This window comes from Protopterus annectens, chromosome 5.part0, assembly GCF_019279795.1.
Source record: "Protopterus annectens isolate FY-2018-M chromosome 5.part0, PAN1.0, whole genome shotgun sequence".
Taxonomy (NCBI): Eukaryota; Metazoa; Chordata; order Ceratodontiformes; family Protopteridae; genus Protopterus; species Protopterus annectens.
The window spans coordinates 148,265,599-148,337,687 of record NC_056735.1 but is presented as its reverse complement, the minus strand read 5'-3'; positions in this window follow the sequence as shown (position 1 = coordinate 148,337,687).

Here is a 72,089-nt window from a genome sequence, read left to right as displayed (position 1 = left end):
CAACCTGCATTAGAAGGTATACCTGTCAATGTGTGTTGTACCTATAATATCAGTATTCATGCCACAGGAGGTAAACAGGGATATATATGTGTCGCTAAGTGTGTGTCTGTGTGTGTGTCTGTGTGTGTGCCTGTGTGTGTGTCTGTTTTGACATTGGCGTTATGAGTGTTCATGCTTTCACAGCTTCCACTTGTAAGATCCAGCAGAACAGAAGCCTGACGTCAGCAGGGCACCTGTGATTGAGAATGATTGTTGCCTGTGGCCACAGGTCTCAATAACTGAGATGGCTCAGCAGGCTGTTCATGCATGGTCTCATAGTTCTATACCTTCTCCATCACTTGCATCCACTTAGCCTGCTATCCCTGTTCATGGGCTTCATCCAACTTGAGGACAATGATGCTTATCGTTCTGAATACATGGAATGCTGTGTCAGGATGCATATGTATTATCATGTAGATCTAAACCTTCCCTGCCAGGGACTGCAGCAAGCCCAATATCATAAGCTAATACAGTGGACTCATGAACAGTCACACCATGATAGTTCAGTTTCACCACTGGAAGATGTGATCTGTGGCTCCCCACGACCACACAAAATATGTTGCAACTATGATCACCTCACATAACCCTACACCATATTATAAAGTCATAGTCTCCTGTTTTGGGTCCCTCAGTTGTACAAGTGCTTATTATATGTCCTGCCCACCCCCTAACCTGTGCAAGCATGGTAATGTCTGATGAACAGTGGGGTCAGTCCATACATTGTCTTCCATATCCTGGGCAGGATACTGCATGCATTTGTTTATTAAGTGTTTGCCTCATGGCCTATAGTTGTGGCTCAGATGCCAACTTTTTGTCAGTGCTGCAATATATTGCACCCCTTCTCTGCATCAGCTGTTGTGTTGCTTCTTCATCTTCTTCCCCTGACTCTCCCCCCTGCAATTTTGCTTTTATCACTGGTATAAAAGACCTTACCAAGATGTTCACCTGCTGCTCCAGCTGTTTGAGCAACACCAGACTATGAAGCATGACACAAACAACAAACATCTTACTGCAGATATCTGGACTGTATTATAGTGCCCTTCTTGAAGTGTCTAGGCATTGTAAGTATCTACGGCCTGTGGGGGTTGCATGTGAGGATCATCAATTAGAGCTCTAGGACATATGTGGCATTACCTGCAAAAAAGTAACAAACAGCACATTATTTGTGACCGGCTGTCTGATTGTATGGTATTTTTGTATACAGAGTTGTCTATCTAGCACAGGTTTGCCCCTACAAGTCAGATGACCTATGGGAAGTCCCCTTGTAGTGACCTTTGATTTAGGTTAGATGTGTGCTAAATGTGTGAAACATGAACTATCTTAAGTACAGATACATTATAAATAATGGCCTTTGATTAAAGACTGCCTGGTGACTCAAAGTGAAAGTCTTTTCTGTTGATGTATCAAAGTCCATCTATACTAAGAGAGGACTTCACAACAATGTGTGTGTGTGTGTGTGTGTGTGTGTGTGTGTGTGTGTGTGTGTGTGTGTGTGTGTGTGTGTGTGTGTGTGTGTGTGTGTGTGTGTGTGTGTGTGTGTGTGTGTGTGTGTGTGTGTGTGTGTGTGTGTGTGTGTGTGTGTGTGTGTGTGTGTGTGTGTGTGTGTGTGTGTGTGTGTGTGTGTGTGTGTGTGTGCACAAAACCTCTAGCTCCCAGCACTTCAAGGAAATGGGCCATGTTGTAAAACGCCTGCATGGTACTTGTTCTCTTTCTTTTCTTCTGTCCTGTGGAACCATTTATCTTATCCCATATGCCATAATATAATGTCAAGTAACTAGTTTAGGAATTGCAAGGCTGGTACCTGCAATATCCCTAACATGTCCCCAGAAGGTTGAATGAAGGTCCCTGTAGCTAAGATGGTTAAAGCTACACATAGCTTAGTACTACAGAAATGGGCATACCCTGCATCTTCCTCAGCTCCAATTGTGAGTGACACAGTTTGACTAGGTATATTACACTTCCCTTGTCCCCACAGAAATGGCCCACAGTCTTACCATCTTGAGATGGTAGCATGTCACACACTGTCTTGCTTGACACAGATGGCTGACATGTAACAATGAAAGCACTGACTCCACTGACAGCCACCAACACATGCTGCTGCTGTTATTTCTAGCATTACTCCCATCATGTACATCACAAATCTTAGTATTCAAAATGCATATGAGCCACACTTCAACATGCCCATTTTACACACTTCTGAATCAGTCCACCATTTTGTGTTAACGTTTGTATATTCCATGTGGTTCATTTGCATGGGGCTTTTCATATACATGTCATTATGCATGCATTAGCATGTGCAGCATACTGCACTATCTTGACCACTCCTCAACCATGCTACCTTTATTTTAGAGTCACCGACAATCTGTATGTGGTTGCTACCCATGATGCTACATGACTGTGAATCCAAGTCTTTTTGTGGGAAGTTATTCTCATATCCTACAACTCTCAATGCTGTACAAAGGTTTGGCACTGCTAATGACTTCAGTTGTACCTTTCCTGCTACTTTCACTTTGTCCTGTAATTACATATTGCTATAAACCAAAATTACTGACAGCCTGAAATACTACTAAAATGCTTTGAAGTATATTGGTAACAAACAATTCACCTCCAGAAGTTACTTAAAATCTAACTTTTCCTTTTAGCATCCGTCGCTGGCCAGTTATGTTACGGAGATGTTACAAAGGTTGACACGACAGGAGCCTCTGCAGCAACTGCAAGACAGGACAAGCTTACCTACACAGGTAAGTCATAAACCATTTTCTTCACTCTGAATTAATAGTGAACGTTCTCAGAGTTGTTCACAGGGGGTCTTATGTGTTCTTACACTCAAGGTCTGACAGCAGGTAAGAAGCATGTGGCTCAACTGTTCTCATAATTTCCTTACCTGCTGGATAAGGTACAGATTCTCCTTAACCCACAGCCTATATCTGTGTTCATTACCACTCAGAAAAAAACTGCTTTATGTCAGTCCCATACATTCCTGAATTCTGTGCTTTGGCTATACTTTTTGTAAAGGCTGCAAGTCACTGACATCTGTTCTGTAAAATACTACTACTTTGTGTCTCCTCTAAGCTATCTGTCTTTATATTCATGTCCTCATACATTTTTTTAAAGATGAAGTACACTTCTATAATATGGATTCCAATGGTCTGTGAGGTGATTGGATGCGATCATATTTTTCCAAATTTCAGCTTCAGAACTAAAGCTCCTCTTTCTTATATAGCTTTTGTTGCATACCATGGATCATTTTATTGTCCTTTTCTGCACCTCTTTCAGCCTGTATATTATTAACAAGAAGCTTTGTAGGTATTTAATTTTATCTGCCATTCCAACTCGTTCTTTTCAGGGATGGTATTGTTATTGCCTTGTAATGGTTCCCAGTCTATTGTGTCCAAGATGTGGAAAGACAAACTGTCGTAATTATGAAAGTCCATGCTGTGTTTTGACAGGACATTTCTTGAAATTCAGTATTATGTCTTAAAGATGGTGGACTGTTCTAATTTTATGCTTATTGACAGTTTTGCCCACATAAAAGCTGTTGCACTTGTTGTATTGAGCCCTGTAGCTAAGGTTCTCAGTGTTACAGTTTCCGTATGTGTTACTCCAATACTTTTGTGTGAAACTGGGCATATAAAGTGGTCACTGTCACATATTAGATTGCAGTAGATACAGTCCTGTGACCCACATTTGTGCATATGCAAATAACATGCTATGTTAACTTGCTATGTTGCATTGTGCTGTACTAATTCTGTACTACACTATGTTGTCCTATACTATACTATACTATACTATACTATACTATAGTTACTATACTATGCTAACTATACTACACTGTACCATGCTATACTATACTATACCATGCTACTTAATTCAGGAAGCACTGTTGAAGGATACATGTGTTTGACATGCATCTTCACTAAATGTTATCAGACACTTCAGTATGAAAAGTCAAAAAAATTAAAGCTTAAGTTTGGAACTTCTTACCCAATCATTTATAAGAGTAGAGTTGTGTAGGGGGTTATTTCCTGTGAGTAGGGTAACTGTCATGTAATCCCACAGCCAAGGCAAGAGGATTGTCATGCTAAGTGGGATTTCAGGAATTATTTAAATATTCAGGGGGCTGTGCAGCTTGGAATAACGGAGGGTAAGGAAATTCAAGAAATATAGAACAGAAGAGCTAAAAACCATGTCTGTCCAATGTGCTTTATTTACAGGTCTGTTCACTGTGTTTTGTTTGCAGGTCCCAAAAAAGGTTAATGTCACCTCAGCAGGGGAACCTGGTTAGTGGATGTCATGTGACAGAGCTGCTTTGCTTACTTCTTGTTTCTACTCAGATAGACATGCTTAAACAGCAACTGTCCTCCATTCCATCTTTACCTCTGACAGTGCCTTCCATGGTCCTACAACCTATCCCCCATTTCATGTAGTGGCATTTATTTAAGCCAATCATGCCACCTTCTCCCCTCTTCTTCCTGTTGACCTTTACACCCCATACTTAGCATGTGACAATTCTGTTTGCGTATAACTTCCCTCATTTCTTATCTTCTATTTTGCATGTGCCAAAACTTTGACCAGCTACATTTTTCTTTTGAACATGAAATCCTTTCTTTCTCATGATCATTATTTGCTCTCTACATTCTTAATGTCCTTCTCATTATGACTTCCAACCCTGGAAAAAAGAATTCAGGTTGTAACTGTACTAGTTCCAGACAGCATGGCTGTCATCTCATGACCCTGTTCCCTAGTTTTGCATAACCTATACAATTTTAAATCATCCACACAAAGTAGATGAGATGTCTTTGAACAAGGTTGGTTTCTGGAAAATGACCTGTAATCATAGTATAGACTATACTATGACCTGTAATCACAGTATAGACTATACTATGACCTGTAATTACAGTATAGACTATACTATGACCTGTAATCACAGTATAGACTATACTATGACCTGTAATCATAGTATAGACTATACTATGACCTGTAATCACAGTATAGACTATACTATGACCTGTAATCATAGTATAGACTATACTATGACCTGTAATCATAGTATAGGCTATACCATGACCTGTAATCATAGTATAGACTATACCATGACCTGTAATCATAGTATAGACTATCCATGACCTGTAATCATAGTATAGACTATACCATGACCTGTAATCATAGTATAGACTATACCATGACCTGTAATCATAGTATAGACTATACCATGACCTGTAATCATAGTATAGACTATACCATGACCTGTAATCATAGTATAGACTATACTATGACCTGTAATCATAGTATAGACTATACTATGACCTGTAATCATAGTATAGACTATACTATGACCTGTAATCATAGTATAGTCTATTACGTAAGGTAAAAAGAAAACAACAATGGTGACAAAGAATCATGCTGACCCCCCCCCACCATCTTGAATTTTTATCCCTGGGATAGTAATTAGCCATTTATGACAGCTCAGCTGCAAAGTGATTTGCCATTATTTCATGGTCACTGTAATTTAGGTGATCAATGTAGGGTGTATCTTGTATATCTGTAAGGATTGTATAATCCATGAATGTGGGATACTATCACATTTTTTTTTAAAATCTATCCATGCCGTACTTAGAGAGCTGTTAAAAGGATAAGAACCTATTATGTCTTTGCTCCATATGACTTTCCTGTATTACCTTTTTGTTATATTGTCTTGCCTGAATTTTTTTTTCTAGATGGATATAAACTGTCTGCATTGTTTTTGCTTTGTTTCTGAATCTTCTGTAAAGCCTTTCTGAGTCATCAATGAATTGTTTATTTTTAACTTTTCCTTTGTATCTATCTTGGCTTCTCATTTTTTTCTGCTTGTGCTGATATTTTCATTTTATTTTTTTGGAAATAGCATGACAAATCCTGGTGTTTTATCTTTCTAATAATTGCTGATTTGTCCACTTTTCTGTATTTTTCTAACAGCAATACTTGTCTTAGTTGATCTACAGTTCTCTCTGTTCTCTGATTCCATGGTGGCATTCTATTTGTCATAGTCCTCTTCTTTGTTCCGCTGCATTTTTCGCTGTAACACTTTATCTGTTATTAATTTAGCTGCACACTGGTATGTCCTATTTATTTCTGTTATATTACCTGAATTACAGTCCCAATTATTGTGTTCATCTGTTTTATCAATCTTCTAACATGTTTGGTCTTTGTAATCTCTTTCTATCTTACTGTGTCTATCCATCTCTACTTAATCAAGCAGGTCTCCTCTCAGATCATTTTCTTTTGGACTGAGAGCATCATCTTTGATTTCTCTTTCCTGCTCTTTCTCTTGCTGTACAATTCCAACTGAACTTTCATGTGAGTCTCCTACAGATATTTACAGAAATTGCATTGTGGCACATCTTCAGATGCATCGTGCACCATGTGCACCTCCTCCATCTTGGTACTCACCAGCCCTCCATGTTGTGATACTGCTTGGGTCAAAGTTTGTACTGTTTTCTGCTCATTCCCTTGCTGTACAATTCTAACTGGACATTTGTGCAAGTCTCCTATAGAAGATTCCAGAACATTGCCCTATAGCATACCTATTTCTATTTAGTAACAGGGTGATTCTGCTTTAAGCGGTTCTGTGTGAACGGATACTATGTAATATAAAGTAAGTGTTGGATTGGATGATGAGTTTTTAAATTGCTGTCAGCGTTCTATTTTATCTTAATGGTCTGAAGAAGCGAGCTTGGTACTCGTGAAAGTGCTTACCTTATTAAATACATTTATTTATACCCTGGCCGTGTTTCGGACTGTATGCTTTATTGGATTTATTATATATATTATAGTAGTGTTTAGCCATTCATCTGTATTGCCGGTGTTCTTTTTGTGTTTATTATAAACGTTGTAAAAATAAAATCTTTAAAACAGCAGGCCTATTCCATTCTGTCATACATGTATGTGTAACATTAATGTTTCACATATTTCACAGGTTCATATTCGAAAGCAAGACAGCAGTGTAGTAAATAACAAGAACTTAAAATTATTTATACTTGCCTACAAGGAATTTGAACACCAGTAAATACTACCAAAGCATACAACTATGTTTCTTGGTGAAGTCTCAACTCTACTAATGGAGTTTTTAAAATGTAGGAGAGCAGACCAGGCCAAATGTCTTTGTGATGTTAGTTTGTCATTGTTCTGTTGTCTCTGTTGGGTGCTCTGCAGAATACTTTTTGCCATTTTAGATTAATAGGTTTTCTATTAACCATCTCTATCTCTAAGGTTACTTATGTGCAGAAAATTGCCATATGCTGAAAATGAGAATTTAATCCAAATCTTACCTACATATAATTAACTTTGTATTTAATTATTGTTCTCTATTTATATGGTTTGCTGTATTATAAATATTTAAATCCATGCCATCACATTCCACTAAGGCCTTCCCCCATCCCCAACCATCCATTTCTCATTCCTTATTTTTTCAAATAAGGCACATATGTAAACATGATAAGTGTTTACTCCTCATGGGTAGCAAGCCAATTTAACTACGTTTGTCTGTCTGGACAGTCTAGATGCAAAGCCAAAGGCTAAAAAGTAATTAGTCTACTAATCTTAGCAGACTCCTGCTAGAACTGCTGGAGTTACAGGATCAACAGCTGATATTCTGGACCCTGTGTGAAACCCACCCATGATAGTTAAAGAGCAGCAGATATGCACTACATAAAGAATGTTCTGCCTAAAAATAAAATAGACTTTATTCAAGTTTGGAGTCTGTACATAACATTGCCAAGATAAAAGGCTGTCCGACTATATAGACACCTTATCAACATACTGTGGCACAATGTTTTTCAGGAATTTAAAAATATGTGCATCTTATAACAGGAGAAAAATGCCATTCCTTAAAAAATCATGTAGAAATTGAAAAGCAGTATGTATCAGAGAGGAAATTGTCATTGTTGCTTATAAAATTAAATGTTTAGATTTTTTTTATCTTACACAGTTACTCTGTTTCACAAAACTGCTGACAATATTATCAATTATGCTGCATGTTATTTTCTTCAACAGGAGTGAAGGCTTCACACAAACTTGCTTCAAATGATCTAAATAGAATGGCCAAATACAAAACTAAGATTAAAAATGTTGCTTCAAAGCTGTGTGTGGATGCAGCCGTGATTGCAGCAATTATCTCTTGAGAATCCCATGCCGGAGCTGTTCTAAAGAATGGATGGGACGATGGTGGAAATGATTTTGGACTAATGCAGGTATTTTATATTTGCTGCAGGACTGAAATATTCTTTTGATCTATTCATGTGTATTCAGGTGGTGTTAAAAATGTAATTTGATTTCCATAATACAGTGCAACTATTTCAAACAGCATATATAAGAATTTCAAGCTTTCATACAAGTGAATTCCAGCAGGGTGTCAAAAGGTTATCATACCCATTTAACCCAGTTTATTTCCAGCACATTCTATGAAGGACTGACATGTATGTTATTCTGGCATGTTGGATTTATGATATGGCAATATTTCAGCAAACACAGTCACGGTGCTGTTAGCATGTTATCCTTTAAAAATAAAGTGAAAAAGGACAGTATGATAAACACTTGCAGCATTTAACCCTGATGGTGACATTTGCAGAATGGTGCAAATTTACCTTGTTTTGTGGAAAACAATTTATTAAATTTATTAACTAGGTACACCTAGCTGAGTCAAGCCCATTTACAATGGAGAGCCAAGGAGAAAAGCTCCAAACATCCATTTCTATCTAGGTGCAGGTCAGTTTGAGCAGCAGCTTATCTCAGTGAATACTGAAGAGAAGCATGGACTTCCCATGGGGGTCTTTTTAACATTGAAGGAAATTAGAGACTTTAGTGAAAACTATCATCAGCACAGAAGGAACATGCAAACTTCATACAGAAGGCACCCCAGCCCAGAATCAGACCTTTGTTACAGGAGCATACTGAAATACTTCAGAAAACAATTGCTGAAAATGATATGAGTAATAATCATAATAATAGTAACAATAATCAGATATAAAACTTGCATTTCATTGATAAGGAAAAACACTGTCCTCTTTTGTTTGCATGCTTCTACACACATGCCCCTGAAGCTACCATCACCAGCTTGGAAGTATGAAGCCTGCATCTCCCTGGTCCATGGCTTTTACTTATGTTCAAGCTTCCACTTGCATGGGAGCAAATTGGCTGTTCAGGAGCCACCATCTTCCTCCCTACAGGATGAACAAGCCAGCAGAAACATGTCACTCTGTCTTCCTCCCACTCAGGTTTTCCAAACATGGGTCATCTGGATTAAATTCAGGTCTTCATATGTCTCTAATATCACACAGCTGAGGAATTAGAAAAGCATATTTTGTAGCCTGTCCATTTCTCAAGGGCATGTCTAGTCCGTCCAAGGAGATCACTGTACCAATGTATATATTTTTTTTCTTCTTCAAAGTTACTTAGAGTTGACTACCATCTGGTCTATAATTCTATGTCTGATCCAATTCTACTTGAAAGGCTATGTCTGGAAAACACTGCTGTAGGAGCTAACACTAGACCAGGGTATCTAATATTTAACACATATATCAAATAACACAACAACTTCCAAGATAAAGGAATAAGTATCTATTTCCTCTCAAGAGAATCCAGTCATTACTTATCTTCATAAATAATCTGAAGATATATGTGGGGGGAAAAAGCAATAGGGTTTTATGACAGTCGATATTCTTGAAGGCCAGTAAGTTCATAAACTGCAGTCTGGTTCATAAGTAGTTACCAGATATGCAGTCCAAGGGAGTCTAGTCCAAATTCCTAAATTACCCAAAGCACTGTCTGTCTGGTTGAGTGACTTAATCAAGGTTATATAGGCAAGTTTAAGCAGAGAGAATCATACCCTGTACCACAGGAAGTAGCTTCCTAATAGCTCATAGTCTTAATCCTCTGTGCCAACTGCCAAACTGCCTACAGAGGCCTGAACACTATGGTAATGTATCATTCAAATGAAGGTAGTTTGGTCAAGCTGAAATAGGCCAAAAAGTTTAACCGAAAGTAAATAGGCCAAAGAGTTTAACCAAAAGCACTTTTGGCAGAAGTGGAGTAATCTGTTTTCTCCATAGTTGTGACCTCTGAGTAGGTATATGTAAGTTCAGGCATTTGGTGGTGTCCCCTACATAGCGGTGTGCATGGTGGCTTACACCCCCCCAATTTTTTTTTAGATTTTTGCTGAAAGTGTTTTCAAATAAGCTTTTTCTGTGGATTTTATAATCATTGCAACTATTGTCAGTCTATCAACATGAATGTGAACACCACTCCATATTATCTGTAGTCTGGTTTATACTTTGTAGTATCTGCAAAACTTCTGCAAGCATTTCTATACGTTCCGTTATGTATACTGTCATTGTTGCTTATAAAATTAAATGTTTAGATTTTTTATCTTACACAGTTACTCTATTTCACAAAACTGCTGACAATATTGCCTTTTATGCTGCATGTTATTTTCTTCAACAGGAGTGAAGGCTTCACACAAACTTGCTTCAAATGATCTAAATAGAATGGCCAAGTACAAAACCAAGATTAAAAATGTTGCTTCAAAACTACGTATGGATGCAGCAGTGACTGCAGCAGTTATCTCTCGAGAATCCCGTGCCGGAGCTGTTCTAAAGAATGGATGGGGTGATGGTGGAAATGGCTTTGGACTAATGCAGGTATTTTATATTAGCTCCAAGACTGAAATATTCTTTTTATCTATTCATGTGTATTCAGGTGGTGTTAAAAATGTAATTTGATTTCCATAATACAGTGCAACTATTTCAAACAGCATATATAAGAATTTCAAGCTTTCATACAAGTGAATTCCAGCAGGGTGTCAAAAGGTTATCATACCCATTTAATCCAGTTCATTTCCAGCACATTCTATGAAGGACTGACATGTATGTTATTCTGGCATGTTGGATTTATGATATGGCAATATTTCAGCAAACACAGTCACGGTGCTGTTAGCATGTTATCCTTTAAAAATAAAGTGAAAAAGGACAGTATGATAAACACTTGCAGCATTTAACCCTGATGGTGACATTTGTAGAATGGTGCAAATTTACCTTGTTCTGTGGAAAAGAATTTATTCATTTTATTAACTAGGTACATCTAGCTGAGTCGAACCCATTTACAATGGAGAGCCAAGGAGAAAAGCTCCAACCATCCATTTTTATCTAGGTGCAGGTCAGTTTCAGCAGCAGCTTGTCTCAGTGAATACTGAAGAGAAGCATGGACTTCCCATGGGGGGGGGTCTTTTTTTAACATTGAAGGAAATTAGAGACTTTAGTGAAAACTATCATCAGCACAGAAGGAACATGCAAACTTCATACAGAAGGCACCCCAGCCCAGAATCAGACCTTTGTTACAGGAGCATACTGAAATACTTCAGAAAACAATAGCTGAAAATGATATGAGTAATAATCATAATAATAGTAACAATAATCAGATATAAAACTTGCATTTCATTGATAAGGAAAAACACTGTGGCTTCTACACATGTGCCCATGAGGATACCATCACCAGCTTGGTCCATGGCTCTTATGTACAAGCTTTCACTTGCATGGTAACAAATTGGCTGGCCACCATCTTCCTCCCTGCAGGATGAACAAGCCAGCAGAAACATGTCACTCTGTCTTCCTCCCACTCAGGTTTTCAAAACATGGGTCATCTGGATTAAATTCAGGTCTTCATATGTCTCTAATATCACACAGCTGAGGAATTAGAAAAGCATATTTTGTAGCCTGTCCATTTCTCAAGGGCATGTCTAGTCCGTCCAAGGAGATCACTGTACCAATGTATATATTTTTTTTCTTCTTCAAAGTTACTTAGAGTTGACTACCATCTGGTCTATAATTCTATGTCTGATCCAATTCTACTTGAAAGGCTATGTCTGGAAAACACTGCTGTAGGAGCTAACACTAGACCAGGGAATCTAATATTTAACACATATATCAAATAACACAACTTCCAAGATAAAGGAATAAGTATCTATTTCCTCTCAAGAGAATCCAGTCATTACTTATCTTCATAAATAATCTGAAGATATATGTGGGGGGAAAAAGCAATAGGGTTTTATGACAGTCGATATTCTTGAAGGCCAGTAAGTTCATAAACTGCAGTCTGGTTCATAAGTAGTTACCAGATATGCAGTCCAAGGGAGTCTAGTCCAAATTCCTAAATTACCCAAAGCACTGTCTGTCTGGTTGAGTGACTTAATCAAGGTTATATAGGCAAGTTTAAGCAGAGAGAATCATACCCTGTACCACAGGAAGTAGCTTCCTAATAGCTCATAGTCTTAATCCTCTGTGCCAACTGCCAAACTGCCTACAGAGGCCTGAACACTATGGTAATGTATCATTCAAATGAAGGTAGTTTGGTCAAGCTGAAATAGGCCAAAAAGTTTAACCGAAAGTAAATAGGCCAAAGAGTTTAACCAAAAGCACTTTTGGCAGAAGTGGAGTAATCTGTTTTCTCCATAGTTGTGACCTCTGAGTAGGTATATGTAAGTTCAGGCATTTGGTGGTGTCCCCTACATAGTGGTGTGCATGGTGGCTTACACCCCCCCAATTTTTTTTTAGATTTTTGCTGAAAGTGTTTTCAAATAAGCTTTTTCTGTGGATTTTATAATCATTGCAACTATTGTCAGTCTATCAACATGAATGTGAACACCACTCCATATTATCTGTAGTCTGGTTTATACTTTGTAGTATCTGCAAAACTTCTGCAAGCATTTCTATACGTTCCGTTATGTATACTGTCATTGTTGCTTATAAAATTAAATGTTTAGATTTTTTTTATCTTACACAGTTACTCTATTTCACAAAACTGCTGACAATATTGTCAATTATGCTGCATGTTATTTTCTTCAACAGGAGTGAAGGCTTCACACAAACTTGCTTCAAATGATCTAAATAGAATGGCCAAATACAAAACTAAGATTAAAAATGTTGCTTCAAAGCTGTGTGTGGATGCAGCCGTGATTGCAGCAATTATCTCTTGAGAATCCCGTGCCGGAGCTGTTCTAAAGAATGGATGGGACGATGGTGGAAATGCCTTTGGACTAATGCAGGTATTTTATATTTGCTGCAGGACTGAAATATTCTTTTGATCTATTCATGTGTATTCAGGTGGTGTTAAAAATGTAATTTGATTTCCATAATACAGTGCAACTATTTCAAACAGCATATATAAGAATTTCAAGCTTTCATACAAGTGAATTCCAGCAGGGTGTCAAAAGGTTATCATACCCATTTAATCCAGTTCATTTCCAGCACATTCTATGAAGGACTGACATGCATGTTATTTTAGCATGTTGGATTTATAATACGGCAGTATTTCGGCAAACACAGTCACAGTGCCGTTAGCATGTTATCCTTTAAAAATTAAGTGAAAAGGACAGCATGATAAACACTTGCAGCACTTAACCCTGATGGTGACATTTGTAGAATGGTGCAAATTTACCTTGTTCTGTGGAAAAGAATTTATTCATTTTATTAACTAGGTACATCTAGCTGAGTCGAACCCATTTACAATGGAGAGCCAAGGAGAAAAGCTCCAACCATCCATTTTTATCTAGGTGCAGGTCAGTTTCAGCAGCAGCTTGTCTCAGTGAATACTGAAGAGAAGCATGGACTTCCCATGGGGGGGTCTTTTTTTTAACATTGAAGGAAATTAGAGACTTTAGTGAAAACTATCATCAGCACAGAAGGAACATGCAAACTTCATACAGAAGGCACCCCAGCCCAGAATCAGACCTTTGTTACAGGAGCATACTGAAATACTTCAGAAAACAATTGCTGAAAATGATATGAGTAATAATAATAATAATAATAATAATAATCAGATATAAAATATGCATTTCATTGATAAGGAGAAACACTGTGGCTTCTACACATGTGCCCATGAAGATACCATCACCAGCTTGGAAGTATGAAGCCCACATCTCCCTGGTCCATGGCTCTTATGTACAAGCTTTCACTTGCATGGTAACAAATTGGCTGGCCACCATCTTCCTCCCTACAGGATGAACAAGCCAGCAGAAACATGTCACTCTGTCTTCCTCCCACTCAGGTTTTCCAAACATGGGTCATCTGGATTAAATTCAGGTCTTCATATGTCTCTAATATCACACAGCTGAGGAATTAGAAAAGCATATTTTGTAGCCTGTCCATTTCTCAAGGGCATGTCTAGTCCGTCCAAGGAGATCACTGTACCAATGTATATATTTTTTTTCTTCTTCAAAGTTACTTAGAGTTGACTACCATCTGGTCTATAATTCTATGTCTGATCCAATTCTACTTGAAAGGCTATGTCTGGAAAACACTGCTGTAGGAGTTAACACTAGATCAGGGAATCTAATATTTAACACATATATCAAATAACACAACAGCTTCCAAGATAAAGGAATAAGCATATATTTGCTCTCAGGAGAATCCAGTCATTACTTATCTTCATAAATAATCTGAAGATATATGTGGGGAAAAAAAGCAATAGGGTTTTATGACAGTCAATATTCTTGAAGGCCAGTAAGTTCATAAACTTCAGTCTGGTTCATACGTAGTTACCAGATATGCAGTCCAAAGGAGTCTAGTCCAAATTCCTAAATTACCCAAAAAACTGTCTGTCTGGTTGAGTGACTTAATCAAGGTTATATAGGCAAGTTTAAGCAGAGAGATTCAAACCCTGTACCACAGGAAGTAGCTTCCTAATAGGTCATAGTCTTAATCCTCTGTGCCAACTGCCAAACTGCCTACAGAGGCCTGAACACTATGGTAATGTATCATTCAAATGAAGGTAGTTTGGTCAAGCTGAAATAGGCCAAAAAGTTTAACCGAAAGTAAATAGGCCAAAGAGTTTAACCAAAAGCACTTTTGGCAGAAGTGGAGTAATCTGTTTTCTCCATAGTTTTGACCTCTGAGTAGGTATATGTAAGTTCAGGCATTTGGTGGTGTCCCCTACATAGTGGTGTGCATGGTGGCTTACACCCCCCCAATTTTTTTTTAGATTTTTGCTGAAAGTGTTTTCAAATAAGCTTTTTCTGTGGATTTTATAATCATTGCAACTATTGTCAATCTATCAACATGAATGTGAACACCACTCCATATTATCTGTAGTCTGGTTTATACTTTGTGGTATCTGCAAAACTTCTGCAAGCATTTCTATATGTTCCGTTATGTATAATGACACTTCCACAAAGAAATATCTGACTATATAAACCACTTCTCTGTAGCACTTCATAAAAACACTATTTAGTTTTGGAAACCGAAACTTTATATTTTGAGAGGTCTGGGGTTAGTGAAATATTTCTTGAAGAAAAAAGTTCAGAATACTTTTCTGGGAATTACAATGACCCCCCAAAGTTTTTGAGCCCCAGAGATACCCTGTTGAAAGGCTATACTTCTCTTGCAGCTCTGTGTGGCTTTAAATTAATCCTGAGACATAAGATTTTCATAGACTGTGTCTGATGGGTTTGTAGTCTGTTATTATCATGGTTTGTCAACAGAGAGCATTCCTCATTTTCTCTCTGACAATAGTGCCAAATTTAACATGGTTACTAGGCAGCATGGAGGAAGATGAAGCATTTGGATTTACAGTCCAAGACAGTGCTGCACATGGCTGTAAGTTTTCCTTTGCCACAGTAACCAGACATGCCATTGGCTGAGTGCTCTCATTTCATCTGTAGGACGTGCCTCATTCCAATGAACCATGTCTTGTGAAATCTAAGCAGATTTATACAGAGTAACTGGTACCTTGTTCAGGTTGACTGCTTCTGATGGCATAGAGGCAGATGAAGTACCAGTCCCTGCCTGCAGACAAGTGTTTGATAAGAGCCTATCAGCTCCTTAGCACATTTACAGCTTTTCATTCCCTAGAATTTTATGTCTTTTACTTTAACATTAAGTTGAAATTACTTTTGTATCTAACGCTCTTGATTAGGTGTTGAAATATCAGTAGCTTTTGTTTCAATCTCCACAAAGTCTATAAGTTTTAAGCTGTTGAATAGTTATTGTTACATCAGAGATTTTAGCATAAGTTTTTCTAATGTGTGCTATTTTAAGCTGTTTTTAAGCTGTTGGTTGGTTATTGTTTCAGCAGATATATTAGGATAAAGCATCTCAATGTCTACTAGATGCTAAGCTATTGTTTAGCTATTGTTTCATCAGAGATTTTAAAATAAAACTTCCCGATATCTGCTAGCTTTTAAACTGTTTGTTGGTTATTGTTTCAACACAGATATTAGGATTAAATCTTCCTAATTTGTCAGTTTTGTGTTAACATTAGTGAGTCAACCCCAGTTTTTATTCTGTTGATTAGCTATTTTTTCATCAGGGATATTAGGCTAAAACTTCCCAATATCAGTAGACTGCTGCAGTATTAGTAATTTCAGCATCAACAATCTGCTGCATATTTTACTAGTTTTCTGGTTGCCCCATTTTTTTTCTTTTTTCTTTTAAAACATAAATTACAACATGGAGTTTCATATTTATTTCTATCTCTTACCTACATAAAGCATCAGTGTGATAGCTATTCAAAATTTCAGAGTTCTCTCAATCTTAGCTGCTGCCAAGTATTGTCCAGGACCCAGCTATAAAAATAAATAAAAAACACATAAATCCCATTGTTCTTGTCAATAACGTCAGTGATATCACCAGAACTTCAAGAAGCTAAAGGAAACTGTTTAGCTACAGTTGGCTTGCCAACTTTGTGCTTCATTGAAAAGCATATTTTAAGTAAGTTTCCATTCCATATTGCTGCATTTACAGCACCATGTATTTTGCTTAAAAAGTGGGGGTCTTAAAAATAGCTTAATTTCAGAAAATAATTTGTTTTTCCAGGTCAAGCCAGAGCCCTGCCCCCATGGCTACCCATGCAGTAAAGGTATTGTAGTCAGTCATTCAGATGGTCCCATCTGTGAAGCAGAAACTGCATCATTTGCACATCATTCTCTGCTAAACTGTGAGTTGCAAATCAAACAAATAAATAAATAGTAGAAGACATGGAGAAATAAATGCTTTCAAAAATCAGATATGGATATGTGACACACGAGGATAACACTGAGACAGTTTGCTCGGTTTATTACTCTGACCAGCCACTGTCAATTATTTTACCTTTGAACTGCAGTGGATCACGTTTGATGAGAAACTCTATTTTTCCCCTGAATAAAGTTTACATTCTAGAAGCCTTTCATAGGTTCATAGAGTTTGCTGCAATTTGTGGATAGAACTAGATGGGGTGTTTGCCAGTTTATATCTTTTATTATGCTTACTGGTTACGTTTTATGTGTTGTTTAATCTGTGCAGCTGCTTAGTTTTAAGCAGTGCAGTAAGCATAAACTTGAACAGGAATATATGAAAATGAACACAGATGGGAAACTCATTGTTGGGAAATCAGATTTGGCAAGATAAACATTTGCAGTATAAATGTTGCTAAATATGTTCCTAACCATGTGAGACAACAGAACAACAGCATTATTTAATTTTCAACATTTGAGTTCTACTCTAAATTGCACCAGAACATGATGATTTGTATTTGCATTTTTTTGTACTCCATTAGTAATTTTATACTTGACTTTTTATGTACATTGATCTGATTTTTCTGTCCAATTTAATAGGCATGTACAGTAACCATATGCATGTCATCTTGAGATCTCAATAAATCCAAACTCTCTATTATACTGCAATAGAAAGCAGCAATGTTCTAAAGAACATCTCCTTTATAGCAAACTTTGTAAATGTAGTAAATGTAGGATGCAGGTCCAATCCCTCTGCTGAAATTTTTCTTCCATGACAACAATTTTACAAAATTCTAGATGAGGATGGAAACTGGAAACAAATAATAAGGTGGAAACTATTAATCACTAGGAACTGAATCTGCAAAGTAATTTCCAGCGATCAGTATAAAACATTGTATATGCTGCTGTAACAAAGAAGTCCCTTGGCCATATTTAATATTTTGTACAAAAACAAGTCCCAGCAGTAGTTATCACATGACATGCTGCCTGACTATTACACTTTCCCCTCTAAATGTTAAATTGGGTTTAAAACTTATTGACCCATAACTAGATCCAGTATATTTGGATAAAGAATTCTAGACTGAAATTAATTATTTGATTATGCCAGATCTCAGTCTTAATGATGTTATTAATCATGATTTAACACAGAAGAACTGATTTTTTTATTACATTGGTTATCCCAATCACTACATTTCCAGAAGAAACTATCACAGCCAGACTTAGAAAGGCTTCCTAGACGCATTAAAATATTATTTGCTCAACTGTATTGTTTTCTGGCATAAGTGTGTCTGTGTCTGTGTCTGTGGTCTGTGTGTGTGTATGTGTGCCTGTGTCTGTCTGTCTGTCTGTCTGTGTGGGAAAGGTACACAAACCTCATTGCTGCTGCTGCCAGCAATCACTCTCACTCTTCACTCTCTCTCTCTGTCTCACACACACACACACACACACACACACACACACACACACACACACACACACACACACACACACACACACACACACACACACACACACACACACACACACACACACACACACACACACACACACACACACACCATACCTCTCAACCTCAAAAAATCTGGACAAAGCCTAACAGAATGGGGAGACAAATAGGGACAGATTCTAAATATTGCTCTTCTAACCATAGGAAGTTGCTAGAATAACAGGATTTGTCTTATCATGCATTTTTCTGAAAGATATGATGTCTGAAATACAAATGTATATCATTATTTAGTGACTTCAGTCCTCAGATCATCCCAGCGATTTGCCAGAAAATCACAAAAGTTATGAGGAGAGACCAAAACTCAGAGGGAAAAATCTGGACATTCTGTGAAAATCTGTACAGTTGAGAGGTATGAATATCTCTCAGCCTCTTAGTTAGATCAAGAAATCTGGACAAAGCTAAAAATAATGGGGGGACAAAGGCCAAAAACAGGAACCCTTTTAAGTACTGCTCAAAGGTTGATAGAAATACAGGTTTTGCATTAGCATGAATTTTATGAAACTCAACTGTCTGTCATTACTTTATGACTTCAGCCTCAGTGATCAGCCAGTGATTTGCTAGAAAATAACAATTTTATGAGAAAAAGATCAAAAATATGAGGCAAAAATCTGGATATTCTGTGAAAATCTGTACAGTTGAGAGGTATGCTGGACAGAGCCAAATAATAGGGACAGATTTTAAATATTGCTCTTATAAACATAACATCAGTAAGGTTGCCATTAGGTTTACTTACCTCTCAACCATAGTAGATCAGTGTTATGCTGTTAAGCAGAATGTACACTTTTTTTTGGTAATTGTTGCCAACTGTCTTTTTATTGTACTTTGGAGATTTTCTCCCTGGGTCTGGCCTTCTCATTAAACAAATGTCAAATAAAGTAATAAATAAGTAAATATCTACTTTATTATGCATGCTGCAAGATGACCGGTCCATGGAAAATTGTCTTACATTGATACCGGTCCTTGGTGAAAAAAGGTTGGAGACCACTGTTCTAAGTGACACATACATAATTTTATTTTAATATTTTGTATAAAAATCTGTGTAGACTGTAAAGTACTAAATTATTAATTTTTTTTAATTTGATTCATGTATTTGTTATATTTTGCTGTATGACGTCTAGTAAAGTGAGTTCTCCAGAGGTAATGTTCCTGTTTTCCTCAGACTGTTTTCTGGTGATTTTCTGACCTAGTTCCCCTTATGATCCAACTATACACGCCTGCTGACTCAAATGTATGTTTTTCCTGACGATTATTTATTGCTTTATTAATCTGCTGTTGCATTTCACTGACCCTTAAGTCATCTTTTGATTGGTTACACCTGTCACCTTGGTGTTTCCTAACAGGTCTCCTCACTAATGGTAGGACGGCCAGATATTCATGTACCAGCCTTTTTGGCACATTAATATTGCAATGGTCTTCCGCTGCCATTCTGCAAACCGATTCCCAGGGTACTGTGTAAGGAAATGACATTGTTCACTATGACGATCTGTCTTCTGATTTCCCTCAGATCAGTGCAGTTTTCTACAGTGATGATCTCTTGCCTCTTAAAAGTTCAAGAAACTGCTCTAACTTATAATCTAATATGCAAATTGATTATCACAAAATCTGCTTTTTTTCTTCAGAAGTAGATCTCATTGTCATCCCTGCTGAAACCAATGCCATGTTTCTTGAGACCAGCCAGAAAGCTTATCTGCTATCCTTTAACATCTAAAATTTACAGGAGAATTCTTTTTCCTCTCTCGGCACCTACAAATATCTAAGAACCCAGCCTAATCCCTCCTTATCCATTTATCAGGATGTTTCCACTCTGTTTAATACATTTTAGGCCAACTTAATATAAGCCACAGACTTAACATGTCAACTTACCACAGAAAACCATAAACAAGTTGTTAAAATGCTCTCATATGGAAGCAAGAATATGCCTTAACACTATTTTAATAGGCAAGGCACACAATTCCAAATTACAGTAGATAAAATCTGCCACTTCATTCATCTTTCTGATTCTAGAATGCACAGCTGCCTTTTTCTGAACTTCACTGGCCTTGTTTTGAAAGAAACTATTTCCTTTTTGCAGTTACCATTTACAGACCACTTCTTTCCATTTACTACCCAACAGAACTTAAGCTAGCTATTACAACCCACTTCTTCCACTTAAGAACACATCAAGCTAACATCATTACCAAACACTATCTCCCATTGTAGTATAGGTAATTAAAAGAGCCTTTCACACAATTGCTTCTACTGTTTGAAACTTACTATTCAGCAAAATCAGAAACCTTCCTAACTTTTGTGTCATTAAAGCAAAACTACTAAACTACCTCAGTATATTTTCTGGAATTATATGATTTCCTTAGTAATGGTTAGCCTTTCTTCTTCATCTCTACTTACCTGGCATATACTAAAATTCACATTTAAGACTTCTTAGGAATCTTTATCTTAAATATCATTTTTGAGCACTTACATTACTTACTATGCTTGCTTAAAAATACATATTTATACATTTAATTTTACACATTGTAAAATATATTATAGTGCTTTATTCTTACTATTATAAATTACCTTTTTTATTGTTTATTTTTGGATTGTTGCTTTTCTTTGGACCAGTTCACCTACCCAATCAACAAATGATAAAAAACAGACATACACACAAATAAATAAAATACCAGTAACACAAAGTATAAAGTTGTCATCTCAAGCTGAGATTTCATTTTTTTACTTGGTCCCTTGGTTTCTTTTCACAAAGTATAAAGTTGTCTGGGGAAATTCCAAGATGGCTGTAGACTGATCAACAGCTTGATTTTAGCTTTCCCATTGCGAAAAAAGAAACTGAGTGATAAGGACTAGAAACTGCAAGTTTTAGTAAATTTGGTTACTGGATAGTAAGTATACTGCCTAGATGCCAGCAAAGAAGAAACTCAGAGATCCTGAAAGAGAATCATCTAGAAAAGGTGAAGAGAACACTGAGTGGAAAGGTTTACCTTTATAATGATGTCTGGAATGTCGAACCCACTTCCGCAAACACCAAACTGCGAATTCACAAAACCTTGAATACAGAATTTCCGAACTGCAAAATCTCGCCCCCTTTTTGACCTCTGTTAGCACTTGTTTTGTAGGTGTGGCATGGTCAGAAAAGTCGAAATTCAAGGTTTTTTCAACATTTGAAAGTTTTTGCGGTTCTAGTTTTGCGGAAATGGTTCGGTGATGTGGCCGTTCGGTAATATGTGATCGACATTATAAAGGTAAACCAAGTGGAAAGAATCTTGCAGCTGTTCAGAAAAAATCAGTTCAATTTCTAGCTTTGTTGCAAATGTGACTTCAGTAATCATTTTCTTAGACCACAGCAGTCCTATTGGTACTCTGAACCAGTATTTTTCCAGGGCTGCAGTCCTGCATTCTAATTGTTTTGCTGATCTTTGGGACAAGGAGGGTAAACTAGGTTAATTACACAGAGTCTGTTTGTTTCTGGAGTAATTTACATGTGTTTTCTTCCTACTCCTTCACCCTCTATTGTGCTTTATACCTCACTCACCCTACACTCTCAGCATTCCTTTCTTCCCTCTGCCTCTAGCAGGGTGCAAGGGAGGTACAGGGGAGTGATGAGTTAAACTTTACCAACTGATTTGTGTTTATGTGACTGGTGCTTTACAGACATTGTTGCTGAACCTAATTTCTACCTGTAAATGTACCTTCTACTAAGTATGACTTACAACCATTATTTGTACTTTAGTTGATTTATGTCAGCATTTTTTGCAATGATGCCCAATATCTGTCATCAGAATTCCACTGTGTTTCATAAGGACTAAATTATTAGCATAACTCTTTACAACTTGTGTTAAATAAGTTAGTAGGGTAATCTAAACTGTAGAGATCTCATAGCAGTATCAAGCCCTTTTATTGCCAAAAAGCTTGTTGGAATGTAACTTAAAATACTTGAAATGGGTTTAAAGTGCTTGCTAAATCTTCTGTTCAGTTTAAAGTATTTGTGAGGTTTAGAGCTATTTTTGCAAAGGTTTTTCTGCCTTATCATTAAATTTTCAGCATTTCTTTGATGTTTGGTGCTAAAAAGCTGCTTTTTGAAAGATTATTGTCCTTAATTTGTAAGGGTATTAACAAAATAGTACTGTTTGCTTCCTTCTGAAAATGTGTTTAAGGTGGTAAGCCAAGTAGCCCCATCCCCACAATTGTTTTACACAAATTCATTTATTTATTTATTAAGAAACCACTTACAATTTCAGTGCTTTTACTGGTGGCAATGTTCTGTTGCATATAGTTCATTCCATGGTAATTTAATTTGATTTTTTCTGAACAGGTTAACTGGAAACATCGCTAAAGCATACACACAGCAGGCTCATCCAAAGAGCAGTCTGAGTCCACTCACTCTACCTACCATTTATTTAAGACACATTTGTACCACCTCTGCCTTTATGCTTTAAGTGTTAGGGGCATCTGGTCTTTTCTGCATGTATCTTGGTTTGCACAATGATTAGTCTAAAGACAAGTGTAGATTTATTCTTCAAATCCTCCTCCACAGGCATCCTGCTAGTCAGCTTTTACTCTCTACGTCCTAACAGACATTGACATTTACTCATACTGCTCTTACTCAAACAATTTCTTTCTCATATACTTTCTTCAGTTCTTCTAGACTTGTTACTCCTATTATATATATCACCTTGTCTTTCTTCAGTGGAACTGCATTCTTTCAAGGAACATCACCAGGTTAAGACTTTCTGCTCACTATATGACACTCTCCAAATACTCTTCTTAAACAGAATACTCAACTTCTCTTAGAAATGACAACAGTTTTTATACATAACTGTTGTCTGTACAATCCATTAAGCTGGATGTGGGCTGTCGTTAGTAACCTACCTCTGTAAAATCTTAGAATGTATATGTAACTATTGTATGTGTATAAATGTAAATAGAAATGCAACTACTCTGTGATTAACTGGAACAAACTGGAACATAGTGTAATGCAATGTAAGCAAACAGATCTTTTCTCCTTAGGCCTTTGCTGAAAATGTGTGTTACCTAGTTGGACTTTTCTGGTAAATAAGACAAATAAGTAATAAATAAATAATAGGGTAAAGAGAAATCAAATGTGATCAGAGCTGATTAAAATAAATGAAACATTGAAGGAGTATATCAACTCAAATAATATACTGGAAAAATGGAAAAAGCTTTAAACAGCTATTCAGAGAACTGATAAAACTGCAAAAAGATAATGGTTGAAATGAAGAAAATGCTGACTGAGTATGACAGTGCTCTAAGAAGAGCTGTTTCAAAAATGGTAGAGTTAGAGGACAGAGCATGCAAGGAAAACCTAAGATTTTCTGCTGTACCAGAGAAACTGGAAAGCACAAATAAGCAACTGGACTGATATTCTACAGCAAAATTTGTTAATTGAAAGGACCCATTATTTGTATGCCCCAAACCTGGCCATGAGAAAGCAGGCAAGACCTGTAATAGTAAAGATGTAGTCATACCGGAAGAAAGAATTGATCCTGAAAAAACTGTAGCGAAAGGGAAAAGAATTAAAAATTGGAGACAGTAGTATGTTTGTGGGAAATCATTATTCACTGTACACCAAACTGAAGAGAATTAAATATATCCCAACAATCCAACTGTCTTCAGAATATTATTTCCTGAAAAATCACACTAATTTTTGGTGTAGAACAGGCTAAAGAAGAAATACATCAGTTTGTCCAACAAAAAGTGAACCATCAAACAGATGAGGACTCTGCTTCTCATTCATCTTATAATAAAGCTTCTAAAAAGACTTTACCACTGAAACCTTTTTCAATCTTCCAGAGGAAAATGCTTGAGAAACAGAAAAAAATCCCAGGAGCTGATTATAAGAATTGGGAGTACCTTGGACTTGAACCAGAGTCTGGGGATGGGAATGGAGATGAACAGGAAGAAGACCAGCAACATTGAAACTACTGAATAAATGTGAGCCTCTAAAACCACCAATCACATTTGTGAAATATGGCTTTACATGCAAAAGTGGAAAGACTGGACTTTCATTGACTTTGGTGAACTTGTAGTAAGCCATTACTTAATTAGCTAGGCTTGCTCCGCAATGGGCGCCCATGTCTATCCTTATTTTTTGAAGGCAATGTTGCTTGTCAAAGGTGAAATAATTGTTTGTCAGAATTATATTAAGTAATTCTTCCACTAAGGAGATTTCAACAGAATTTGCCCCTCGTTTTTTAAGCATCAAACAAACCTATTCTACAATTTCCTGGTGGAGAATTGAGCTATAAAGATCCTTCACATCAATTGTTAAAAAGTTGTTGTCCACATAAAAATCTAAATTATTAATCTTGTCAAGGAATGACCAAGAACCTTTACAAATTTGGTGGTCATACTTCAAATATTTTTGAAGTATTGTCTCCACAACCTTTGCACATGGGTATGTGATGGAACCTTGGGCATCAATAAGAGGTCTCATCAGTGGATTTACAAGGTTTTTATGTACCTTTGGGATGCTGAACAAAACTGGCACTTTATCATTGTCATATAATTATACAGGTCTACACTGATCTTAGCTTCTATAAATAAATCGTTCAAGTAGCCTTTTATACGATTATGTGCTAGATTTAATTAATTAAGAGAGACTTGTTCATACGTCTCACCTTGTAGGACCTCTTTCATCCATTTAACATAATCGTCCTGGTCGAATATAGTCAAGCCACCCCCTTTATCTGGTTTGGTCACTCTAACTTTAGAGAACCTCAATTGATTCAGTGCTTGCCATTCTTCCAACTTAACATTCTTATTTTTAGGTACATTACCATATAACCATATATGTTGTCCAGGAAAGATTTCCTGTTTGTGTTATTATCAATAAACCTTAGATCTAACTCACATACAATCTTAAAAGCATTAAGCACTGGATGTAGGGGTTGGTTATATGTACTGGCTATTTTTAACCTGTTATCCATCTGTTTATTATCACTACCTAACAAAACTGTTAAATTCAGTTTCCTTACAAAGTGTTTGACATCCATAATCACCTTAGCCACATTCATGTGTTGGCTTGGTACAAAAGTATATCCCTTGGCTAGTAAATCCGTGACAATTGAATCAACATTACAAGATGAATAATTAAAAAATTTAAAGTCACCAGTCTTATTAGTGATGATATTAAAGCCATTAGTTAAATTATTGGCTGTCATTTGCTTGTTGAAGTGCTGTTTGTTCTTGGGTCTCTGGTATGACTTCTGCTTCGGGATACCTCCTGTATGCCTCACCTTGTGAAAATTGTGATAATTGCTCTCTTGATTACCATGTGTTTCCGTGACATTTTTACCATTATTTAAGTCACGGATATGTTCACTTCATCTAAAGTCACAACAAATATTATTGTTACATATAGAATCAGTTCTTTCTTCTGTTAAACTAATTTCCATGTTTATTGCATTTGGCAAACAGTCATTTTCCTTATACGCCTCTGCTACAGCCTAGGTTTGAGATGGAGGGGGCAAGGGTAAGCCAAGCCTTGTTCATAAGCCACACGGTCACGATTTATATTTCTAAGCTAGTTACTTTTTAATTTCTCCATATATTGATCTAAGCTTGTAAAGATCCTTTTATATCCATACTTATACCTGGAAAAGTCATTATCTGCCTTCATTTTATTGTCAGGTTCAGTAATGCCTTTGGCAATGGTAGAAATCAGTGCAGAATAATGTTTTGCCATGAGTTCCATAATTTCAAACCCATGTTGATCAAAAAGGCTCAACAATTTAAGATGAAAGGCTGAATCTGGTATCAAACCTGTAAGGTACTGATATGAACGTAACCCTTTTGGAACAATTCTTGACTGTAAGCACTCTTTGAAATATTCTACTTCTAGTTGTAATTTTTTTCAGTTTTAAAAGTTTATAGTCACATTCTTTAAGTTTCCCTGAAAGAGAAAGTGCACTAACCTGCTCCTCTGTTGTGCCGCTGGCCGGCTGCCCCTGCTGTGCTATCAATGGATTGCTTAAGAATTGAATAGGGCTATTCAGCCACTTGCTCAGTATTGGGACCCCAATAAGCCCTGCTGCACATTGGTTGTCAATTCACACTGGTCCTGCACTGTTGTTATGTGAAGTAGCATTCGTTGGAGAAGAGTGCTCAATTACAGCCATTGAATGGCGGTTGTGCTGGTTCATCTGGTTGTTGGCTGTTACTGGAACTGTTATCACTGGTTCTGGTCTTCCTGGTGTAGAGGTATCATTAAATTCTGGGTGTTGTGAACTACGAAGGCTCCAATGTTGTTGGCATTCATCTAAGAGCTCCAAGCTGCTTGTATCCACATGCTGAGTTAAAGCTCCTATCAATGCTGTCAGACTGAATAAGTCCTGGTGTAGCTGTTGCTGACTAAATAAACTCGGACTGCTGGGACCTCTGGTAGCCATGAAACAACACAAACTGGGTAGAAATCTCTCAAAAACAAACTAAAAAACAAAACAAAAAATGGGAAAAGTCCTTGCAGTGAGTTGAAGCAATTTAATTAAGCACTTTACGTTTGCAGAATCTGCAAACTTCTTCAGATAAAAAACAAGTATGAAAGGACATACAATTCACAAGTTTTAAACACAATCACATGATTATAAAAGCTAATCAATGCACTCCTAGTGTAACCTATGGACACATAATTAAAGGAATATTAACCTACTAACTCCACATATACTAACCATTAACCCAGAATCCAAAAAGACATGAAAAATAATATAAAACATAGAAAATAAAAGGTAATAATAAATAAACATAACTAAGCCCGAGATTCCATCACATACCTATGTGCAAAGGTTGTAGAGACAATACTTCAAAAATATTTGAAGTATGACCACCAAATTTGTAAAGATTCTTGGTCATTCCTTGACACGATTAGTAATTTAGATTTTGATGTGGACAACAACTTTTTAAAAATTGATGTGAAGGATCTTTATAGCTCAATTCCACACTCGGAAGGTGTAGAATGGGATTGTTTGATGCTTAAAAAATGAGGGGCAAATTCTGTTGAAATCTCCTTAGAAGAAGAATTACTTAATATAATTCTGACAAACAATTATTTCACCTTTGACAAGCAATATTACCTTCAAAAAATAGAGGTAGTCATGGGCTCCCATTGTGGAGCAAGCCTAGCTAATTTAGTAATGGCTTACTGGGAGATGGAGACTTTATTCAAGAGCACCTTTCATATGCAAATGTTAACTTTCTATATGAGGTACCTGAACAACATATTTATAATGTTTAAAGGCGATTATAATCAGGCGAATGAACTACTTGACTATTTTAATAAATCTACACAGTTCCTTGACTTCACATTTAAGTTTAGTGTGAAAGAAATAGATTATCTGGATATTAAATTAAACAAGGATCTTGTTAACAACAGATAAGTGTCCAGGATCTTTAGGAAGAGTACTTACTCAAATTCATTTCTACATTTTTCTAGTAGTCATCCTTTTTCACAAAAAAGATCAGTGATAAAAGGACAATTGGTTAGAGCAGCCAGAATAGTCTCATTAGAAGAAGACTTTCTGGCTGAATGTGAATTGTTAGGTAGCATGTTTGCTAGCCGAGGATACCCGAAAGATTTAATCAGAGAAGTCACAGAAGAAGTTCAGAGACAGAATGGTGTAATTTTACCCATTCTGCGAACATCTCTAACACATGACCAGACAATTCAAACTGTTACTCCTTCACCCTCTTCTAGTTATGTTGAGCCTATACTGGTTAATGAGAACCAAGTTCCAACAAATACCAACTTTAATATTAGTTTCATAACATCTTTTAATTTAGATAGTAAAACCATCTCTAATATTATATGTAAGAACTGGGAACTAATAAACAGAGATATGAGCCTCATTAAAAAATTAGGACAGTGTCCGAAAATAGTCTATAAAAGAGGTTGTAACTTAAAAAAACCTGCTTGAAAGTAAGCATACAGAATTGGTTAGACAACCTGGTATGCAAGGATGTGGAATGTGCAGATTTTGCAAGTACATAGATATAGGCAAAAAATTTGAAAAAAAGAATAGGGCATTTATATCTAAGCTGAAATTTACATGTAACTCAAGATTTGTTGTTTATTTAGCTCAGTGCCAACTTTGTCCAGCTTTTTATGTAGGAAAGATGGAGTGTAGGCTCCGGGAAAGGGTTTACTAGCATGTACATGCAATAGAGAAATGTAAACAAGATAATGCTTTAGCCAAACACTGTGGAATGTTTAGTGGTCATACTTTTTACTTTTAGAGTAATTGACCAAATATTAATAGATAGTAGAGGTGTGCCAGCTGGATTATGGCTAGACGAACTGGAGTTGTATTGGCAACTTTTATTAAACGCATTTAACTATCCAGGCTTAAATGAAGCATGTAATATTACATGCTTATTGAAACTGAAGAGCCTGGAAAGATAAAAATATGACGTAAAAATTTAGGTAAATATATGTATATATAGTATATATTACATATATTTTTATTTAAAGTATCAGAAATCTTATAGTAAATTAAGTTTAGATATGTTTATTGTTACCTTTTATTTTCTATTTTTTATATTATTTTTCATGTCTTATTGGATTCTGGGTTAATGGTTAGCATATATGTGTAGGTTAATATCCATTTAATTTTGTGTCCCTAGGTTACACTAGGAGTGAGTTGATTGGCTTTTATAATCATGTGATTGTGTTTAAAACTTGTGAATTGTATGTCCCTTCATACTTGTTTTTTATCTGAAGAAGTCTGCAGATTCTGCAAACAAAAAGCACTTAATTAAATTGCTTCAACTCACTGCAAGGACTTTTCCATTTTTTTTTTAAATCATTTGCAATCCCAAGTTCAAAGATGGCAATAGATTTCCCAATAATAAGCTAGAGAAACTTGCTTCTCAGTTTTAAATACCTTTTATAATAACGGCATGGACATTGTTTAGTGATGGGCTGGAGCTTTCTCTTTTTATTACAGAGTTTGTTGATGTGGTACTCAGTAACATCATAGTTTGCTGATTCTTGCTATAATAATTTCTCATGCAGTTGACTACAACTTACAGCAGGGTACTTGCCTTTGGTAGTTGTGCAGTTATAGTATATATATATATATATATATATATATATATATATATATATATATATATATATATATATATATATATATATATATATATATGGGATCCATGCAGATATTCAAACTTTCACTTCTTCAAACCCACTTCACTGAGTCCACTTGTTCTAAGTAGTGAAACTTCGAACATTGACTTCTGCAGTCACACTACAGAAAGGAATGGGAATATTCCCTTTTCCCCACTGCAGTGCAATCTCAGAGTTGGTATATTTAAGTAGGGTGGTATGGGGGGGTGCAGGGGGGCTTGCCCCCCTGCAAAAACATGTTTTAGTGGGGTTTGTTTTGGGTCGTCTGGGGAACTAGACTTCAGCGAAAGTGCACTTTCATTGAAATGAACTTTCACTGAAGTGTGGGTCTCTTGCTCTATTTTGAAGAACTGTTCTTTCAATGTAGAGCAGTAGACCCATATATATATATATATATATATATATATATATATATATATATATATATATATATATATAGTATAAATAAGTATAAGTATATATAAGTAGGAGCGTGTGAAGGTGCAGTCCCGTGTCAGGGTGTTGTTGGGGTGAAGCCTTCTGTGTGGCGCTTATAGTGTAGCAGAAAACCAGTTAGGTTTGCTTTTGTGATTGGATGTGTTTTGTTGTGGTAAATGTTCAACGGGTTCTGCATGGCAGGTCACTTTTTTTCACTGAACTGGATGTCGATATTTTTTGTCTGTAAATCTGAATATACATATCTGTAAATTCGAATATATATGTGTGTAGATAGAGATAGAAATATACAGATATATATTTATATCTCCATCTCTATCTATATCTCTCTATATATGTATGTATTGCTTGGTCAACCAAGCAAAACATTGACCCTACTCTGGTCAAGGACAAACACTCAAAAATAAAAGAAGATTAAACATTTTTTTATGCAGGGGGCAGGCCTGCTTGCATCCCCACACACATACCCTCTGCTATTTATATATAACAACTCCAAAACTGCATTATGGTAGGGAAAATATAAATTCCTAGATCCAGCTATACCATGATGCTACACAGAAAAAAAAGCTGGTATGTGCAATGACACATACCAGCTTTTTTCACATTCAGTTACATATTTATATATATATATATATATATATAGAGAGAGAGAGAGAGAGAGAGAGAGAGAGATTAGTACTAAGCTAACTGCTCTTTTGGGCTATTTAAAGCCTAGCCAGTTGCCCCATGTGAGAATCAAACGTTGCACCTTGTGTCTTTAAGGTAAGCACCGTAACCATTATGTCATCCTCCCACCCTTAGATCATTTGCCCACCCAGAGATGTATAGATGTATATATGTCCACTATAGAGATGTATTTATATGTATACGTGTGTGTATGTGCGCGCATGTGCGTGTGTGTGTGTGTGTGTGTGTATATACACACACACACACACACACACACACACGTATATATATATATATATATATATATATATATATATATATATATATATTCATATATGTATATAAAGAGAGAGAGAAACATTTACATATGTACACGTACATGTGTATCTGAGTGGATTTGTCAATGTTGATGTGTAATAATATTGACAGACATTATGATGAAACCTGCACATCAACAACACATTTATCCAGAACTCACATCATCGAAGAAAAAACAGTCAAGAAAAAGAAACAAAATCTAATTTTATGATCTAAAATAAAAAAAAGACCACAAAGTTTCAGACTTAATTGTCCTGGATATTGGTACTGTTAAGGAAAGGGTTTTTCAGAAAGTAATGTTTAAGGTTAGGATTAGGGGCAGGACCAGGGTTAGGGTTAGAGTTAGCACACAAACAAGGTGCACATGTCTGTGTGTGTCTTCTTATAAGATCTGTATATTAATATAATTCCAGTTTTAACAGGAAAGGAATGATGCAGTGTGCAAAGTGAGAACAGTGAGTGGATCACACCTTTAAGTCAGTGTGTCTTCTTTTCCCCTGCCTAGTTTGTTTCAGACCCATACTGCTGAGAACTAATATTAGCTGGCGAATGCTTGTCTTTAGAAACAGCAGAAGTTGAGATGCTTCCCTCAAGTGCAAGTTGAAATATACAGATTGTACTGCCTCCTAAAATAGTTTCTGCGGTGGTACGGCAGTAGCATTGTTACCTCACAGCAAGAGGTTCTCCCGTTCGATTCTCGGCTTGGCTTGGGAGTGCCTTCTGTGTGGAGTTTGCATGTCCTCCCTGTGGTTGGGTAGCGTTCGAAAGACATGCATGCGTAAATGGGTGTTCCTTTGTTGAAGGTTTTGCGTCGAGCTGGCATTTCATAAAAATCTACTGCCAATCATTAGTGGACAGGAATTCCACTGTGGCGACCCCTTACTGGGAAAAAGCTGAAAGACAAACAACTTCCTCCTGAAATAAAAAACCTGGACCTCTTTTTGTCATCTTTAAAGTAGGCAGAAACCTGACATAAATCTTGCCTTCTTCCACATCCATTGTCCCATCCATTTCAGGAAGTAAATGTATGTAACTTCTGTTTCAAAGCTTATAATCACACAAGCAAGCAACAGTCTTGAAGAAATACCAAATTATGTGCTAAATGCAACAGATGAGCTAATGTGTTAACATTCTGCACATGCTAAAAGGAATTCTACGATACTCATTGTTTTGGTATTTGGTAGGTTTGTTGAAACTAAACAATGAATTAACCGAAATCTGTATAAACGATTGTTAACTACTTGTTGTACACATGAATCAATAAACACAGTTAAAGGATGAATTTTGGACCCCCTAGCAGCTACAATTGGTCTAAAAGGTGGTCTGCTGATGTTTTTATGTATCTTTGAAATACTGAAGAAAACAGGAACCATTGAATCTTTCCTATATCATCTTCTTTCGACTGTTCCCATTAGGGATCGCCACAGCAGATCACCTGTTTCCATTTCTTCCTGTCTTCTGCATCTTGCTCTGTCACACCGACCACCTGCATGTCCTCTTTCACCACATCCAGAAACCTTATCTTAGGCCTTCCTCTTTTCCTGTTACCTGGTAGCTTCATCCTTAGCATCTTTTTCCCAATATACTCAGCATCCCTCCTCAGCACATGTCCAAACCAACGTAATCGTGCCTCTCTGGCTTTGTCTCCAAACCTTCCAACATGGGTTGACCCTCTAATATACTTATTCCTAATCCTATCCAGCCTCGTCCCACCCAGTGCAAATCTTAACATCTTTAATTCTGCCACATCCAGCTCAAACTCCTGCCTTTTTGTCAGTGCCACTGCCTCCAACCCATATAACATAGCTGGTCTCACTACCCTCTTGTAGATCTTCCCTTTCACTCTTACAGGTACTCGTCTGTCACAAATCACTCCTGACACTCTTCTCCACCCACTCCATCCTGCATATACTCTCTTCTTTACCTCTCTTCCACACTCACCGTTACTCTGAACTATTGACCCCAAGTATTTAAACTCATGCACCTTCACCACCTCTACTCCTTGCATCCTCACCATTCCTCTATCCTCCCTCTCATCCACACACATATATTCTGTCTTAGTCCTGCTGACCTTCATTCCTCTTCTCTCTAGAGCATATCTCCATCTCTTCAGGGTCTCCTCCACCTGTTCCCTACTCTCACTGCAGATCACAATGTCATCTGCAAACATCATAGTCCACGGGGACTCCTGTCTGATCTCGTCTGTCAACCTGTCCATCAGCATTGCAAATAAGAAAGGGTTCAGAGCTGATCCTTGATGTAACCCCCCCTCCACCTTAATCTTTCCTATATAAAAAATCATAAGTATCCCTATCAATCCTACCATCCAACAAATATTCTTCCAAATAGGAATCAGTCCTAGAATATGCTATATTAATCTGGTTCTTGGAAATTCCTATATAAGTACTATCATCAAAAAGTAGATTTAACATTTCATTATACTTGGTGGATGAATTTATTTAATACAAAATTAGTGGGTTAGTAGTGTTTCATATTCATATGAGCTTGTATCTTTAAATCCAGCAGTTTGATTAGTGATGTCATGGTTTTATTCAGTATTTAAATGTGATTAGTTGAGTTGTTCTGTTTCTGATGAAGTCTCATTTTTGAGATGAAAGCGCTAAAATGTTACAATAAATGTGTTTTGGTTCGCTGAATCTTATTGCTGATGTGTCCTGGTTCGTTTATACAGATTTCGGTTAATTCATTGTTTGGTTTATTATTTTGTTATAGTTTGGTATTTTAAGTTTGTTGAAACTATTATACTAGGTAAACATGGGGGTCTAAAAATTATACTGAGTAAATGTGGACACGAAGACGTATGAACAACATATGAAGACTTTCTTGGAATGAGTACTTTACAATTTTCTTGAATCTAATTCTGTTCATGTCTACAATATTATTTAGGATGAAATCAATAAAAGATTATGTGGCAAACAAAACATGCAACTGTAGGACAGATTTATAAATTTCTTTTTATTATAAAAAGAAGGCTCAGCCTTTTTATACTTTGTTTTCTACCGCTGAGATCCATTATAAAGAAGATTCTTTTTTTAGTGTAATTGTGTGTTTATCGTCACATCACACCTCCCAGGATGCTAGTTAAAACAAACAAAACACCAGTCTCATAAGATAAGCTAAATATATATAGTGAAACAGAAAACAATTTGGGAAATATACTTCTGAAATGTGTTAATGCTTAGAATGGCAAAAGATACCTGACACGCGTTCATGTAAACAGGATTTCTTAACAGAGACTATGATTTTTTAAGCATCATGAAAAATTCCTGACAGGTAGCAACTTTATGGGTTATTTGTATAACGTACAGCCCCCAAGGGTATGACATTGTATATAGTTAAGAAATGTTGAATTTGCAAAATGTACCCAGTGCCAAGAACTTGAAATTTAAGAAGCAGATACAGCCTGTGAACTGTACTCAGCCTGTTTGTTAATCGAGGGAATGTGCAATGTTCATTTTTGTGTAACTTTGATTTCAAGTGCTATGGTAGTTGGCTTGAAATCTCACTTCTCAAAGGATGTCTTATTTTTTTTATTACTAAATGAAATACACATATGAACTCTCAATAACAAACTAACAACTTACATGTTTTTGATGACACATTATTAGTTGAACCTTGCACTGATTCCTGTATTAGGATCAGAAGAAGCACAGGCCCTTTGATACCGGGAGTCTTCCATGTTTACAGTGGATGTAAAAGGTGTGCAACAGAACATGACTAGTAGAACAGCATTTGCCTTAGCAAACTGAGCTGCTGCTATTTTATTCATGTATTTATATGCCAATATGTGACACAGACTACATTACCTATGAGGTCATGTATGACATAAGCCTGGCATAGCACATTACAAATGACATAATAATGAATAAGCATGAAAGTTATGATGCTGCACAGCTGAATGTTAAACACTTCTCATACTGGGCCATGCCTATCACTGTACCTTCAGAGTATGTAGTGTGTATGCAGCACTGTAGTATTACACAAACAAATGCTTCTGAAACTGTAAATACAAACCTACTTGCAGACTAATGGAGAAACCAATACCTCAGCTGTCCTGCTAAGACAGCCAACATGACATTGCTAAAAAAAGATAAAAGAAAGCTTGATAGTGACGCAGCAGTGGTCTGGTCATCCTATGTGATGTATTGACAACATTGTGAGTCTACAAATCTCTCATATAGTGCAATATTAGGCTTATGGCTTCTTCTGACCTACAAGCTTGACTGTCATTTTCTCATGTATTTATCATATTCCATGTAATTATTTTATGGAATATGGTAAATACAATCATTTTATGTCCCCTCCCCAAGCAAATTAAAGATCAACAACTATTAAAGTAGAACTCAAACAGCATCTAAGATGATCCTGGATCTGCCAATGCTCATCCAGAGGATGAACAGAACTCAAACTCTTGAACAAGCGATTACATGTAACATGGAAGGACTTTAAATTACCTCTAACTTGGAAAAAAACTCATGCAAACAAATATGTTTTTATAGCACATGTATAAGAATTGATTGGCATTCATCACACTTATGCACCTTGATGAGTCATACTTTTACTTCTGTTCTGATTGTCAAGTGTAATAACTGCAAATCTTACATCTAAGGATTTAATTGGTATACTGCATCATCTACGTACCTTGTCTACTCTTATTTCAACGTCTATCCTAACTGCTATGTGAGTGTATATACTCTATGTACATTGTCTTCTGAGCTTACTTTATGGTCATGCAAGTAGTTATTATAAGATCCATACTGTATATCTTTGCACAGGGTAGTTACTATATACCCCACAATGCACACATTTGCACAGGTAGTTACTATGAACCCGATATTGCGTACATTTGCACAGGTAGTTACTATGAGCTCCGCATTGCATACATTTTCACAGGTTGTTACTATGAGCTCCACATTTCATATATTTGCACAGGTAGTTACTATGAGCTCTACATTACATACATTTTTAAATGTAGTTACTATGAGCTCCACATTGCATACGTTTTCACTGGTAGTTACTATGAGCTCCACATTACATATATTTGCACAAGTAGTTGCTATGAACTCTAGATTGCATACATTTTCACAGGTAGTTACTATGAGCTCCACATGCCATACATTTGCACAGATAGGTGCTATGAGCTCCACATTGCAAACATTTGCAGATGTTGTAACTATGACTTCCATAATGAATACATTTGCACAGATAGATACTATGAGCTCCACATTGCTTACATTTTCACAGGTAGTTATTATGAGCTCCATATTGCGTACATTTGCACAGGTAGTTTCTATGAGCTCCACATTACATATATTTGCACAAGTAGTTACTATGAGCTCCACATTACATACATTTTCACAGGTAGTTACTATGAGTTACACACTGCATACATTTGTAAATGTAGTTATTATGAGCTCCACATTGCATACACTTTCACCGGTAGTTACTATGAGCTCCATATTACATATATTTGTGCAAGTAGTTACTATCAGCTCCATATTGCATAGATTTGCACAGGTAGTTACTATGAGCTCCACACTGCATACATTGCCACAGGTAGTTACTATGAGCTCCACATTGACTACATTTGCACAGGTTGTTACAATTAGATCCACATTACATACATTTGCACAGGTAGTTACTATAAGCTCCACATTGCATACACCTGCTCAGGTGGTTAGGATGAGCTCCACATTGCATACATTTGCACAGGTGGTTACCATGAGCTCCATATTGTGCACATTTGCTCAGGTAGGTACTATGAACTCCATGTTGTGTACATTTGCACAGATAGTTACTATTAGCTCTACATTACAAATATTTGCAGAGGTAGTTACTATGAGCTCCAGATTTCATACATTTGCATAAGTAATTACAATGAGCTCCATTACATACATTTGCACAGGCAGTTACTATGAGCTCCACATTGTATGCACTTGCACAGGTAGTTACTATGAGGTCCATATTGTGGATATTTGCACAGATCATTACTATGAGCTCCGCATTGCATTTATTTGCCAAGTAGTTACTGTGAGCTTCATATTGTGTACAATTGCACAGGTAGTTAGTATGAGCTCCATATTTTGTGCATTTGCACAGGTAGTTACTATGAGCTCCAGGTTACTATTACACAAAGTGTGTATTTTATACTCCCAATTTTAACACGTTTGTTTTGGGCCAATAAGTATGGTGCTCATTTTGTAGGTCTCAGTGTAGTTTGTTATTCACAGCTCCTGTCTTCCTTTCATATTGGAGAGGAAGTAATACAGAGCCTGATGGGGTGCCACTGGTCACTTTGTATGGAGACATTAGAAGGTATCACAGTCTCATCTGTTGTGTTCTTTTATAAAGTTATTATTTTATCCCCTGAGTAATGTACCCATTAACATTTGGTTTACCTGGTTTGTCTATAGTTCCATTACACAGAAACTGTATCAAAGGTTTTGGCCAGGTCCCGCTATGCTTTATGCATAGTAAGATCCTCATCTTCTGCTGAGGTTGGTTCTTTAAAAATGTATGTTACGAGACTGATGAGTATGATATTTATATTTAGGAACAGAAAGTTCATGCAACATTAGCCTGCTCATAACATCTTGTAGATTACTGCACAAGCAGACACATTCTTGAAATTCATTTACTGGAAGTGTTTAGGTTACAAGCAAGTGTAGCAAAAATATTTTTTGCAGAGATGTAAGCCCCACTGCACCCCTCATGTGGGGGCAAACTCCCTGCACCCTCTAACCTTTTTTCATACTCAGATGATACTGCCACTCAGAAAAATAGTAATCACTGACAGGTAAGGCAACATCTGTCTTAAGTGCCTAAGTTTGGACCACCCAGAACTCACTTCTAAGTTATGAAACCTCACTCTACAGAGAAGGGGCAATACAACTGCAAATGATAATCAGTACATTTGAGAAAATGTGGCTTGAACCTGGGAGAAGGAAGTAAAAGTAAGCTCAAAACTGATAAGATGTGATCTTCCCTTTGCAACCTATCCTAATCAATGTCAAGAAAAAGTAGGTCATCTGTGTATTTCTGAATTAATTCAGTTTTTGCTCCAACACCCTTCATAGAATACATATCAAACTAATATGTCCATAACTCTCTGTTTCAGGCATGACCCTGCCTTGTGTAGTGAGACAACTGACACCTGGTGCCAGAATCCTACTATGTATCCTCTTATCAAGTGCTCAATTATGAAATGTGATAATGGCTTAATGAAGTTATCCTTGATTTTATACATGAAACCATGTCAAACATTGTCAGGCCCTGTGGAGTTTGTATTTTATTCTGTGCAGCTCATACATCACAACCTGGAATCATCAAAAATCTGGACAAGGCCCATGAAAAATAGGTACAAATCTGTACGCTGATTAACTTACAATTTGCATACATAATTACATAACCCCACCCACTCCAGTGGAATTGTGGGATAACAACTTTCAAATGCAAACTGAAGAACAGACAACCAAAATATGGCACCAGAGTCCCGGTGCAGCCATTCCAGTGTCCCATTACCTGGCTATTTCATCCCATTTACCATAAACATTAATGTGTGCATACTGCTTTACTTCTACAATGATTATTTGGATTTTATTTTTACATTTTATACCACAATACACAAGCACAAACAGGTATCTGCTAAATATAGCAATACTGTCTCACAATGAAAATAGACTTGGCATTAAAACTTCTCTGCCCTTGAAACTCACATTCATTGAAACAGCATTGAAACCCACACCACATCCAAAGAAAATGCATCTGACCAGTGGTGGATAAAGATTACCTTTGAGCTGTTTTCAAATCATAGGCCCCTTGCACACAAAACAAGAAACATACATGTGTTCTTTTGATACACCTTCCTGACTTTATTAAACTATATTCCTTGTATAATACAGCACACTTGTTAGACTTAAGTTAGAGCGCATTTTAAATTTATAGTTTGAACATTTTTCCAGCAGGCAATGAAACAAAATGCATGAACCAATAACGACAAAACTGCCCAGTTAAGAAAATGTCCATCATAAAAGTGTAAATATATAAATAGAATGACAGTAGTGTAGCCATAGGCATCTTGTACAGCTTGTTGCACTTATTTTCAATTTCAGTTTTATTTTTGAGGGGGGGGGGCAAAAGGGCAACAACCAGAGGCACATTTTAATCATTGCTTGTATAATTTTGGAAAGCTGCTAGAATAAAACATGTTACCACCATGCATTTCACTGCCAAGTCTTGAATCCAGGACCCTGTGCACTACAGATAGAACAACATACCCCTATGCCAAATCATCAGCTTCTTGAAAGACTGACTGAAACTTAAATGGCTATCATTTAGTGAATTCAGTTCTCACTTCTCGCCATAGTTCTCAACGTTTTAGCACAAAAAACCTGGATAAAGCCAATAATGGGGGAATACAGTCCCCAAATAGGGACAAATTTCTTATAAACTTAGAAAATTGCTAGAATAAAAGGTTTTGTGTTGCCATTTATTTTCTGAAGAATATGAAGTCTGAAATTCAAATGCCTATCATTATTTAGTGAATTCAATCAATCATTCAGTGCTTTGCAAAAAAATCCTTAAAACCACAGATTTAATGAGGAACAGAACAAAAATAAGAGGGACAAATTCACAAGTGGTGGAGGCTAGGGACTTTAAGCTCTTTTTACACAAGGTACAGGGTTTGAGCCTTTATAGCCACCACCTCCATTCAATCGGGGCATTTACACAAACACACACACACACACACACACACACACACACACACACACACACACACACACACACACACACTTAGGTACCTCAAAGCAGCTCCAGATATCGCCCTGGCTCACTCTGCAGTTTTTGTGTGTGATGCTAGGCAAGGCATATGTCTAAATGATAGAGGAACAATTGCAAAAGAAGAACTGTATGCCCAAATGATAACATTCTATTGCACACAAATGTGATTCTTTAACAGATATAACACTGTCTTTTAGCATGCAGCATCATTTTACTCCATGTTTTTTTGTGTGTGTAACCTGTAACATGTTCCATATTAAAGTCATTAAATGTTTTTCCCCACTTTGAAATGTATGCTTGCAGTGCATTAGCCTCTTTGTAATCTCTATCCTCTTCTATCTCCTCCAGTTAGTATTTAGATAAGATTGTCACATGATTACTCAATGACCAACACATATTCTTCTCAGTAATGACAGTCCTTGGTAGACTGCTGGTCGGCCCACTTCTAAACCACTACAGCACTTTGTTTTCATAATGAGTAAGTGGAGTAGTTTCTTTATGACCAATTTTTTCATGATAAATACTATGTTCTTTTGACACTGTTGTCTGGAAACTACATGAAACATGACAGCCCATTAGTATTATCAGAAGAGATGGGATGGAAGCAGTTCTCTTGAATAACATTTAAACATGTAAGTTCTTGATAAATAATGGAGGTGAAAAGTTTGGAATGACAGGGTGGAATTGGATAAATGTCACTGGGTGTGTGTTTTCTGAAGGCAGAGATTGCAAGGATCTTGTGTCAATGAGGTAATAGTGTATCCCAACAGGTGTTTGTTTTGAAGACAGTAATTGGAGCCTCAGGAATGACAAAACGATCAAGACCATCCCAGTTCTCAGCACCAATAGTTTTCTACAGGAAACCTATAAAACGGAAGAATGTGAACTGCTAGATACCCAAATGGAATACTTTTTTGTTTGGAAATGGCTGAAGTAAGCAATGCGCTATCTAGATACCCAAATGGAATACTTTTTTGTTAGGAAATGGCTGAAGTAAGCAATGCGCTATGCAGGAATAATATTCTGTGGGTAGAAAGGGAGATTTATTTGAATGAATATGAATTTGATGGGGGCCATACAGAGCACTGGATTTCAGTATTGTAGCTTAGTGTTGTAGGGGTATGCTTGTAGTGTTCTCCTGTATTTGTATACTTGCATTCTACTACATGATTGCTTCATGACGCATATTTTATAATGTCAAGGTATTTATAAGTATCAAGTATCCTGGATCATTGGGGCAGTACATAAAATGTACTGGTATAAGTTTTACATGTTTTGCTTTCATTGAAGCCTTAATGACTAAAGTGGAAATGTAAACCACTGTTTTAGCTTATACAATTGACGTTTCACTGTTTTGACAGTATGACATAATTCTATAAATTTAACAAGCTATCTCAATATGTATCTGAATTTAATTTGCTACTAAGACAAAATATGCAGTTCTGTGATATTAGCCAGTACTGGATGAGCCCTTATTGCTGCTTGCCTAGAGACACATCTACTCAAAAGCATCTGTATGCACCACAGGATGGCCATTTTTGTTACATAATCTGGTTAAGAGCTGAGTAACAGAATGCGTGTTTAATAGTTCAGTCACTCACTGTTTATAGAGCAGTTATACTGTAAACATACACACACACACACATACACTCATGTATGCATACCCATGTGCGCGTGTACATACACACACACACACACACACACACACACACACACACACACACACACACACACACACACACACACACACACACACACACACACATACACATACCTTAAAGCAGCTCCAGATATCGTCCTGGCTCATTCTGCAATTTTGTGTGAAATGGCTTAAATTTATCAACGGCGTAATCCGCATTGTGCAAGGATGAAATGGCAGTCTCAGTAATAGTATTCTTAAATAAATCCATAATGATAACAAACTCCGGACCCAATGGCAGTCCCAGTATTCAAACAGATGCACTCCCGCACATGTCTGCACGTCTCTTGAGCTTAATTCCAACAGGCTGGTGGAGCTGATGTCATCGCGCACGTGATGACGTCAGCTCCAAAAGCACGGAAATTAAAAAGTGTAAAAAATAGATGAAAAAAATCAGAAATTAAGTGGTGCCACCCGGGAATCGTGGCACCCCATTATTGGGACCCCAAAACTCGGTAAAAAATGAGTTATTCGGGATGGTTGAGAGGTAGGGTTACCACCTGTCCCACTTTGCGAGGGACAGTCCCTCTTTGGGCAGTTGTGTCCTGCAAAAAATGTGAAAAAATGGCAAATGTCCTGAGATTTTAGGGCAAAATTATTTTCTATATTTTATGTAATAGTTGCATAAAACAGTTATTCTGTATCTGAAACACCTAAATGTTATAAGAAACAGAATAAGGAACTAAAATGCTAAAAGAATAAACTTTTATTCAGGCAAAAAACTGAACTTCTGTCCTTTGTACTGGCCGTGGGTATGTTTTGCCCTGCAAAATCTGATGTTTGTAGCACAAATGTCCCACTTTGGGCATTTGGAAAGGTGGCAACCCTATTGAGAGGTCTGGTGCAGCTATGTATGGTACATTGTTTCCAGTACTGATAAGAGACTCACATCTTTCCTTCTACATTTTGAAACTGGAAAACTGAAACAGAGACTGACTCAGAACTTCAGTGTTAGGATAACACACACACACACACACACACACACACACACACACATATATATGTATATATATATATGTATGTACATATTTGTATGGGTCTACTTCATAACACTAAAATTTCATAATGTTGAATTTCATAACACTGAGATCATAACATCAAAAATTCAAAACACTGAAAACTAAGAACACTGAAAATGTGCTTCATAACATTGAAAACTACATTGCACAAGTAAATAAGATCCCTTCCTCCTACAACAGCAACTAACTAACACACTTTTTACTATGTTTCTGTAGGGAGCCAAGCACCCCTGCACCCTCCATATGGGACTTCTGCCCCCAAACCCCCTGTAAATTAAATATACCAACTCCAAAATCGCACTACAGTAGAAAAATGTTAGTTTCCTAAAGTCAGTGTATGGTGATTGTGATACAGTAAGGTTAGGAAATAAATTTTTTGTCCACTGTAGTGTGATCTTGGAGTTAGTATATTTAATTTACAGGGGTGTGTGGAGGACAGATCCCCCACATGTGGGGTGCAGGGGGCTTGCCCTCCTGCAGAAACGTAGTAGAAAGTGTGTTTGTTAGTTAGGTATTGTTATAGGTGGAGGGGATGTTATTTACATATGCATTGTAGTTTTCAGTGTTATGAAGCACACTTTCAATGTTCTGAGTTTTCAATGTTTTGGGATTTAGATGTTTTGGTCTTAATGTTATGAAATTCAATGTTATGAAGTAGACCCATATATATATATATATATATATATATATATATATATATATATGTGTGTGTGTGTGTGTGTGTGTGTGTGTGTGTGTGTGTGTGTGTGTGTGTGTGTGTATATATAGGACAGTAGGTATATGTATGAACAGTCAATAGCAAATAGACCATAAAATTTAAAATTGTTTATGGGAAAGTGGCTCCTGTGCATGGAATGCAGCTTATGAAGTTATACCAAGGGATATTTTCAAGAGAGATATTTAATGTATTTTTTCTCTCATTGCATCTAATTATATCTATAAGGAACACTGAATTACATATTCTGATTTTACCCAGATACTGCATGTCCAGGATGCTGTATACATTACAGGGCCTGCTATAGATATGTGAGCCATTCATCACTTAGTGCAGCATGTAAATGTGTCTACACGGTGGCACCTCTATAGAGATGGAGACAGAGCAGATGACTATGTCATGTTTTATAAATGGTGCCTATGGATAAACTGGCAAATGTTCACAGTTACACTCTGAACTCTCACTGTTTCACATACATAAAACATAACACCGCATGCATGACTATGTAATGCTTAATGTACCACTTAGACTGTTACTGATATACCACTTCATATGAGCATGAGTTTTATTGTCATAGAGAGATATCCTCTGTGCCTTCATTTCAGAAAGTTTGCTGCAATATGTACCCTGCTACATATTATAAGGGGTCTACTTCAAAAACTGACAAACCAAAAGACTGAATCCCAAAATACTGAAAACATTTTTAATGCAGGGGGCAAGCCTCCCTGCATCCCTCATGTGGGGGGCTGTGTCCCCTCACCCCCTGCTAATTATAGATATCAACTTCAAGATAGCACAATAGTGGAGAAGGGGCACATTTCATCCTTCAGTATTTTGAGTTTTCAGTATTTTGGGATTCAGTCTTTTGTTTTTTCAGTCTTCTGAAGTAGACCCATTATAAGCGATACATGGATTTTGACTCTCAGGTGAAGGCATTAGGCAAACAATGTACAACAAATGACTAATTGGATTTAACAAAATTGCATACTTTGTGACTGAACTGGCTGAGGGAAAATAATCTGGATAGAGTATCATCTTTTTACAGCAAAGTAATATGTAATTGTTTATAGCTTGTCCAATCCCAGCAGAAATGGTTGTTGGTGCACAGTGTCACCATATAAACCTCTTACACAGTTTGGTGCATGCACTATTCTGCTTTGTTTTTCTTTGCATAATACAGGGCATTCTTTCCTACACTAGTGCCTGGCAAGCCCTCATCTAGGTACCATAGTGTCAGTACCTCAAGTAGACTATGTGGAAGGTGACAAAGGAATGCAAATATATATGTTAAAAACACATTTATAAATGTCCTATATACTGCAAGGATGTACAAGAGTGGTGTTTACATATATACTTGCGCATCATACCTCTCAACTGTACCAAATTCCACGAAATTTACCGGATTTGAGGGCAAAATAATGGGGTGCCACAAATTCTGGTGTGGCCCATTCAATTCACAATTTGTGGTGGTGCTGCGGTAACATTGTCACCTCACAGTAAGATGTTGTCCTGTTCGATTCTCAGCTAAAGCATCTTCTGTGTGGATACATGCATGAATGGGCGTTCCTTCATTGAAGGTTGTGCATCAGAGCTGGCATCTCGGCACGTAAAAATCTACTGCCAATCATTAGCGGACCGGGGTTCCGCTGTGGCAACCCCTAACCGGGAAAAGCCGAAAGACACAACATTAACAATTTTGAAGTGTTGCTGACGTTATCATGTCATCACCAGTGTATCCTGCAGAGATCAACATGCAGGGGCATGCTGCACTGAGAAAGCAAGTGACTGCAAATAAATTTCTGTAATTCAAGTTTGTACTTGACTTTAAATTCCCACAAAAAAAGTATTCTGCTGCCTATAGGAACGTGTCAGGGTTGCATCTAAACATCATGTGAAAGCTTAAGGGGTGGTCTCTTATAAATAATGTGAGTGGGATTGAAGAAAATGTGATTAGGCCTAAAGCAGATGCCCTATGCTGACTGCCTAAAAATCTCCAGCTATACTCTGTCACATATCGTCTGCTCGGAGGCGATCTCTGCTTAACATACAAGGCCATGTCAAACCCAGAGCTGTTGGACATGCTACACTTAAAGAAATCCCAATCCCTCAGAGCCACATGCTCCATGGATCTAAACCTTGACATCACAATAAACAAAACATGCTGGAGGGATAGGTTCTTGACCCAGATACTCCCCAGACTCTGGAATAGACTGCCCATACATGTCAAGCAGCACGCCTCCTTGACCTCTTCAAAATGAACCTTGACAATTGGATGGGAGAAAGGAAATTCACCCCGGGGATCACGTCAGTCACCATGCTAGACAGGGGTCCAGGGAAGTAAATAGTGTGGGAAGAAATAGCCAGGGAATTGTTATGGCTAGGCTTGTATAGGCCCTAGGGCCGATAGCCTAGTACCAGCCTATGAACCTATGAACCTATGAGTTGTGGTGTGGTGGACTTTCTGTAACTGGAAGTGACAGGCCAACAAAACCCTTCCAGATTGTATTGAGGGTTGTTTGAGTAAGGTTGTGATAGTTGTGGCCTGTTGCACTATCTTGGATACATTGGTTATGGCTCAAAATGGGTGGCAATGTCGGCAGCACTACATTTGGATTTATTTCCTTTTGCTACTGATGATACATGTCGAACACTTGGTTGGTAAGTCCTACTTTAGAAAACGCTTAATTTTTGGTCACCAAGCATCGAAGCATGACATTGTGGGTTAGTTTATTCTGCTGCTGTTAGGTTGGTTTTTGGTGAAATTAGAATACAAGCCTTTAGACTAGTAGTTGCTGTTGATGTGTCTGGGTAAGGTAATGAAAACAGGATGCATTTTCAAATAACTTCATTTTCATAGCAAGGAATACAACATTTAAGTAAATACTGCTACACCCAAACTGATACAGTAGTCACATGGGATACGTCTGTTTATTTTGCTGAAGATAATGCTATTTAGGATTTATAATCATGAATATGGCTTTATCTGTAGTTGTGCCTCTCATCTGCTCCTGACTTTTTGGCTCAAATTTTTGCACTGTTCCTACTATTCCCTGTCGACTTTAGGAGAATATGTGATGAATTACGCTTAATAAGCAATGACAATGATTGGAGTTATAGTTCTTTTACTTCAGACAATACATGTTAAGTCACATTCTGTTATTTTGTCATTCTCTCAAGTTAATAGTAGTACCAATGATATATACCAAAATGCAAGAAAGGGTAACAAATGTAAACTGTAAGAAAAATAACAAAAAAAGAATGTGGAATAGTCCAAAGAGCAATCCAAAACACTTTATTCACCGCAGCACAAGAAAAAACTGTTAGTTAAGCACTTTCATCACAAAGTGACATCATCAGAACCAAGAACAGTAGAAAGGAAATCCTTTTCACGTATAAAAAAGGCACCAAACAAGTGCTAAACCCCTCCTCAAATTAAAGAGAAAGCATTCACAAAAGTGCTGCTGAAACATTTTAAGAAAATGCAGTTAAGAAAAATACAAAATAAAATAAAATCAAAATGTAAAAATATCACAATAATAAAATATAGTATTAACGGATATTAGCCCTTCTTTTGAGCTCACTGGAAATAGAAATAGTGTCATTCAAACATGGGAAACTGCAGGCATCAAAATGTAACTGCCAAAACATTTCCCTCTGGAGTAAAAAAGTCTGCCAGTCACCAGGAAAAACACCAGTCTTGACTTGCTCTAAAACCAAAAATTTAAACTGTCTAAAACCAGCACACATCCCAGCATGTCTAGCCAGGGCACGTTTATTGTCATTTTTTCTGATACTGTAGTCATGCTGGTAAATTCTTTTATTAAGAGAATTAACAGTCTTACCAATATAAAAAGCCATGCAATTGTCACACAGAGCAAAGTAAACAACCCTTTCAGGATCACAGTTAAACTTGCCCCAATGGCAAACAGTAGTCAACCTGGACAGCCACGTGTCACCCGGGTATAAACAAATAAAGGGACATTGATTGAAGTTTCCACATTTCCTAGTGGTAGGTGGGCCAACCCCCTCAGCCAACCACATTTCCAGTAATGACTTTATATTCCTCTTATTTTTAAAAGTAAATGATGGAGCAGCAGCAAAATGCTTATTGATATCCACATTACTAGAAAGTAGGTACCATTTCCTCAGTACAATCTTCTGAATATCTCCAGCATCAAGGCAATAGTGTAAAATCATGTTGTGTTTGTTGTCTGATGTGCTGGTACCATCCTGCAAATGCACCAAGCCAGAAAGACTGACAGGAGGATATCAGTCACACCTGAGGGCCCAAATTTCGTCCTGCAATTTATTCAACAAGTCCTGTGGATATCCTCCATTAAGGAACATACTCTTTAAAAGTTTAAACTGCTTCAAGCAAGAACCATCATCTAATGTCAACCTAGAAATTGTAATAATTTGACTCTTGACCACCCCCTTCTTTAATTGTCGTAGGATAAAAAAGTGTTTCAGAAAGTAGGTTTCCAGTATATTTCTTTTCCAAACCCTCCATCAGGTAGCTTTGTAATCTCTATATCCAAATAGTGAATACTGCCTTCACTAATAGTGTAAGTAAACTCAAGGAATGAAGTACTGGTAGCCAAGTTTCCACAAATTGGATGATATCCTGACAGGAACCATCCCATATTATCAACAAATCATCCAAAAACCTAAAATAGCCCCTACATTTCTTAAATTTAGGGCATTTGAAGACAAAGTACCTATGATATAGTAACCCTAATTGCCCCGATCCTGAGGTATGGGGTTGAGACCTATGCCCTTAATCCTTTTGGAGCAATCATGGGGAAGGATGTGTGTTTCATGTATACCATTCTGCTAATTGCAGGGTGCCTGAAAGGAAAGTGAGAAGGATAGCATCGGTAGCACATCAGAGAAAAATTTGAAGATACAGTCTTACAAATTGTGATAATACTGGGAAACGATATACAACTTGTGCCCAGGATTCAAGGCTCACGGTTTATCTCTAGCATGCCTGTCAAGTGTACCTCATTATGAGGAACATTCAACACTTTGAGTCTAAAAGTCTGTGTTTCTCAAAGTTCTACACTGAAAGGGTCTGTCACACCCTTTAGTGATAAGAATTGTTTTAACTGATGTACATTGTAAATAGTACTGAAACATATTAATTCATCTAAATAAAGTTTTGTAAGTATAAAGTTTCACATTTTAACCATCCTATGGGCTTTCTAGTTGGAGTTGTTACTAAGCGATTAGTAAAGGTGTTACACATTTTGCCCATCTGTGCCATACTATGAGATGCAGTTCAAGATTTTGGAGATGAGAGGTTTACAACTAACGTACAATAATTTATATGGTGATGCATTATTGCACTTGTTCAGACTTTTTTTAGACTAGCTAGACTTCACAAAGGATAGTTGTAGCAGTGAATCTGTGGTAAAACGTCAATAAGGAATGAACATTTTTGACAGTTGTGCATGTGCTGACCCCAAGTCATGCCATACAAAATGTTCTTATTGACTTTATTAAAAATGGTTAGAATTGTGGGAAGCAAATATTAGAATCTCTACTCAATTTCAGGGAAATAATAGTCTGTTAGTATCGGTAAGTATGTTTTTAAGCTGTAGTATTAATGTTTAAAAATTACAGTATTCAAATCTAAGCCACAGAAGCTCGAATTTACCAGCTAGTTGGAAAAACTCTCTCTCTCTCTCTCTCTCTGTCATCCATTTCATGCCATTCAGCACATCAGGCAACGAGCACTCTCCGACACTCATTTCTGTAGCAGTTGCAGTTTTTATGGGGTCTAGTTTCTAGCTTGATGTCCAACCCTCCACCAGAGGAAACATCACACACTAGCACACACACACTCACATTTAGGGCCAATGTAGAAAAACTACTTTCTGTAATAACAGAATGATAGGAAGGTTAGAACATTCATTGATCTGTATGCATCTAGCTTACATCCTTTCTACAAGTAGTCTTAAAGAGGTTAATGGCATCTGGGGAAGAGGTTGGTAAGTCTGCCTTCATGCATACATTGTGATAAATATGCTGCATTGAGAGATGGGGGGAAAACTATTTAGTAAATATGACGGAGCAAGCTTTAGTGGTGATTGCTATCTCCACCATTGGGATTAGAAGCTGAACTTATATTTTTAATGCTGCATGATTTTGTCTTTCTTAACACAGAACATGGAAGAGAGCTATTGCTGGACCATGGTAAACTGAGTGTTTTCACAGCAGTAGCCTTCCAAAGGGATGTATAAACAGTGGCCTTGATATTAAATGAGATGAATACATTTTTTTACCATTATCATTAATATTATATAACTCCCAAGTCCCATCACAGAGAGCACCATTAAGAAAACTTGCTTTTGGTACATTTACAGAAACTGTAAGCAGCAGTGGAACATTTCATTCTTGAGCAGATCATAAATGCTGTTACTTTAGTGGCTAACTAATTTCCCGCAGAGTCACCTAGTTTAGTATGGATGAGTTGCATAAAGCACCCGGGTCCCTTGTTTAATCTGGTAGATATTGTGCCATTGCTTAAACCAGAAAAAATAATTGCTTTCTGGATGTTTTTCTTTCTTTTAAATAACAAAATAATAACCTTTGCTTTATTTATTTTATATATATATATATATATACATATGTGTGTGTGTGTGTGTGTGTGTGTGTGTGTGTGTGTGTGTGTGTGTGTCTGAATGTCTGTATTTATACACACACATATACATATACCTAGACATATACACCATAGAAAAAATAATTTTTTGGATTTTGGACATATGCCACCAAGCATCCTTTCTTCTAGCCACCTAAGTATATATGTAGCAATAGTGATTGCTTTAGACTATTTTTGGGGGGGGTATTTATTTAATTTTGTTAAGTGGATCAATCCTCCAAAGCTGGACTGCACTTTACATTGAAGGTGCACTGTACAATGCAAATCAAAGCACAGCTTGTCTTCCACATAAAGGCAGGCATGCTATACAGTGTAAAGCAGAGAACAGTATATTAATGAAAGTAGCCAACTTATATTGCTTATCTTTAGAATATAGAAAGAAATTGGGGTCCCAGAGAAAAACTGCATGGATACTGGGGAAAATATAGACTGCACCCCCACTACATCCAGAGACCAGAAGACATCAGTATTAAACACTGCACCTTGTCCCACTGCATTAATGATGGTGGCTGTTAATTTTATTTTTATAAAAGAAAGTTGCATTTTAGTTTTATACAAGTTCAAAGTTTGATACAAGCTTAAATGTTAATATAAATAAAACACTATTGTTCTGGTTATGTTTTGTGATTAATATTTTGTCTGTTCTTCAATTTGCGTTTGAATATTGGTATCCCACAATTCCTTTGAGGTGGGTGGGGTTACATAATTATGTATTCAAATTTTATGTTGATCACCACCCAGATTTTTGGCCAGTTGTACCAAGATTTCATGGGCCTTTGTCCAGATGTCTGATGTTTTCAGATTGAGACGTATGGTGTGCATGCATGTGTGTATGTATGTTTGTCCGTGTGTGTGTGTGTGTGTGTGTGTGTGTGTGTGTGTGTGTGTGTGTGTGTGTGTGTGTGTGTGTGTGTGTGTGTGTGTGTGTGTGTGTGTGTGTGTGTGTGTGTCTGCCTTTCTGTTCATGAATGCGTGCGGGTGCATATTTGTGTCTGTCTGTATGGTTGAGTGCATGGGTGCACTGCTATGTGCACCTGTGTGCATGTGTGTGTGTGTGTGTGTGTGTGTGTGTGTGTGTGTGTGTGTGTGTGTGTGTCTGCCTGTCTGTTCATGAATGTGTGTGGGTGCATATTTATGTGTATGGGTGTGCTGCTATGTGTACCTGAGTGCACGTGCTTGTGTGTGTGTGTGTGTGTGTGTGTGTGTGTGTGTGTGTGTGTGTGTGTGTGTGTGTGTGTGTGTGTGTGTGTGTGTGTGTGTGTCACTGGATACTGTTAGCACAGGTATGTATGTCTTACAGAACCACTATCTTTGTTGGTGGAAGCATTCCTCAACTCTTGGCAAGGTTTTGCTGGTTTGTCAGGAAAACCTTTAAACTCAAATAACTGTTTTGCATTCAGTTGCGATTATGAGATTAACTCCAATAGCCACTGCTTCATGCAACAAACTTCTCTGACTATGTGACAACAGACTTGACAGTAAACCTAGTCAATATTTTGTTCTAAGAGATTCTTCAGACTGTGTCCCTCACAGGTACAACAATATACATCTAGTCAGCTCTAATCTTTTATAAATAGTGAGACTTACAATATTTTATCTAATTACTTTTGACTATATAGAGAGAGATTAATGTCTGCATTATTAGCATCTCCATGTTATCAACAAGCTTTCAAATGCTACATGGTAAACATATGGCTGGCATGCCATGTCTGTGCTGCCATCGTGATTACAAATTCAGTGCCAGTATTTCCTGGTTAAAAACATTAATGGTTGATGAAACATAGCAATGCATTAAGTGCTGGGCAGTTTGTGATCAGTAAATATATCTGTTGAGTGAGGCAGTAAATGCAGTTTGCCTTTTTTCAGAGATGTTTGGCAAGAACAGCAGTTTTTAGTGTTCTGGTATGAGTGGACTAGCCTTTACCTACGTGCTTATTTTATTAACTTTGTCTCGATCAGAGTGATAATGGAAGCTGATGAGATCTCTGTAAGAGATTGCTGTAATAAATTACTCATCGCCACTTGTAGACATACAGATCGGAAAGTATTGCAGCACATTTGCTTGGGTTATTTGGTACCTTCTCTTTTACATATGCTATTGGCTGCATTGTGATCTTACATGCATTCAGCTTTGTATTACAGTACATCTGTCTTTATACACTCTTATGTGCATAAGCCATGTGCACACAAGGCTATGTTCTAAGTCTGTTCAGACTTTTTTTGACACTAATTAGTAATTTTCTATGATCACTTTGTTCTGTTGCATGGGCAGCCACGGTGGTGCAGTGGTTAGCATTGCCGCCTCACAGCAAGAGGTTCTCCGGTTTGATCCTCGGCTGGGGTGCCTTCTGTGCGGAGTCTGCATGTCCTCCCTGTGGTTGCGTGGGTTTCCTCCGGGTGCTCCGGTTTCCTCCCACATCCCAAAGACATGCTGCAGGTGGATTGGACACTCTAAATTGGCCCTAGGTGTGCGTGTGAGTGTGCCTTCTGTGGAAGGTTGGGCGCCGGGCTGGCAACTCGACACCGTAAAACTTCACTGCCATTCAATGTGCGGACAGGTGATCCGCTGTGGCGACCCCTAACCGGGATAAAGCCGAAAGAAGAAGAAGAAGAACTTTGTTCTGTTGAATCTTCATAAACTTAAAGAGTATGTGCACTAATATAAAATAATATATGTTACTTCAGCTAAGCAGAAATTGAATTATTTACAATATTTCAAATCAGTGTCATCTTTATCAGCTTTTTAGGCTGTCAGTCTGATTTTTGTAGACTCAATCTGCACAAACTGTTCTGGCTTTCTAAGCAGAGAGAATCTAGTTACTCAACATAAATAGTTTTTTTTTCTTGTTGCATGTAGATTCACCTGATGATACATTTTTGAGCACTCAGTCATTTTAAGTGAAAACAGACATAGCTGTGATACACACTTTTTTCTTTGTATGATTACAGTTAGGTTTCAGCTTATTAAAAGAAACAGATGCTCACAGAAAAGAATGACATATCTACAAGACTTCTATTTGTTTTGGAACTATATATCATGAGGATATATCTCTGAATGTGGCTTTTACAACAACTTAGTAAAGATAAATAGATTTTCTGCAGACATTAGGACAATTTTAGACCTTTATTCGTGAGGTCATTTTTCTGCAGTACAGCATATTTATTAAAACTTCTGTGCTGACACAAGAGTACAAGGAGTTTTTCAGCATCTTCTATTTAGACACCTAGTAATAAATTTCTCCTCCTGTACGGATGGTAAGAATAATCCAGAACACAACCTTGAAGAGTTGGTCAGTGTAACAACTACTTGTCCTCCCAGTGTATTTGGTTAATATGTTAGCAGGAAATGAACAGGTATTTATTTAATCCCTTGTGGTGATGCTGGAAGTCGAGAGTTAGGATGAGGTTCATTTCTTTATTGGGAGTTTGTTTGGCGCTCAGTAGATTATTGTCATTATCATTATTTTGAGAATGTCAAAATAGTTGCAGATGGCGTTGTCCACCCAGTATGCATGCTTATAAATCACTTTCACCAAGAAGCTATAGTCCCCAGAACTATGCAAACTGTCCTGTGTTGTTCCCTAACACAAAGCTGACAAATCTCTTGAGCTGGAAAACTACAAACCTATAGCAATTTTTTTCTCCTCCATCTAAAATACTTGAAAAATGTATTGATCAACTTTCTAACAGAGAACACATTGCTTTCCACAGCACAACATGGATTTAGACCAGGCTATAGTACAGAATTAGCATTATTAACTTTCATTGACTATATTCATGAAAGACAAAATAAAGGTGGAATGGTTGCATCCCTTTTCTAGATGTAACCAAAACATTTGATATCATTCACATCCCAGATTATTACATAGTCTCAAGGAGCTGGGTCTCACAAACAGCACAGTCAGCTGGTTTAAAGGTTACCTTAAGCCACTGAAGACAGTGTATACACTGGGCAGAACAGCTGTTAGCTCTTCAGCAAACAACATTTGGTGTGCTCAAGCTTCAATATTAGGACCATTACTCTTGAATATCTTTATAAATAAAACCCATACAGCCTCTCTCCCAGCAAACATAATCTAATCTGCAAACAATTAATCACTAATATGTGCATCTTCTTTAGTTAAACAGCTCCAAGATGACCTACAACATTCTTTTATAAAAACTGAAAAATGGCTTCAGCAATCTAAAGTCCTCCTAAATCCAAAGAACACTAAAGCTGATAGTATTTTCATCTCAACTCAACATCACTGTACTGTGATTTAAAAATATTATCAGTCAAAAACACTGGGTAGAATAATTGACAACAAATTAAGATTTGATAAGTATATCCAATATTCTGTTAAAAGAACATAAACAAGGACATCTCTATAAAGTCAAACGTTTTGTTTTTTAGATCATGCAGGTAAGCCTATAGCGCAGCTCGATTTGCTCCCTAATCTCCTGTATGCCTATTAATTTTGACTGACCTACATTCCTCTCAATTAGCTAAAGTGAAGCAATTATAAAATAAGATTGTAAAGTTTGCAAGTAACTACACTAACAGAACAAGTCATTACCTTATACTTCATTCTCTCACCTGGCTAAAGCTACCTAATCTATTAAACTACACTCACACTAAGACTACCCAAAACATCCTCTACAACCCAAAGAGGTACTCTGCCACCAGTACGTTATTTCACTGATAACCATCTCATGGGGAGCTGTGTTTGCTGAAATAACACTTAGTGCTTACTCAGAAATTTAAACTGGTAATGGAAACTGTCTATACTCGGTATACATTGCAAAACTGAGGAACTTCTTCCCAACAAACATCTGAAATATCTTATCTCATCTACTACTTCAAATCACCTTGAAAACACACATGACAACAAAATGGTCCTGTAAGTCTAACAACCCCATTACTATGCATCCATCTTACTCTAATCATCTTCCAACTACTTCTTAAAAGCCCAGGGAAATCAGACCTTTCAACAAAACCATCCCAATCTTGTACGCTCATCACTAATAATGCTGTTCATTATGCAACCAAATCAAGTAAATATAAAAAAAAATGCTCACACTTTCTCACCTTCTTACATATCTCCAATAAATAGCTGCTTGAATAAAATTTGCATATCCTTCACCTGAGGTCTGTGTATTAAAATTTCAATGTGATTTTACTTATAAACTGTAAAGTAATGCTGAATGTTCTTTAGATATGTGTCTCTTTAGCATGCTGTAAATACTATATAGTGTATTTAACATGTAATCAGCTATTAAACTATATACAGCACAGGGATGTGTAATATATTTTGATAGCTTATGCTAATTGACTCTGAAAAGCGTGTAATGTGGACCAATTTTTCTTCCCAGGCCTCAAATGAAAAGTAGATTTAGCCAGTTGGACTTTTCCAGTACATCAAACTGTCATAATCATTGTCAGGGTATACTACATTTCACCTTGTCAGTTGAATTGCAGGATTTCTTCTTAAAAAATGATAAAATAAAATTGTAGCATGTGATTAGAAATAGATGCAGAGATTCCAGTAAAAGAGAATGGAGCATAAAAACCTGACTCCTCACATGGCCTATAACACATTTCAGAAGACCAAGTCATGCCATGCCAGGGCAGGTTAGAATGATCAGGCATGAACCATAATGAGAACTTTGTTGTTGTCAAAGGAAATACTCCATCTATGACTGTGGGCCTTAGTTTTTTTTTTCCCCATAGCATTTTGACTAGTAGCCAGAATATTGTCTGCACTGGCAATTTTACCAATTTCTTCTGCTTCGTCATATTTGAAGCTATTACTTCCCTTCTAACTTCTGAAAGATGGGGGTCACCATCTAATTGTTGCAGCTTTGTTTTCACTTCCAATTTTATATTTCCGTCTATAAGTCTTTTATCTTCTTTTCTCCATGTAGTTTGTATCCTGAATATTATGACCAACTACCAGGATCTACTGCTGTACCATGCAGACTTATAGTCAATGTATTTCTTTCCTATCTTTTTCCCGTTTATCTTTTACTTCTTAGACAGGTTATCCTTTCATCCATGTATATTGAAACCCTTTTTTCAGATTTCATACTTGGGGGCCCAACCCATAATGCTCGTATCTTGATAGTATCTTGGTAGCGCAGTATCCCATGCACACTGTCGGGCACATTTCTGTAACATCATTAGTGTCAGTAGTATTAGTGTCTCACTAACTCTCCTTATTCAGAAGGCTATTAACATTCCACAGTAGGCAGTACTTTGTTACTCTTCTGTCCACCCCCTCTACCTGTCTACCCTGTTTATTACTGCCCCCCAACCCCATCATTTATTTATATCACATTTATCTTCCTCCACTGACTGCTCTAGAGGTAACTATTTTTCTTTCTCTCCATCCTCCTTTATCTCTTGTGTAAATTTCTATACAGCTGTGGTCTCCTTCTACACTATTTGACTAATCACTACAACAAACTGTGACAAAGTGACTGCTGTTTGGCTTCGATTTTCAATACCCAGCTTGCTTTAGACAAGACAGAAACTGAAACTCCATAGTCTTTTAAACAATGCAGTTCATTTTATTCAGTCCAAATTTAACATGGTTGGTGTAAAATATAAAAGAAAATGCTCCACTTCACCATATCACTAAATCAAACAGTTTCTTGCTTGTTTCAATCCTTCACAATAAGTTTGCTGTTTTTATCAGTCTAGGACCTTGTAGCCTGGAAAATAGCCTGAAAGTGACCTTTAATCCCTTAAGCCAGCATCTATCTAGAAGTCCTTTACCATCCTCAAAGGGTTTGCAGACAGCAACTTCAATATTACATTTTCCAAAGCAGTTCTAGCACAGCTGGTATAGAGTTTAAGAATTCTAACTTTCATTAAGTTAGCTGGGGCCCCATGTGACCCAAAAGGCAATACTTTGTACTAAAGTAGGCCAGCTGAAGTAGAAAAAGTTGCTTCTTCTCTTCAGTCTGTTCTGCCAGAGACATCTACTAATAACATTTTGTTAAAGCTAGTGTTGTACAGAAATATACTTTCCCTAATTTTTCTATTACTTTACCTACCCTAGGCATAAGTCTAACCTCAAATTTAGGGATCCCATTAAGTTTACAGAAATCATCACAACTTTGATGGTGCCATATGGTTTTGTTTTAAATACCACACAGCTATTGCTCACACTGTGCGAATTTCCAATAACTCCACCCAACTTTATTTCTGTATTTCTTTGCTGATAATTTTTTTTTGGGGGGGGAGGGCCTTCTGGGACTTCATAATGCTTCAGTCTAAGCCTTTTGGCTAGTTCTCTAATTGTAGCACATTCTATTAAAGAAAACTTCTTCATTCTTTAGCACAACATTGTAACCTCTCTTTTTCGATATATTGGCAATGTTTTAACTATCTGAACTTCAGGATCAAGTTCTGTAAGTTGAGGACAACCTGACATTGGGAAAATCAAATATATTTTTTCATCTTTACAGAGTTCTAATACATTATCAAAATAAATATACCCAGGTTTCCTTTTGTCTAGATGTTGGAACACATACGTCAACTTCCCCACTTTCTCAATTATTTTGTATAATCATTGTCATGTGGCAATGTTTTTTTCTAAACTGTATGATCAAAAATGAGTGAAACCTACTGAAAGCAAACAGAATTCATGATTTATGGATGAATGACATCTCCAGACGTTTCTGCAGTTTCATCCTACTGATGCCTCTAGGCATGAAATACTGCTGGTTCATATTTGTGTTAATAATTCCGAGACCATGTTACATACAAGGTATTAGATTTCATCTTAAAGCATATGTGATGGCAAACACAATTATATTGATATTTGACCTCTATCTAATGCAGCTAAACAGGTCTTGAATATTATTTGTATACTGTTTATTTGTATTGTAATACTTGTCATATCTTTCTAAATTTCTCAACATTAAGGTAACAGAGACAGAACTGCACAGCTTCTTATGAAAACTCACAGTTGTGTGAAGAAAATCCTGATGTTAGTCTATGTCTTGCTTGAATAGTTACTGAAATATCATAAGCTGTTTATTCAACATTACAAAATTGATATTCACTGACTTTATTTTGGCTTATAAAATCCAGTTTAAAGCATCAGACTGAATGAATGCCAGTAATGCAAAGATTGATGCATCCTCAGCAGTTTGCCATTTACAGTTTTCTAATAACACTTATGGTTAAAGAGATATGAATATTTGTTAGAACTGTAATAGTTTTTTTAAAGGCTCAAGCCACACCCACTGAGAATTAAAAGTACACATTTAAAAGAGCTGTGCTGGAAGGAACAGCTAAATAAAGGGCATGTCTGGACAGCCTGCACCCCTATGATGTGGCAGGGTGCACCTCTCACTCCCTTCTACCTATATATATATATATATATATATATATATATATATATGTGTGTGTGTGTGTGTGTGTGTCCAAAATGACCCAAAGTACTCACAGACTCGTAAAGCAGCCAAAAATATTGAAAAAACAAATCCAAGCTGGAAGGAGTGTCCAGTGTAAAAATAGTCCAAGATAGAAAATCCAGATAAAAAACTATTCTTTATTCCAACAAACGTTTGTTGGAATAAAGAATATTTTTTATCTGGATTTTCTATCTTGGACTATTTTTACATTGGACACTCCTTCCAGCTTGGGTTTGTTTTTTCAACATATATATATATATATATGGGTCTACTTTATTTAATTTAATCTCATTTCTCTGAATTTCATTTCACTGAACTAAACTTAGTATATATGGCACTGTGTAGAGTACTGTAAGGCAAGTAAAAGGTATATGCCCTTTTCCCCACTGCAGTGCAATCCTGGACTTAGTATATATAGTTAGGGGGGTGTGGGGGTGTAGCCCCCCCACTTTGAGTACAAATTGTCTTCTGGAGAGAGTTAGTCATTGGTGTTACAACTATGCATATCTATTGTTTAAAATGTATTGTTTTGAAGTTTTTGGTAAAATACAATATAAAACAAACAAGGTTGGGGGCTAAGGCCCCCCACACCCCCATAACTATATATACTAACTTCAGGATCGGACTACAGTAGGGAAAAGGGCACATACCTTTTACTTGCCTTACGGTACTCTACATAGTGCCATATATACTAACTGCAGTTCAGTGAAATGAGATTCAGTGAAATTCATTTTCAGAAAAATTGTCATGATGAAATGAAATTCAGTGAAATAAGATTCAAGGAAACTCATATATATATATATATATATATATATGTGTGTGTGTGTGTGTGTATGTGTGTGTGTGTATGTGTGTTTGTGTTTATATATATATATATATATATATATATATATATATATATATATATATATATATATATGATTCTTCAAAACATCAAAAACTCATGACATCTAATTTTAAAACATCGAGACTATAACATCGAAAATTCAAAACACCTAAAACTCATAACATCAAATTTCATAACATTGAAAATGTATAACCTGAGGGCAAAGCCTAGATGGCCAACTGAGGGCAGTGAATTTTGAGAGCTCCATAAACTAGTATAATAATATAGGAAAATGTTATTATTTTCAAGTTTAAAACATCAGAAATCTATAGATAAACCATTAAATTACATAAATATCAATTCTAGTGGAGATATGCAAACATTTTTCTGTCAAGTAACTTGGAGATATATTGAGCCACTGAATATGAACAACTCAAGGAATTCACATCCAGATGCTGCTCTGAAAAAAGAACTACATTGATGACATCTACCTTACAGGAACTATCTTTGAAGATGGATGAATTTAACAATGACTTAGAAAACCTCAAATTAAATTCTCAAAAACAGACTGATACTCTTAAGGAACTATTACAGCAACACCATACAAAAATAACAAATATAAAGACTTCTCTAAATGGGATTGAATGGAGACTCAAAGAGAAAGAATTCCAAAAAGAATTTCTGCTTAAACAGAATACATGGCTGTTTAACAAAATAGATGACTTAGAAAACAAGGAAAGGAGAAACAACATAAGGATCTTTGGTCTGCCTGAAAACACTGAAGGAGAAGACATTATTTCATTCTTAACCTGGATTCCTGAATTTTTAGACTTGAAAGAGGGACTTTCATTTGGAATTGAAAGGGCGAATAGAGCACTGAGGAAACCTGCTTTTAACTCAACAAATACTCCACCTAGATCCATAGTTATACAATTTCTTTCATTTCTGGACAAGGAACTAATATTAAAATCTGACTGGAGAAAATCACCCTTAAAATACAATCAAAGCCTGATAAGGTTTGACAATGATTATTCTTCCAAAATACTAGAACAAAGGAAAAACATCTGGCCAATAATAAAACTGTTGAAACAAAACAACATTAAAGCACAGCTGGCCTTTCCAGCCAAGATAAAACTACATTTTTCCAATGAAATGAGAACCTTTAATGACTTAGAAGAAGCTACTATATTCATCAAACACAACAATATAGTGTCTCTCCCAGAAGAAATGGAATGGATGGCCCCATACTCTTAAAAGAATAAAAGAAACAAATCCTTGGACTGATGCTAGAAAGAAGAAACAAAAAACTAATTCCAAGATAGCTGTCCAAAAAAAATAACTCCTACAACTACATCTCTCAAAATATCAACTGATATGGTACATCACTTGTCATCTGTTTTTATTTTTTAAAAAAAGGAGTTTTCTTAAACAACTGAGAAACAGTAATGATTTATTCAGAATGTTCAAAGAGTCAAATAATTCTTCACAAAGGTAGGTCAAGATGGGTTACTATTTACATTATATATAAGCCAAACAAAGCAACATATAATACAAATATAGAAGTTTCTGTTCCCCTACTTGAATTCAATGAATAATTATCTTTTTCATTTTTCATTGTTTTTACTTATAATAATTTAAGTAATTAATTAACTAATTCAACAAGGTACCATTCATGAGAGTTCATACTCAAATGTAACAAATTAACATCATATATGATAGCAGTAACAGTAGACTCTTTTGAAAAAAAATGCTGTCATGGAGACTAATGCCTTTTTCAGTTAAAGTATGATTTAGAAATGTCATGTATATCCTAGTTAAATAATAGTAGCAAGCTGTTAGTACAAATGTCATCAATATTCTGTTTAAATATAGTTACTATCAATTATGGCAGGTATCACAGCTATGAGTGCTGTTTGTTCAATCCTGATATGATGTGCATGGATGCATTAGTGTCCGGCAGCTAGTACAAATGTCATTATTATTCTGTCTAAACATAGTTAATATCAGTTATGGCAGGTATCATAGCTACGAGTGCTGTTTGATTAATCCTGATATGGTGTGTGTGGATGCAGCCATGTTTGGCAGCTAGTACAAATGTCATTATTATTCTGTCTAAACATAGCTAGTATCAATTATGGCAGGTATCTTAGCTCCAAGTGCTGTTTGATTAAGCCTGACATGGTGGGTGTGGATGCAGCTGTGTCTGGCAGCTGCTGTATGTTGCTGTTTTCATCTCTGGGAAGCTGTGGGTTGTGGCTTGTGATCAAGATTTGCTGATGCTTGTGTATTAGGAAGAGGCATTTGGTGTTTTAGCCTGGATCCAGGGGAAGGTGATGGATAAAACTGTGATTTGGGATATTTTGGCAGACAATAGTTTGTTTATATATCTGCTGAGTGAGAGGTGGGAAGGCTAGAAGAATGTGTTATCTCTTGTGGTGGCTTGTTGGGAGTGTTTTTTTTTATCTGTTTGCTCTCCGTTCTTTTCCAGGTTACTACCTCACACTGAAAGGGGGGAATTTAGGCTTGAAGTTGCAGTGAAGTGAAGCTTTGCTTCAGGTGCTTAGCGAGCCTCTGGTATGCAGTACACAGACACACTAATAGAAACAGATGGTCCCAGGTTGCTATGGTAATGGAAACAGAGTGACAGTAATGCTTAATGGCTCTGAGGAGTCTCCAAGATGATTCTCGGCAATTAAGTTTTTGTTTTTAAAAAAAATATATATATATATATATATATATATGTATATATATATATATATATATATATATATATATATATATAATAAAAGGGCTGTTTTAAACCACATGTACACATATGGTCTCCCAACACTTCATTTAGCTCATTAAGTTGATTCTTGATAAAAGAAAATAATAATAATAATAAGCACAGTTTTATATTTAAAATGTACTTTGGTCCAAACATATTAAGGACTTACATAAGAGTGGAAGCCTGAGTTATTGTGAAACACTAAGAGCACTTGGTCTTGTGCAGTACCCTTTGCAGTGGTCTGGGAGGTGAGCTTGCTCAAACATGTTGGGCATATGGGGATAGATGATTCTAGGGGTGTTTGGGGTTGCTGGGAAGTGCTAGAGGGTCATCAGATTTCCTTCATGGAAATAGCTGTGCAAATGGAAGGTGTGTTGAGTGGTTCACTGGCAGAGTGGCCCCTGCATGGAATAGGTTGGTAAAATGGAACAGGGCAAATATTGGTTTGAATATTTTAAGAACAGCCTGGAAACACACCACATGAACTAGTGAATGGTATTCTGAAAAACCTGGATGAGCATTGTTGCCCATGCTTGAAGTACTGATATGTGTGTATCAGGATGGAAATATACTTATAACAAATAAGAAACTAAAAGGGTCTCATAATTTAAAGTCTATGGACTGTATAAACATGATTGGAAGGATTTAATAATAAGAATAAGCATTACAGCTTGTGATCTCTCAAATAACAAAGCAACAGCCAAAAAAAAAAAAAAAAACACACACAATAGTTATGTAATGTATGATTTTAATAAATCTACACATAAAATATATAATCACCATATAAGATGAAGCAGTCTGCTGAATTTAGATATTAAAGACATGATTTAATAACATGGGTTTGTGTATAATAATACTACTGTCTTTTTTTTTTTTTTCTCAAAAAACTTTTTATTGATTTATAAACAATACATTTAGGAGTTGTATAAAGATTTACAATTTGAAAAAAACCAAGATAAAAAACAACTCTTGTTGAAGTTAAAAAAGAAACATTAACTAACAAATCCCAATATATACAATATATACAATTTGTAACCATAAGACATTGTATACAATAATGTGGAAAAAAAAAAAAAAAAACTGTGTTAATCATCAAGACCAGAAAAACAACTCTAGAAGTTATTAATTATTAATAATACTCAAAACCCTCTCCAGTATTTTGTTATTTAACATCATTTTTTTGGACTCTTAATCAAGTTTTTTTGAGCATCAATATATAAGAAAGCCATTTTTTGAAAAGTATTCCAGCTTAGTTTAGTACGATCAAGCCAATTTTGTGCAATGTAAAGTTTTATAAGCGAACAAATAAAAACAAGTACATGAGTATCAATTTTGGAAAGACCACCTATCGGTATATGAAGTATAGCAAATTCCCAGGACAGCGTAGACTTATGATACCCCATTCTCTGCAATCTTACCTTTAAAGAGGTCCAAAGTTTATGAGAAAAATGACAATACCACAGGATATGTAAGAGGTCAGCTTGGGGAAAGGAACAACATGTACATGATGGGGATCTACTGGCATTCAATTTATTTAATTTATGTGGAGTATGATAGGCATTATTGTTAATCATTAATTGTGTATAAATCAATTTCTTGAATGGAGTAAATTCTCTGGTATTTCTAATTGCTGAAAGTTTTTGATTCTCAGTTAATTGAGAATTATGATTCAACCAGGTATTTGAAAAAAGACAATTTTGGTCTAGTGTTAAGTTGTTTATCAGTTTATAAGATTTTGTTAACATTTTCACAGATAACGATAGTGTATTAATTATTATTTTTAAATTATTAAGATCGAATTCTGTAGGATTTATGAGATCAAACTTTATCCTAATTATTTCTCTTATTTGATGTAAAACTGTAGTGTATTTCCAACTAACTTTTAGAGTCTTATGAATTTGCAAGTGACAGGTCTTTATATTTCAAGATATCCCAAACTTTTAATTTTTTGATAAGAGGATAGTTTGTTAGGTTAAATGGAGAGTTATCTAACATTATGTTTGGATTTAGATGAATTGGTTGAAATAGGTGAAAAAACTTATCCAGGTTGCAGATTTTTAATAAATACTGAAAAGCCTTAATCTTGTGTTTAAGAAGGGTCGAAATTTTACAAGTGGTCTTCATATTTAAATAAATAAATGGGATGGCTTCTGGGTTTATATTTTTAGATAGAATATAATGATACCACATCCTAACCCATAATGGGTACTGAATATCTTTATTATTTGTGTAATTAGTTATAGTTAATAGCTTATTTGCTGAAACAATGAGATAGTAAAGGTAAAAATTTGGTAAAACCCAAACCACCCTTATCTTTAGTAATTGACAGTCTAGAATAGGAGATCCTAACTGATTTAGGAAACCACATAAATTTTGCTAATTCTTTATTTACTTTCTTAAAAAAAAGACTTAGGAATTATCTGATCTGATGAATTAAATTGATATAAAAATTTTTGAAGGATATTCATTTTAATTTTTGCAGCTTTTGATAAAAGCGACAAATTAAGCTGCTCCCGTCTATTCATATCAGACATTATAGATCTCCATATTTTACTCATGTTGTTTTGAAATGAGGAGTGATTGTTATGCTCTATGTTAATTCCCAAATATTTCACACCAAAAGTAATCTGAATTTGTGAATCAGAAAACAAATATAATTTATGAACCTTATGATTTAAAGGAAGAATATGGGTTTTTAAAGGATTCATAAGATAATTTGAAGAAAGAGAGAAACTTTCAATAGAATTTGGTATTTTATTTAGATCAGATAATGGAGTTTGGAAATATAATATTAAGTCATCAGCAAATGCTGAAAAAAAATTTTTGTGTTAAAGATTCTTGGAATATTATGAAAGGTGTTTTGAGTAATATATAACAACAGTGGTTCCAAGTATATATTAAAAAGAAAAGGGGACAAGGGGCAACCTTGCCTTGTACCTCTGGTAATCTTTATAGGGGAAGACATGTAACCATTTATATAAAGACTAGTATACATATTCTTATATAATGTTTTTATTGAATTTATAAATGTTATGAGGAAATCGAAACATGTCATAGCCTGAAAAAGAAAATCCCAACATACTCTATCAAACGCATTTGATGCATCAAGAATCAATGCATACATTGGATTAGAATCATTTTTTGAGAGATGAATAATAGATTCCAGAGTTAGGGTGTTGTCCCATGCATGTTTATGAGACATAAAACCTGTTTGGTCTTGAGAAATAATGGAAGGTAAAACCTGTTTTAATCTGTTGGCCAATATTGATGATAAAATCTTTATGTCTAAATTAATTAAAGAAATGGGTCTGTAATTTATGGGGTTTGTTTTTTCTTTATTATTTTTCAGAATTAGAATAGTTTTTGATCTGTTCCAGTAACGATCCGATATATCCTTAATTTTAATGTAGTTGTATACTTTGAAGAGAAAAGGAACAATTACCGATTTAAAGGATTTAAAAAATTTAGGTGTAAACCCATCTGGACCAGGAGCTTTACCAGATTTCAGTTTATCAATTGAGTCTGAAATTTCTTGAAAAGTAAGAGGAGCAGAAAGTAAATTTTTTTGATTTTCATTTAACTTAGGGAAACTCAAAGAATTTAGAAAACTATTTATATTATTATTAATCAACGAATTGGATGGTTTAGAATATAACTTTGTATAAAGTGAGGTAAAAAGATGTACAATTTCCTTATCTGTATTATATAGTATATTTTTGTGTATTAACGAAGAAATTTTAGGTCTATCGAAATTATTTTTAATTATTCTGGCTAAAATTTTAGACGGAACTTGAGCCCATTCTGAATAAGTAGCTAGTAGTCTTTGATCTACTATAGAGAGGTTATTCTGATGAAGCAAGATTAGTTCTTTTTGATATTCTACAATTTGTTTTTCTAGAACATTATCTTGATTTAATCTAAATTGATTTTTGAGATACTGAATTCTAGACTTTAGATAAACTTCTTTTTTATTGTATTGTTTTTTAAGGTATGCAGATTTACCGATAAACATACCTCTTATTCTCGCCTTACATGCAGCCCATTGAATGTCGTAAGGAATATCTGTTAAATCCAAATCATGCTCCATTTCCTGAATTATGTCAGAACACTGTTTACATATGTCTTTATTTAAGAGTAAATTGTTATTTAGCGACCAATTGTTTTTGTGAATATTGTTTTTAACATTATGAGTAATGTTTAGATTTAACAGAATTCTTGAGTGGTCTGAAAAAAATCTGGGTTCAGTATAAAAATCCAATATAAATTTTGATAAAAAATTAGAAATCAGAAAAAAATCTAATCTAGACCATGAACGATAACATTTTGAATAATATGTATAAATTTCTTTCTTATTTGCGATTTTTATAAAATGCAGTGGGTCAATTAAATTATATTCCAAAATTAAATCTTCAAGTGCCAGGGATGCTTGGTGATTATGAGAAGTGGGACAGCTAGATCGATCAATTTCTGGGTTTATGACTGCATTCCAATCCCCCCCTACTATAATATAATGATCCTTATAAGATGTGAGTATATTATATATTTTTAAAATAAAAGAATGTTGTTGGCTACAGGGACCATATAGATTTAAAAACAAAAGTGGTTTATCGAGATTATGAAAAGCTGCTGTAAAAAAACACCATCTACCTTCATTGTCACAATTTTCAACAATTATAGTCCCTGAGAATTTGTGTTTAATAATTATAGCCACTCCCCTAGAATTAGATGAATCCCCCGAGGCTATTATCTTTTTAATCCATTTTTTATTCTTTTCCTTGACCCACCCATCTCTAGGAATATGTGTTTCTTGAATAAAACAAATACTGGCTTGTGATTTAAATATCAAATGGAATAATAAGGATTTTTTGGCTTTGTTTTGAATTCCTCTAACATTCCAGGACTCAACTATTATGTCAGTTGTCATAAGAACAATATAAGCTGGATGATACTTTAATGAAAATATAATGATTTAACCAGAATAAAATAGAACTAATATCCATCAGAAAAACAATACATCTCCTCTGGTCTTGATTAAATATTGTCACAACAATATAAATATCCACAAAGAAATAATAGTTAAGAAATTGTACACTTCCTTCTTTCTACCCCTAGTGCCTGCCAACCATTTCCTTATTACAGAAGGAAGAGCAAGGAAAACGAGAATAAAATTAGAGTTTTTGGTTACCAAAAATTTCAATTTAGTACACAAAACTTTACTTAGAGCCCTTAAAAGGGCTAGAACCAATATAATAAAATTAAACATATTTACAAATCTATCTAAACACAAGACATCCAACATATTCAATCCCTACCCAGTTGCGACCACCTGCTCCTATATTTCAGAAAAATCTACGATTTAACTGTTTTTCCTCATCAAACGCATGTATATATTTTGATAAATATAAGCAGCTGATTAGCACTTTGTCATGTACATTGTAATGAATGATAAAACATAAGTTTGGAATACAGAGTGCACCTGGAGTAGATAACTAGAATAATTTATGCATATCTAAAAAGCTAACTAAACTATAAAAAAAACATGTTCAGAATTTTAATACATTAAACTAGGACTAATAATTATTAATCTAAACTATGAAGGAAAACCTAACCCCAAAATAACATCACTTGTCAATTTCTAAGTAGAAATATATTAAAATCAAATATATATATTACCTTGTTAAGAAGATAATATTCATAACAAAACTTGCATTTACCAGAGGATAACATCTATTGACCCAATGAGCCATTATAAATATTAACCTATTACTAAACTAAAATCAATAGCATATGTATGTTCCATCTTAAGTGTCATTTATGAACAATATCTTAGTAAGTTAATCATTGCTGAGATTACAAGCCTATAAAAATCAAACTAGATTTTCTCTATAAGAAATCCAGTATAAATATACTTAATGTAACACTTAATTTTCACTAAAATGAAAATCATATACTTTCAGAGATAATAATAAAACATAAAATCAAACAAAAGTGATCTGACTTGAAAGATCTACCACAAAACATTTGGGTTAATACCTCACAGTATATATAGCCAGGATAACAGCCATAAAAAATCAAACAATTGTCAATCATTCAAAATAAATATCTGTTCAATTTAATCAGCCTTTGAGATGAAAAAACTACTACTAGAAGAAAAAATACAACCTCGAGCAAATATTAACTTGAGGGAGGAAGATGATATAAATGATCTTGAACAATATGAAGTATATCAATATCAGGGAAGAAATAATATATCTGTAACACTCCATGAACAACTCATAACAAAATCCAGTAAAAAGTGTTTTTCAGAAGACTAAAACTAATACTGAAAACTGTCTTCATATCTGGAGAGAAAAAATGCTAAAAACATGAAGACTCCTTCTGTTCTTACTTAAATGGCTCCAAAAATGTTGGGTAAGTTGTGTAAGTGTACAATAAAACTGTTTCTTTCTTAAGTAATATATAAAATCAGTGCATGGCGAGATTATATATGTCTCATTCTAAAAGCGATATGAGCCTCCTTAAAATGTACTATATATATAGGTGTGTATTTGTGGGACTACATGTACATTTGCAGATAACATCAGAGCCAAACACAATGATGGCTCTACTTCATGAAGAAACTAGATCTGTGTTTACATCAAGTAACTACAGAAAGTACCAAGAGATAAAATAAAGAAAATAAAGGACAAGGACTAAAGAAAAGGAAAAAAAACTAGAAAGCCAACAATTATAATGGCAAGTATAGAAAACTACTGTAATAAACACATTAATCAAGAGCTGAGCGGCTAAGGTATTTAAATCAAAGTATAAAGATTAATAGCAACAGCTGAAGGCAAAGAACAACAACATATGCACTAGTTTACAAAGTCTATAGAAAATGTGTGAAATACATACTAATGTTCATTTCATAATACTAGAAACAGTTTTATACAGTATAGCTGCTTGTGATATAATTATTGTCAAGAATGTGTACATTGAAAGACACAATAAAATATAAGGATTGCTTCATTAAACATTATGTAAACATTGTGGGCAGCCAAGAAGTTTTGGAAACATGCATCTCAAAGAATTACTGAGAATAAACGTGTTGTTCATATGAAAACCTCTGGAAGTAATAAAGTCAGACACTGTAGTTGAAGAAAAGATGAGAAAGTAATAATTGTTGGAATATTTACAGTCTGTACATTTACTAACTTAAATACTCAGAGAAACAAGGTTAAAAAAAACAGGAAATGCAAACAGAAACTAGAGCAATACGGCAGAATGACACCAAGATAGTTACAATAATAGAAACACTATGCCTAATAAAAACATTTTTTTTAAAAAATACATAAATACCAATATGTACTAGCTCCATATGTATTACATAGGAAGGCAAGTCTGGGTACACTACTAATTCACAAAAGATCCTATCAAAAACTGACGTAATTTTAATTTCAGAGCTCTAGTAATACCCTGACAAAAACTGATCCATCGTTGTTAAAATATTAAACATCCTGAAGATCTAAAGTAATTAAAAAAAAGAGAAATTTTGAGGTTGTGCTAAACTCAAACAATACAATCAAACCTTGTGTATTTATGTAAGCAACGATCGATGTAGCTTCTTACAGAGTTCCAAGGCGTATTTGACCTCCAGCAAACCCAAATATCCTGCAACAGTAAGTTAATCGCGAAAGAATCCTGTACACATCTTCAAGTGTTCAGTAAAGCAACAGGATACATCGCGAAAAGTAGCTTGAACCATAACTCATCTATTCTACCTTCTCAGTTGCTCGTATGCACTCCAGTTGCATACACCGACGATGACGTCACTCTGAAGCTCTGCAAACTCACGAGAGATAGCGTGGGTAAATCGGAGAGTCTCTTGCTGTAAAAGTGAGCAAACTGCCACTGTTCAGGTCTCAAGAAGTAAAAGGATTCCCTCCAAAATGACTTGTAATTTTTATCAGCAATGTCAGAATGTTTACAAAATGCCCTATAAGCTGTTATCACGGAACACAATGATATCAGCTAACTGACAACCATAAGAGTACTATAACATTAAAACTAACGCTGGTTGTTAATGATAATACAAGAACTTTAAACATACAGTAAAAAAATAGCTTAATTAACTATTTATAAAAAGACTTTTATCAGACAATTAGGTATTAAAATAACCTTTTTTTTAGAGACAAAATAACTTATTTGAAGAAATATTAACCCATTTCAAGCTTAATAAAGAGTACAGTACTAAGCCACAGATTCAGGAAGCTTGTTGAATATTTTTAAAAATATTTCTTTTGCTTCTTTAGAATCAGTAAGGGTAAATCTTCTATCATTGTAAGTAAAAGACATGGTATTGGGATAACTCATACGAAACCTTATTCCTCTTTTAATAAGGTCTGCGCAATAAGGTGCAAGCTTTTGCCTTTTCAGTTTTATTTGTGGAGGAAGATCCTGTGAAAATGACAGTCTATGGTTTTTCCAGATAAATTGTTTTTTGGTTTTAGCTGTTTCTAAAATCTGAAAAGTATCTTGAAAATTCAGCAGCTTAGTATATATAATCCTAGGAGAGTTAGAATCTTGACTGGCACGCAATGCTCTATGTGCTCTCTCTATAATTACAGTTTTTGATGTTGCCTCACTGTTTAATAAAGCCTCAAAAATCTGCTTTGTCAGTGACAATAAGTTTTGATTTTCATAGGATTCAGGCAGGCCTCTAATAATAATGTTATTTCTATGACTTCTAGCTTCTAAGTCCAGCAATTTAGCCTGAATTTCTGTAATAGTTTTATCTTTAGCTTTAATGTCTCTTTCCATTGTGTCAGTTCTTATTTCTAAAGCAATATTTTTACTTTCAATGATATCCATTCTTTCACTTATTTGCTTTAGATTCTTACCAAATTCAGTAAATTGTTCAGAGAAATTTTGTATAGCATTTTGAATTGGTTGTAATGCTAATTTTAGTTCATCTAAATTAAAATTAGAGTCAATTGTTTCTTTATTACTTACTTTAGTACTTTCTGAAGATTGTTTAGAGGTTCTTAGTCTTTTTGAACTGGTATCCTTGTCAGGTGAGAGCATTGAAGAGAATTTGGCCTTTGTTGCCTGTGTCTCCATGGAATCAGACTTAGCAGCCATGCCCAGAGTGAAGGTGTGAAATCCGGATAGCAGATTCTAGGAGGAGCCTTAAGCTGGATGTATCCAATACAGTTGAAACCACAAAAATTATTCTGAGGTAAAATACTCCAAAAGTTGAGATTTCCAAAAAAGAAAATAATCCAGAAGCGTAGAAAAACTCTTAGAGAAGTATTTTATATAAAAAACTGAGGAAAAATATCACTCCAGAGTTGTAAAAAAATTAGTTATTAAATAACTGTGAGGAGCTCAGTGTATAGGGACTAAACTAGTCGGCAGCCATCTTGCTTGGTCCAGTAATACTACTGTCTTGACTTGTCATAAATGACATACACTACATTGAACATCAAGGGGAAGCATTATGATTTTCTTATATATGTAAATATGCATAACAAGTCATGTAATTCCTTTAACTTGAATTGTAGTTTCTGTAACTCATCTTGATCATATATAATACTTAAGCAGTTACCAAGGTAACTAATGTTTTATACATGACTTCAAACTGACAAAGTTGTTCAAGAGAAACAATAGAAGCCTGAACTTGAAATGTCACAGAATGTAACAATCATATTCTGAACAAATAGCATTAAACTGACAATAGGCATTCAGTTCAATAACATGGCTTGTGTATAATAACACTATTGTTTTAACTTGTCATAAATTACATACACTATATTGAACATCAAGGGGAAGCATGATGTTTTTCTCATATAAGTAAATGTGCATAACAATTCATATAATTACTTTAACTTGAATTGTGGTGTTTGTAACCCATCTTGACCATATATAATACTTAAGCAGTTACCAAGGTAACTAATGTTTTATAAATGACATCAAACTGACAAAGTTGTTCAACCAAATAGGTGGAAATCCACTGAGCACAGAAGAAGTTATCAGGGACCTGGGGACCCAGGTTGATAGTAGTCTGTCATTCGACACCCATGTAGCTAAAGTAGTTAGG